The following is a 72,089-nucleotide window of genomic DNA, read 5'->3' as shown; positions in this document are numbered from 1 at the left end:
GATTTTTACACCATCTAAGTAGCTTTATGCCTTTGCAACCATTGCACCAACAATGAGGTTTATCTCACCAAGCTACCTGTGAATTGGTGCTAACCTGATGGTAACCTACAAATTAGGTAAGACTTTCAAATTTTGCTTCATGGACATACTGTGGCAATGTCTCGGTGGTGAGGAAGACTGTGGCAATAGTTGTCACCATCTACAAGCACAAAGGTGATACGTCTAACCGCGGAAACCATTGTAGAATCTGCTTGCTTACGCTCTACCGCAGGAATGATTCTTGCCAACAACCTTCTGAATCCACAAGCAGAAAAAGTCCTTCCTGAAACTAAGAGTGGCTTCACACCATCAAGTGGAACAACATACGTCATCTTCACTGTCCACAAATTGCAAGAAAAGTGTCGAGAGCAAGTCCAAACATTGTACCTTGTCTTTATTGATTTGAGCTGTCTTAGATTAAATAGAACTTTACTGATCCCTTGGGAAGACTCCCCTCAGGGAAACTGAGGTTATAGCAGCACACAGAGTATAAAAGTTTGCAAATATGAATGTAAATACACAATATAAGTACCAGACATACTGGTCCTATCCTTCCCGTCCCCTGTCTTCCTGTTACTCCTCCTCCCTCCGAGTGAGGAGTTGTACAGTCTGATGGCCTGAGGGACAAAGGAGCTTTTCAGTCTGTTGGTCCTGTACTTGGGAAGGAGCAGTTTGTAGCTGAAGAGGCTCCTCTGGTTGCTGATGATGGCATCCAGAGGGTGACTGGAAATACTAGAACAATGCCTTCACAGATGTTCTGTCAGTACAGTTTTCCACACAGCAAGCCATATTATATGATCTGTGTTAAAATACTCAGAAAGGACAAACACAGTCAAGTCCACACCAGCTAACAGCCACTGCCAGTGGGGCTCGGAATAGGGCAGTGCAGTCTCATTTGAATCCTGCGTGATATCGTGGGATTTGACCACTTATGGGGACAGACGAGTGCTATGACACGGGAGTCTGCAGGCTGTCGCCATACCCATCTCCAATATATACACAGCATAACTTCACACGAGAAAATGGTGTACTGTTTTGTTTTTGGCTGTAATCACCGAACCAGTCGCGAAAAGTGCAGTTTTTTTCAGTTAGCCTATACAGCTAACCAGAGTAGCTGTGTTCTCTTGCCTGCACAACCGCCTTGACATGTTTGAGCTCCGGGTCATAAACAACACGTCAACTTTCCCACTGTGTTGTCACTTTTTCTTTGTATTTTCACTTTGCATGTAATTTGCCCACAGTCTCAGAGAAAGTGCCATGTTTCTGTCCCCAAAAATAGAGAAATTACATCACACGCATCATATTTTACCCTTTTAGCACCCACCCTCTAAAGAGACTGTGCTGGCGCACACTATATGTCACTCACAGTTTCCACGCCCCTAATTAATGACTTAAAATAACTGAAACTGACGAGCTGTGTAAAAATTTGCCCCTGTAGCACTGAAATTAGTTATAGAGACCAAAACCACTGTGACATTTTAACATGGGCTTCTATGGGGGTTGAATCACTTCTAAAGGCAGCCTCGAGTGGCCATTCAAGGAAATGCAAGTTTTGACATGTTTGGCTTCACGTTTAAGTATCAGAGGTTGCTGCTTGATTTGCACATGCCTGTGTGCACTCACAATCCCATGTGAAAGTATTCATGTGCCTGCAGGTCCCACATTACCTGTTTTTGTTGTTTTGTTTTTTTTCCTGCAGTTGCAGATATTCTCATCATCATTCATGAGGCGATGTCATGAGCTGTTTGGAATCTGGTTCAGACTGCTGTGAACACATTCATTGTAACAGGATCATGGCGGTTGCGTGTGCCGATACGGCATTGGACGCGGAAGCAGGCGGTACTTGAGACTGGCAAAGACGGGATCGTGTGTGTGAGAGAGAGGGAGAGCTTGGGCGGTAACACCCGAGAGGCCGGGCACGCAGGTGCAGCAGCTGGTTGGCTTGTGATGAAGCAGCTACTCTCAGGCAGAAATAGGTCAGAGAGACTCGGGGCCCTTAGGAGCCATGATGGCCGGGGCCTCGCTCCACATCTTTCTCTATCAATATATATATATATATATATTTTTTTTTAAAAATCCCAATAAAAATTTTATAAGCACAAAACTGAGCAGTCCCACACCACAAATACTGCAGACTATTTATAGACTCAGCCATTCTTCACCTTAGACACATTATTATTACGCCTGAGGGAAATTTGTTTTGTAATGGTATGGATGTCACTCACAGGAGCTACAGTAACGGCGAACAAGAAGTGTACACATACGCAAAATTTAAATAGGCGAAATGTGCTTCGTTTCAGGAGGAGTGCTGAAGGGGCGCCTTGCTGGTTGATCTGCACTGGCTGCTTATTATTATAAATCATTAGTTTATTTGTGTTTTGGCTCCAAGGTCACCTGACTCATAACATCCAATCCAAATCTTCAGTGTGTCTTCAAAGTATTCTGTTTGACTTTTGAGGTGACTGTTAAAAAAAAAAAAAAATGCCCCATTGATTTTCACGAAACTTGTTGGACATTTTTTGGCCGATCCTGGAGCTATTTTTAATCTGGCTGAGAATGTTATGTCTGTGTGGCGTGTGTTTATCGGCAGGATATATCAAACTAATTGAATTGAAAGTAGGTGGAGGGGTAGATCTTGGTAAAGGAAGATTTGATCTAGTGTGCTTGTGCCAAGCATTGTCACATCCACCACACGGCGGACCCACGTTAGGTTCTGGGTCAACTACCCAGGCAAATAACTGATCCATTGCCACCTCTCAATAGTTGATCTGCCATAGTCAAATGAAACACGGGCATCAGCTCAGGCTTTTCCAGCCATTGAGGTCCTCAACTGGATCAAAAAAAAATTAGCGGAAGTTACAGCTAACCTCTAACTTTTAGTATTGACTCGACACACTGTCGGCGACTGATAAACCAGTTTCAACTTTTAGCGCAGCAGAGGCTTTTGGGTAAATTCAAAGCAAAGCAAACACAAACCCAAAACAACGAGTCAGCACTTTTGTGTTTAAACACCCTCTCAGCTGCTGCAAAGACGTCTTACTTACCTTTCACGATTGGGATTTCCACCTTTCACAAATGAAAATAAAGGATGCCCACCGCAGCTCCTCAGTGGTATATTTAATTTTGAAAAAACATTGTTATATTTAAAGCTTTAAGTGCTTTAATGATAAACTGTGCAGTCACTGAAGTGTGCAATAATAAACATAAATATTAAGGAAAACAGACCAGTAATTTTAATCTTTAAATTGAGGATATTTTTACTTCAAGAGGAAAAAAAAACCCAACAAAAACACATGTTTGCCTTGTACCCCTGTCAAGCCAGGTGTTTGACTCTTCCCGCTCATGTCTGTACATTTGCAAACTTTTTTGCTTCTTTGGATGTGGTGGAATTTCGGGCGTAGACATGCCAGGCAACCAGACAACCTGTGACAGGACCAGAAAAGTGGGCACACGTAGATGCAGACGTGAAAGATTTATCAGCTGTACCTCGAGTCGTATCTTCGCTAGAGCACCCGCCGCGAGGTACAGAGATGACATTGGCAGCCCTTAATATTTCCTGTGTTTTATTTTGTTCATTCAGTTTTGATAAGTGTGTGAGTGTGTGTGGGACATTTATGAAAATACAGAACAATTTACATCACGTATTGATTCAACACAGGATGCAACAATTAATTATCAAATAAAGGACAATTCTGTATTTTAAGGAACAGGTGGTAACCCTATTCACGGTGGTAGTGTAGATCAAACACACTCATGGTTTCACTTATGAACAGACCAATTCCGGACAGTTTGTCAACACAGCATGTTGGCCGATGATGCAACTTACCTCTTGTGCCACTGTCTGAGCTGCTGTATGATGAAAGTAAATGATGTTTTTTTTTTTGTTGTTTTTTTTTTTTTCCAGCGGCAGCCAGCCTGCCCACTTCTGTTGGGGGAGGGCTGAGTTCCTTACGGCAGCCTAGCGGTTGCAAAACACGTAACATATAGGAATTAATGTTTGGTTTTTGGGTTTACAAACTTTTTGACCTTTCGGGCTTACTCACTATGCCGGCGAAGAAATTTCAGCGGGCTGAAAGTTAGCGGAACTAAATTTAGCCTAAGTGAATGAATCCATTGATGGTTTTCAAAGTTATCTGAAAAGCTAAACTGCTCATGAAAAGTTAGCTTCGTTAAATAGCTGTTAATGGATTAGCGGAACTGTGCCCACCACTGGCGCACAGTACTTTGATCTGAATTCCTTTGTTCACACAGTAAGGATTATTGATCATTTTAGCAATCTGAATCACAGGTCCAGATCTAACAATTGATCTGGATTACATTGATCTCATAATGAAACTGAAAAATGTCAGTGAAAGCATCATCATCTTCAAATAATCTGGTCAAATGTCAGGATTGGAGATCAGCGAACATGATCAAAGCTCTCATAAGAATCCTGAGATGGTCCTTCCATATGTATTTTGCTCAAGATTTCTTATAATTTGTACTGTTACAAGGATTATTATTATTGCTTATCCTTGCACACGCTGTTTGATGAACATTTTCCTCTACTTGCACCCATCTTGTGTGTTTTTTAAGAGCTGACGTAACATGTGAATTTCTCCTCTATGAAATCAATAAAGTTTATCTTATCTTATCTTAAGATAAGGAAATGGAAAAACAGAAATGGAAAAAACAATATTTCCAGACAGTCACCACCCACTGGAGTAAATTAACAATTCAAGTTTGGTTTGGGGCTGAATTTACATTCAGCATGGCAGCAAGACCGTTTTGGAGACATCTGAGTGCCTTTCTTATTGTTTATTTATTGGCAGTATATCTTAAAATTACATCAATGAATTTCAAGTAAAATTTTGCAGATAAGTTTGACATAAGTCAAGGATATAAGACAAATTTTTTTCTGCCAGATCATTTATAATTAATATTTTTGTCTCCTGATGATTTTCATGTTATTTGTACTTTAGAGAAACTTCATCCCCGCCTTCACATAAACTTTAAGAACAGATAATGACTGTTGAGCCTTGATAGAGATATTTGCTCTCTGACTGTCTTTCCAATTTAATGTGTTTATCACCACTATTGGCATCAAGTGCTGCAGAGACAGCAATGAAAAATATCTTCTGATTTAAAGTGCAAGTGGGTTTTTTGGGTATAGAGATTTTTTTATTTATTTATTTACTGCATCATAGATCCTTTGAAAAGCAGAGCCTTATACCAAATCTAACAGCGTAGCTATTTCCTGTACAAATGTATTACGTCCACCAAAGATGTAATGAATTCATATGTGTATATTTATTTATTTGTCTGTCTTTTAGCAGGATTACATCAAAATTACTGCGCAAATTTTGACAAAATTTGTACCACAGATAGATATTGGGGCATGGAAGACTCCATTGAATTTTGGAGGTGATCTGGATTCTGGATCAAGATTTCACTTTATATAGGCTTTGAAGGATTACATCCAAACTACTTCATGGATTCTCACCACATTTGCACCACAGATAAATATTAGAGCATGGAAGACTCCACTGAATTTTGAAAGTGATCCAGATCATGATTGGCGGACATCAGAAATCTGATTGCTCTGGTTTACTTAATACTAACATGTGTCTGAGTTAGTCTGATATTTTGCGTAACCACAAATTTTAAATGCATTTGCAATGAAAGCACGTTTAAACCAGGCACTGCTGCAACATGCCAAGTAATTTGACATGCAAGTGCACGATTGGACACAAACTAATCACTTCCACTCTTGCAGTTAGGCAAGAACTGACAATCTGTGAACCCAGAGCCTATCAACAACTGAGTGACCTTAACAAAGTAGTATGGAAATGAGAAGAACAAGAAATCCAACTTGTTGTGTTCAGCAGTTCTTCTTCTGTAATGATCCCTGTTTTAGAGTGCAATAAATCCCTGCAAAAAATCTGCTGTCTTGAAAAATGGGTGAGACCTGTTATGTCAAAAGGTCCAAGCAAAACAGAACGGATAACAGGGAAGGTTGTGTTGTTTTTGTTGTGTCGTCTGCACATTTTACTTGTATATGTATAATAGGATTACACTCGTCACACAAACATACAGACTCGTAGTGAGGTCTAGTGTTTTTTTTTTTCACTTTGAGACCAACGAGGCTGCAGCCCATTGATTTGTTTGTATGTATGCCAAATCAGTGCGGGTGTCCATTCCTTTGTCTGTTTTGTGTTTTTAAATGGTGTAATTGCTCCGTTAATGCTTAATTTGTGCTGCTGTGTGGCATTTTGACTATGTATGACGATGTATGAGTTGGACATGTAGGTTTTTGGGAGCTGCAACCACTGCCTCCAACATCAAAGTCCTACTATCGCTGTCCAATATGGCATAAAAATTACATGAAAAACCAGAGTTTGACTTTCATTACATCACACAAGTTGACAACTCAACACCACTCCTGTTTTTTCTAACACCACTTTAAACATTCTGATGCCTGGTCTCAAAGTGTAGAAGTGACTCACTTTAGCAGTGATGTAGGAGACATCAAATGTAACGGCAGGTGTGACACAGACTCTTACAGAAACGAACAGTGATGGCTGATGCTGGTTTGATTGTGAGGTTGTGATTTGTTGGACCTGTGTGGCTCAATAGTTATTAAAGATTCCAGAAATACTTTACAGAGCTCATTGCTGACCTTTACTGTACATCAAATAGAACTAAAACATGGTTCACCCAGGTCCAGTGGCAGCTGGTGCAAAAACATTTCAAGTAAACCTATACAACATTTACCCATGTTGCAAAGTTTCAAGTCAAATTGAATGAATGAATTAATTTATTTATCCGGCACACAGATGAGCAATAATAAAGTCAATAACAAAACATAAAAGGAACAATGTACAGAAAACCCGTGTGGCCAAAAGGGTTAAGACAGAAGCAAGGCTTATAGGCACCCTCCCCTTATACCATTAAAAATAAAGAATATACAGGGTGGTCCAAAAAAAAAAAAAACCTATTTTCTTTTTGACCTCATTTTTTACTCAGATGAGATATTTTGAAAATTCTTTCACCAAAAATTAGCAGAATGATGGGAGATTATGTCCTTCAAATCTGATAGAAATTGAAACATTTTTGGTGGTCTGTCCTTAATAGTTGATAATATGTTCTATCCAGGCTCCTCTTTGATGAATAACTGCAGCAACACAAACACTGAAATTTTCAATGACTCGTCCAATCATGTCAGCTGGTATGTGCCTGATTTCCCTTCTTATGTTGACAGAAATGGGGCTTTTTTTTTTTTTTTGGACCACCCTGTATGTGTATGTGTATATATATATATATATATATATATATATATATATATATATATATATATATATATATATATATATATATATATAAACTCAACTATACAAAAAAAAAAGAAAAAGAAAGTGCATGAACAATTTAACTTAATCACTGAAATTTCAAATCACAACCAAACAAGTAATAGTGACCAATGACAAAAATGGTAAACATAATCATTCAACTTATAACGGGTAAATATGTTCTTTTTGTAAAGCCTTCTAAAACCAACCAATGTACCAAGTGGTTTAATATTATCAGGACAAGTATTCCAAATATTAACACCGCTGATGGAAACACAATGACTTTTAACAGCAGTACGGATCTTCAGTTTCTCAAATAATAACGTTCCTCTCAAACTTTAGATGGAATCCCTCATTTTAAACAGATCCTGGACAAGTAATTGCAAAAGCTTATTTCTGACATCATACATAATCTGTATTGTAATATAATCAACCAAGTCTCAGAATTTTAAAATTTGCAGACAAGCAAGTAACAGATTTGTTGGCTCTCGATATGGTTTATTACTGATAATTCTTATAGCTTTCTTTTGCAACAGAACAACTGGTTTAGTATTTGTTCTATATGTATTTCCCCAAACCTCGACACAATATGTCATATATGGAACAAGTAATGCATCATATAAAGTAGTTAGTGCATGTTGGGAGAGGAGGTCCTGGACTTTATGCAGAATTGCAATGGCTTTTGACATTTTAGATTTAACATAGTTAATATGTTTTTTCAGCTTAATCTATCGTCAATATAAACACCAAGAAATTTTGTATCTGCTACAATTTCAATATCATGTAATAAGAAATTTTTGCTTAAGTTCCTGGACTTATTCCCAAATATGATACACTTAGTTTTACCAAAATGGAAAGATAATTTGTTTAAATTGAACCATTGTTTAAATGTATGTAATTCCTTCTCCATCTTGTCTACGAGCTGTCCTAAATGATCCCCAAATGCAAAACACAGTCATATCATCTGCAAATAAAATACAAATTATGTACTTGAAAAGCATACAACTTACGTGTTTGGAAACCAGAAAAACTGTATAGTATACACGGGAAAATGTATACTATTTCTGACAAATGCGGCATATGTTAGAATAGAAGGCTTGTGGATTTGGTAGGTTAATGCATTTACAAGAGTAATTTCTATATATGTGCATTCTCCTTATTAAAAGGTAAATGGGGAACACTAAGTAAGATGTTACAATGCCTTTCCTACCATGCAGGTGGAAATTATGATGGCCCATGAAGGCATCAGTCCACCACAGACCCTATCTAGAAATCTCCATATGCCCAGGCATGCACATAACTGGTACTCATGGTGCTTCTGCGTGCTAAAAATAAATGATGCACAATAGAAAACACAAGGGAAGCGCTTCATAAGAGAAAAGCAATGACAGATTGTAAGAAGTGTTTCCCTGTGCTGTGCATCAATGATGTTTATCACACAAGAGCACCATGAGTACCAGTTATATGCACCCCTGGATATGCCAATCTACGGTTACGTGTGCTCTTTAAACACAAGTCTGAATATTGGCACTTGTTCTTTGCAGCCTGTGTTGGATTTTGCAAAGTGTTTAATGCTGTTGTCTGGAACATCTTGAGAATTTGTGAGATCCTCAGCAGGTTGTTGGACATCATAACTGGCCTATACACAGATACTATGAGTGCTGTGTGGAGTGGACACAGAGTCTCTGAATTCTTCTCAGTGAAGTCTGGTGTTGCATTGTTCAATAAAATCCTTGTCACACTGTTGTGGTTAGTTCTGTTCATGCAGCATGATGACACTTTGATTAGACAGGCTGGAGACAATCATGTGAGATGACTCTGTGCATCTGTGGCCACTGAAGATGATGGAAGTACGTTCTATGTAGGCCAGGAGGCCAATTGGAGCTGATGTTTATTCGAGCTTTCCATAGCATTTAGTGGATGGGAAGCTAACTCCCCCTGGATGGGACACTTCTGTGGATAATTTCACCAACAAAGGCCCAGTATCCATTTATAGGTGGGAGGACTGAGACAGTGCAGATCAAGTGTCTTGTGCAATAACACAGACTGGTAACATGACCAAAAACCAAACCCAGGCCTACATACCTGTATTGGAATCCCATCCCCTTGTACCACTGACCTGTACAGTAAATGGAAAAAAAATGGCAAATAGGATGAATGATCAGTATCACGTGACATACAAACCATCAATCAAATGACAAGGATCTAGACCTTATATAAACTGAGCTTGTCCCATTAGTCCATATGTAACCTGCATCACTCTGTCTCTCACTGGACTCAAACACTCATAGTCCCCTGGATGAGAGGCAGGAGCTCTAACCATAAGGATAACACCCAAGGTGTTGAATATTTATTGTCTTTTGACATTGGGGAGCAAGGATTACTCATAGAGATTATATATATTATATATATATTATATATGAGGAAGGCTAGAGGATATACTCACTATACTGCACACACAGCGTGGATGTGCCGCCCTGTAATCCCATGCACCACTTTGAAAGTGGTCAAAACACATAGTTACATTATACAGTGCATCCAGAAAGTATTCAGATCACTTCACTTTTTCCACATTTTATGTTTCAGCCTTATTCCAAAATGGAGTTAATTGACTCCCCCCCCCTCAAAATTCTACTCACAACACCCCATAATGACAACATGAAAAGTTGTTTTTTGCAGATTTATTAAAAATAAAGAATGAAGAAATCACATGTACATATGTATTCACAACCTTTGAGCAATACTTTGTTGATGTACCTTTTAGCAGCAATTACAGCCTCAAGTCTTTTTAAATATGATGCACCTATCTTTGGGCAGCTTTGCCCATTCCACTTTGCAGCACCTCTAAAGCTCCATCAGGTTGGATGGGGAGCGTCGGTACACAGCCATTTTCAGATCTCTCCAGAGATGTTCAATCTGATTTAGGTCTGGGCTCTGGTTGGGCCACTCAAGGACATTCAGAGTTTTCCTGAAGCCACTCCTTTGATATCTTGGCTGTGTGTTTAGGGTCATTGTCCTGCTGAAAGAGGAACCGTCACCTCAGTCTGAGGTCAAGAGCGCTCTGGAGCAGGTTTTCATCCAGGATGTCTCTGTACATTGCTGCATTCATCTTTCCCTCAATCCTGACTAGTCTCCCAGTTTCTGCCTCTGAAAAACATCCCCACAGTATGTTGCTGCCACCACCTTGCTTCACTGTATGAATGGCACTTGGTTTCCTCTAAACTTGGCGCCTGGCATTCATGCGAAAGAGTTAAATCTTTGTCTCATCAGACCAGAGAATTTTGTTTTTCATGGTCTGAGAGTCCTTCAACAACAGGTGGGCTGCCATGTGTGTTTTACTAAGGAGTGGCTTCCATCTGACCACTCTACCATACAGGCCTGATTGGTGGATTGCTGCAGAGATGGTTATCCTGTTGGAAGGTTCTCCTCTCTCCACAGTGGAATGCTGGTGCTCTGACAGAGTGACCATCAGGTTCTTGGTCACCTCCCTGACCAAGGCCCTTTTCCCCAGTCACTCAGTTTAGATGTGTGGCCAGCTCTAGGAAGAGTCCTAGTGGATCCAATCGATTTCCATTTATGGATGATGGAGGCCACTGTGCTCATTGAGACCTTCAAAGCAACAGAAATGTTTCTGTACCCTTCCCCAGAATTGTGCCTTGAGAGAATCCTGTCTCAGAGGTTAGTAGTTTGCTTAGTTTGTGCTCTGACATGCACTGTCAACTGTGACATCTGACATGTAGACAGGTGTGTCTTTCCAAATCATGTCCAATCAACTGAATTTACTCCAGAAACATCTCAAGGATGATCTGTAGAAACAGGATGCACCTGAGCTAAATGTGATTTCTTAGTTTATATATATATATATATATATATATATATATATATATAAATTTGCAAAAATCTTTAAGAAAAACTTTTTTCATGTTGTCATTATGGGGTATTGTGAGTACAATTTTGGAATAAGGATGTAAAATAACAAAATGTGGAAAAAGTGAAGCGTTGCAAATACTCTCCGGATGATCTGTAACTTTATGACAGAACATTAGTAAAATGTCTTGTTTTACAAAGGTAACATACACACTTAACCTAACATGGAAATCCTCTACATACTCAGACAATCCTCTACAACAGACTGACCCCAGGACATTTCATAAAATATGTGCACACAGCACACCTTGATTAAAGACTTGGAAGAAATGATTTATAATCGGGCCTATAAGTTTTTAAAAGACACCCTTGACTGGAGTGAGATATGAATTTTAATGATGCCCAAGAAAAATAATACAGACAAAACAAAAACAATGACACCATATCTCCATTAATTTGGAAATGATTAAACATTTCGGTCCCTCTGTAGCTCAAATAAGCTCTGCAGCACTGAAGCTGTGAAAGCTGCATTTACTTTCTGTTCTGAGCTCCACGTGAGTCAAAACGCCTTCTTTAATACAAATAACTGTTTATAAATTCCTTTTGGATACCTAACAGTCACTGAAATATGGTGACACTGTTGTGTGAGCGCACTGGAAAATTATTCAAAGGAGTCCAATGATTGATTCCACCATCAATTGATTGCTGGATTTCAATCCATTCACTGGCCCACAAACAAAATTGCTTTTGTCAGCTGGTGACATCTGGAGGCTTGATTTTTACTTTTTTTTAACATATCTATCTGTGTTGACTTGTCCATGGAGGTGCAGAATGGTTTCTATAAAAAGCGTTGAGATCATTTTGATGAGCTGGTTGCCATGATCACCTTCTTCCAACAAGTTCTGCTCTTTAAAATGATCTGCCAGGTCCAGGAACACCACAGGCTTTGTGGTCTGCAGCACCTGGAGCAGTACCTTCCTGAGGACATCATGGGACATGTCCATCCATCTGTTTTTCTGTGCCTGAGGAAAAAACAACACAAAGTAAATAAGACTAAGTATAGCTTTAAGCCTGTTTTCATGCCTTAACTCAGAATTCTATCTGCAGTTTTCACAACTGTGAAGACATCATCTGCTGGCCTGACAAGTCCTCCACGGTCTTTCCTAACTGAGTAATTTGGCATGTGAAATGAATGTGGCACATCATGCCATATTGTTTTGTTTTTTTTATTTCCGGTCCAATTCTGATTTTATTATCCTTCTTTGTTTGAATTGAAGCTACAGTTTAAAATGTAGTCTTTTCACTGAACTGTTAGAAGGGATTTATGTTTCATACAATTGCAAACTGCATATTACAAAGGAGACCATTTTTAGCTATTCAACAAAATCATATTTTTTTAGAAGAAATAAATTTGACCAAAAAGTGTGTGGGGCAAAAAGGACAACTTCTGTTTGACATGATAAATGTCCATGAATATACATACTGCTCATATTTACCTGGCACATAGTCCTCACGGCACACACTGTGATTCTAAGTGGGTTGGACATTTGATGAAGTTGAACTGTTCTCGTTGCTCTCACCCATGGTCTCTGTTTTTGTAAGTATGCCCTGTTTGATTATTCCTAAACTTTGTTTTCGGCCATCTGTAGTTTTGTCTGTTCCTCCACAGCGGCCATCTGTAGTTTTGTCTGTTCCTCCACAGCTCCTGTTTAGTCTCTGCTCTGAGTTGAATGTTGTACACTTTTTGTATTCATGTTCCTGCACCTGGTTTGTTTGGATTCGTATGTTCACCTGACTAATTAAAGCATGCTGGGTACACATTCATCTGTGTCCTGGTTGCCTGCATCCTGGGGTTCTTTTGACTTTGTCTCGGCTACAAACCGCAAAAAAACCTCAGGGATATGTGTGTTGGGGAAAGTGTAGTGACACGGACCCACAACAGGGGGCGCAAATGAACGGTCAATAGATGAGCCAAAAGGTAACAATTTAATGTTGTGAATGTGCACAACGATTATACAGACAATCACAGAATCTGATAGCAGTCAATACACAAAGGTGACGTGTGGGCAGGCTCGAGGATAGAAGACGTCTGTCCTGAGAAGAGCCGGAACCACACGATTTCCACCGCCACCGAACCTGGTGAATACTGGAGCCGCCAAGTCCCGAATTCCCAGGTGATCACCGTCCCCGACTGTCGGATCTGGTACTGCTGGTGAGGAGCACAAACAGTGAGATGTGGGTGTGTGCACACCCAGTAACAAAAACAGTCAGAAGGTGGAAAGTCACCTCCACCTCTAATCACACACTCGTGCAGCTCCTGTTAAATCACTTATCTGGCTGGAGTGTGAAGCGAAGCCATCGCTGATCACACTTTACGCCAATCCCACAGATAAGGAAACGCCACAGGAATACGGCTGCAAAGAAGTTCAGATTATTACTCAATGTTTAAGTCAGCAGAGACAATTACCTTAACAGGTAGATGGTATCTCGGCAGCGAGGTGGAGATGACATCCGGCTTTTATGGAGTGGATTGATGAAGTGGAGATGGGTGACAGCTGTCATGAGTTGATGAGTGACAGCTGTCAACCCCGGCTGTGTCCGTGGCGGCAGCGCCCTCTCATGCCTGAAGCCCGCACTTCAGGCAGGGCGCCCTCTGGTGGTGGGCCAGCAGTACCTCCTCTTCTGGCGGCCCACACAACAGGATTCCCCCATCAACGGGCGCCTCCTGGCGCCCGACCAGGCTTGTTCGGGTGACGGTGGTAGAAGTCGGCCAGGAGGGCCGGGTCCAGGATGAAGCTCCTCTTCACCCAGGAGCATTCCTCTGGTCCATACCCCTCCCAGTCCACCAAATACTGAAACCCCCGGCCCTTACGACGGACGTCCAGGAGCCTGCTCACTGTCCATGCAGGCTCCCCGTCGATGATCCGGGAGGAGGAGGCGCCGGTCCAGGAGTGCAGAGGGTGGAGGTGTGGTATGTCTTGACACGTGAGACATGAAAGACCGGGTGGATCCGCAGTGAAGCTGGTAGCTTCAGCTTCACTGCGGCCGGACTGAGGACTTTGAGGATCTGGAATGGTCCAATGTAACGTTCCTTCAGCTTAGGGGAGTCAACTTGTAAGGGGATGTCCTTCGTTGATAGCCATACCTCCTGCCCGGGCTGGTAAGCAGGGGCCGGGGAACGCCGGCAGTCTGCATGGGCCTTAGCCCTCGTCCGGGCCTTCAACAAGGCAGAGCAGGCGGTGCGCCACACCCGTCGGCATCTTCGCAGGTGGGCCTGGACCGAGGGCACACCAACCTCTCCCTCCACCACGGGGAACAGTGGGGGCTGATACCCCAGACACACCTCAAACGGGGAGAGGCCGGTGGCAGAGGACACCTGGCTGTTGTGGGCGTACTCGATCCAGGCCAGATGGTCACTCCAGGCCGACGGGTGCGCGGACGTGACACAGCGGAGAGCCTGTTCAAGTTCTTGGTTGGCCCGCTCTGCCTGTCCGTTCGTCTGAGGATGATACCCGGACGAGAGGCTCATGCTGGCCCCCAGTTCCCTGCAGAAACTCCTCCACACCTGGGAGGAGAACTGAGGACCACGGTCCGAGACGATGTCCGCTGGTATCCCATGCAGACGCACGACGTGGCGGACCAGGAGGTCTGCTGTGTCCTGGGCCGTTGGGAGCTTCGGGAGGGCCACGAAGTGGGCCACCTTGGAGAATCGGTCCACTATCATGAAGATGGTCGTCATGCCCTGGGACGGTGGGAGACCCCTGACAAAGTCCAGGCCAATGTGGGACCAGGGGCGACGAGGCACCGGTAGAGGCTGCGGAAGTCCTTGTGTCTTCGTGTGGTCCGCCTTGCCCCTGGCACAGGCGGTACAGGCCTGGACATACTCCCGGACGTCGGCCTCCATAGACGCCCACCAGAAGCGCTGCCGGACAACTGCCACCGTCCTTCGCAGCCCCGGATGACAGGAGAGCTTGGAACCGTGACAGAAGTCCAAGACTGCAGCTCTGGCCTCTGGTGGGACGTATAAACGGTTCTTCGGACTGGTTCCTGGGTCCGGGCTCTGTGCCAGGGCCTCCCGGATGGTCTTCTCCATGTCCCAGGTGAGGATGGCCACGATAGTGGACTCAGGAATGATGGACTCCGGTGGATCCGACAGCTCCGTCTTGACTTCATCTTCGTGTACCCGGGACAAGGCATCCGATCTCTGGTTCTTGGTCCCGGGGCGATAGGTGATCCGGAAGTCAAAACGCCTGAAGAACAGTGACCAGCGGGCTTGCCTGGGGTTCAGCCACTTGGCAGTCCTGATATACTCCACGTTCCGGTGGTCAGTGAAAACCGTGAATGGCACAGACGCTCCCTCCAACAGGTGTCTCCACTCCTCAAGAGCCTCTTTCACCGCAAGGAGTTCTCGATTGCCGACGTCATAGTTCCGTTCAGCTGGGGTCAACCTGCGAGAAAAGTAGGCACACGGGTGAAGAACCTTATCGGTCTCTCCGCTCTGGGATAGCACGGCTCCTATCCCTGAGTCAGAGGCGTCCACTTCAACCACAAACTGGCGGCTAGGGTCGGGCTGCACCAGAACTGGTGCAGACGAGAACCGGCGTTTCAACTCCTTGAACGCGGCTTCGCACCGATCCGACCAGGTGAAGGGGACTTTTGGAGAGGTCAGGGCTGTCAGGGGGCTAACTACCTGACTGTAGCCCTTAATGAACCTCCTGTAGAAATTTGCAAAGCCGAGAAACTGTTGCCGCTTCCTACGGCTTGTTGGTTGGGGCCAATCTCTCACCGCCGCAACCTTGGCCGGATCAGGGGCAACGGAGTTGGAGGAGATGATGAACCCCATGAAGGACAAAGAGGTGCGGTGAAACTCACACTTCTCGCCCTTCACAAACAGCCGGTTCTCCAACAACCACTGCAGGACCTGACATACATGCTGGACATGAGTCTCAGGGTCCGGGGAAAAGATGAGTACGTCATCCAGATATACGAAGACGAATAGGTGCAGGAAGTCCCACAAGATGTCGTTTACCAATGCTTGGAACATCGCGGGGGCGTTAGTGAGGCCGAACGGCATGACCAGGTACTCAAAATGACCTAATGGGGTGTTAAATGCCGTCTTCCATTCGTCTCCCTTCCGGATCCGAACCAGGTGATACGCATTCCTAAGGTCCAGCTTGGTGAAAATTTTGGCTCCATGCAGGGGCGTGAACACTGAATCCAACAGGGGTAAAGGGTATCGATTACGAACCGTTATGTCGTTCAGCCCCCTGTACTCAATGCATGGACGGAGTCCGCCATCTTTCTTGCCCACAAAAAAGAAACCTGCACCCATCGGGGAGGTGGAATTCCAGATCAGCCCGGCAGCTAATGAGTCCCGGATGTAGGTCTCCATTGATTTGCGCTCAGGACGTGAGAGATTGTACAGCCTGCTGGACGGGAACTCAACACCCAGGACCAAATCATTGGCACAATCGTACGGACGGTGCGGGGGAAGGGTGAGCACCAGATCCTTGCTGAAGATGTCAGCAAGATCGTGGTACTCAACCGGCACCGCCGTCAGATTGGGAGGGACTTTAACCTCCTCATTAGCATTTACACCGGGAAGAACCGATCCTAAACAATTCCGGTGGCAGGTTTCGCTCCACTGAGCCACAACCCCAGATGGCCAATCAATCCGGGGATTGTGTTTAATCATCCATGGGAAGCCCAAAATCACGCGGGAGGTAGAAGGAGTTGCAAAAAACTCAATCTCCTCCCGGTGATTCTCAGACACTACCAGGGTTACAGGTAGTGTCTTGTGTGTGATAAAAGGGAGAAGAGTGCCATCTATTGCTCGCACCTTCACTGGCGAAGAAAGCGCCACCAGAGGGAGCCCTACCTCCCTTGCCCATCTGCTATCCAGCAGATTCCCTTCTGACCCCGTGTCCGCCAGTGCTGGGGCTTGAAGAGATCCTCGAGCCTGCCCACACGTCACCTTTGTGTATTGACTGCTATCAGATTCTGTGATTGTCTATATAATCGTTGTGCACATTCACAACATTAAATTGTTACCTTTTGGCTCATCTATTGACCGTTCATTTGCGCCCCCTGTTGTGGGTCCGTGTCACTACACTTTCCCCAACAGGATATCTCGGCCTATGTCATGGATCCCGAGGGGCGTCAACCATCTGTTGGACAGCCAATGGAAGAGCACGGTGCACAGGCATCGGCTGGGGGCGTGATTGGTGAGTTGCAGCACATCCTCACCGCCTTTACCGCTCGGATGGACCTGATGACCGAGCAAAACATCATCCTTAATCGCAGGATGGAGGCTCTCACCATGCAGGTGGAAGCGCACGCTCAGGGCGCTGCTGCAGCTCCTCCTCCTGCCGACCCGGTGCAGAATACAGACATTCCACTGGTCATTCAACAACCCCCCCCACCATCCCCTGAAGCATACATAAGCCCCCCAGAGCCGTACGGAGGTTGTGTGGAGACGTGCGCGGATTTTCTTATGCAGTGTTCGCTCGTCTTTGCACAGCGTCCCGTGATGTACGCATCTGACGCCAGCAAGGTGGCTTACGTGATTAATTTGCTTCGGGGTGAGGCACATGCTTGGGCTACAGCGCTTTGGGAGCAAAGTTCATGGCTCCTTGCCTCTTATACTGGGTTTGTGAGGGAGCTCAGAACTGCTTTTGATCACCCCAACAGAGGCGAAACCACGTCTACCGTGCTGCTGTCAATGAGACAGGGGCACCGGAGCGCAGCCGAATATGCAGTCGACTTCCGCATCACGGCTGCGAGATCCGGCTGGAATATGACTGCGCTCCGCGCCGCCTTCATAAACGGACTGTCGTCGGTCCTGAAGGAACACCTGGTGGCTAAGGAGGAACCGCGGGATTTGGCTGAGCTTATCGATTTGGTTATACGATTGGACAATCGGTTAGAAGAACGCCGACGGGAACGAGGCGAAGGGCGTGGTCAGGCACAAGCCGTCCCTCTTCCTCCCGGGTCCAAAAGGGAGCCGTCTTCCCCACGCTCCACTGCCACAGCGCTCCGTGTGGCTACAGCTCCCCCTGCTGACGATGCTAGGGACACGAGCAGGGCCACATTCAGACATAGGAGGCTGGTCCGCGGGGAGTGCTTTGTCTGCGGCTCGAGTGAGCATCAGCAGAGAGACTGCCTCAAACGGTCAAAACACAAATGCCCGCCCTTAGAGACTGGGCTGATCCAGATCGTGTTCCGGATCATTACCATAATTTAATGACTTCTAAGTTAGGCCAAGATGCACCCCTGGTAAAAATTTAATTGAAATCCGTTGAGGATTTTTTTTTTTTTTTTTGAGTAATCCTGCTAACAAACCAACCAACAAACAAAAGGACGCGACCGAAAACATAACCTCCTTGGTGGAGGTAATGATTTCCAAATACTTTTCAACCTATATCAACTGAATACACCACAAAGACAAGATATTACATGTTCAAACTGATAAACTTTATTGTTTTTGTGCAAATATTTGCTCATTTTGAAATGGATGCCTGCAACATGTTTCAAAAAAGTTGGGACAGTGGTATGTTTACCACTGTGTTATATCACCTTTCCTTCTAACAACACTCAATAAGCATTTGGAAACTGAGAACACTAATTGTGAGTGTCATGATTGGGTATAAAAGGAGCATCCCCAAAAGTCTCAGCCATTCACATGCAAAGATGGGGTGAGGATCACCACTTTGTGAACAACTGCGTGAAAAAAATAGTCCAACAGTTTAAGAACAATGTTTCACAATATTCAATTGCAAGGAATTTCTGGATTCCATCATCTACAGTCCATAATATAATCAGACGATTCAGAGAATCTGGAGAATTTTCTGCACGTAAGCGGCAAGGCCGAAAACCAACATAGAATGATGAAACACACCACTGATGAATGATAAACGTACCACTGTCCCAGCTTTTTTGAAACATGTTACAGGCATCCATTTCAAAATGAGCAAATATTTGCACAAAAGCAATAAAGTTTCTCAGTTTGAACATTAAATATCTTGTCTTTGTGGTGTATTGAATTGAATATAGGTTGAAGAGGATTTGCAAATGATTGTATTCTGTTTGTATTTGCATTTTACAAAATGTCCCAACTTCATTGGAATTGGGGTTGTATTTGCTTCCTTTCTACTGGATACTTTAGTGCATGTAGCTCAGTGGGATAAGGAGTTGGGCTACCAATACATATCTAAACATGGGTGCGATTATTGGTCTTGATTTGGCTCTGTCCTTTAACAAGATGCATCATCCTAGTCCACCCACCGTACTTTTGAAAGGGTACCTTTGCTGGGAAAGTAACCTGCATTGGACTGTCTCATCCATAAACACCGTTCTAATGTAGGAACTTTTGATCACGCTATGGATAAGCAACAGTACCAACAGACCTTAGGATGAAACATCCTTAAATCTTGACGTGTATCTGCAATTAACTGCTACAGCCAACCCACAGGAAGAAGCCTCACCTGAAAATGAAAGCTTCATCCCTTTATCTTAGCAGAGGGAGATCAGGCCATACTGGAATTACTCACCACTTGAATTCAAGCTGAAATGACAATCTTTCAGAATGTCTATTTATGCAGAGTGTGTGTACCTTGAAATTACATGCAGGGACACCAAGAGAAACCAACAAAGATTTCCTGAGCGAAAAGGCGGGGCTTATTGAGCCTGTATCAAGAGATTATTTTGCATATCAAAATCAATACACAAATTAAAGATCAGCTTCCCTCCATTTCAAATTTAAATGTTTTTGTTTACTAGTTGTCTGTCAGTCAGATTGTGGCTCGAACTGTGTGTGATTATCAGTGTGTGTTTTAAACAATTCTGTTTACTAGCAGTTGCTGCCCAGTCGGGATGTCTGCGGCTATTTGTTCATCCAGAATCGATATTTTTGTTACATCCTCACCTACCAAGAAAAGCAGCTGCTATCACAAAAAAAAACATCTTATATAACTCAGCATCCAGGCCACCAAATCAAACACAGCTACACTACACAAAGGATACTTCCTTGTTTTTTTGTTTGTTTGTTTTTGTGTTTGATTGCTTTCATTGTGAAAAAGATAAATCGGTTAAAGTCAGTGATCGATCGGGCCTCATCTAAAATCAGCTCGAAATTGTAACTGTTCTCTGCACATGCACATGCACATACAAAAGTGTACAGAATAATAGTAGTGCTATGTGACTAAAAAGATTAATCCAGGTTTTGAGTATATTTCTTATTGTTACATAGGAAACTAGGTACCAGTAGATTCAGTAGATTCTCACAAATCCAACAAGACCAAGCATTCATGATATGCACACTCTTAAGGCTATGAAATTGGACTATTAGTAAAAAAAAAAGTAGAAAAGGGGGTGTTCACAATAATAGTAGCATGTGCTGTTGACGCTACAAACTCAAAACTATTATGTTCAAACTGCTTTTTTAGCAATCCTGTGAATCACTAAACTAGTATTTAGTTGTATAACCGCAGTTTTTCATGATTTCTTCCCATCTGCGAGGCATTCATTTTGTTGGTTTGGAACCATGATTTTGCTTGTTTAGTAGTGTGCTTGGGGTCATTGTCTTGTTGAAACACCCATTTCAAGGGCATGTCCTCTTCAGCATAAGGCAACATGACCTCTTCAAGTATTTTGACATATCCAAACTGATCCATGATACCTGGTATGCGATATATAGGCCCAACACCATAATAGGAGAAACATGCCCATATCATGATACTTGTACCACCATGCTTCACTGTCTTCACTGTGAACTGTGGCTTAAATTCAGAGTTTGGGGGTTGTCTCACAAACTGTCTGCGGCCCTTGGACCCAAAAAGAACAATTTTACTCTCATCATTCCACAAAATTATCCTCCATTTCTCTTTAGGCCAGTTGATTTGTTCTTTGGCAAATTGTAACCACTTCTGCACATGTCTTTTATTTAACAGAGGGACTTTGCGGGGGATTCTCGCAAATAAATTAGTTTCACACAGGTGTCTTCTAATTGTCACAGCACTTACAGGTAACTCCAGATTGTCTTTGATCATCCTGGAGCTGATCAATGGGTGAGCCTTTGCCATTCTGATTATTCTTCTATCCATTTTGATGGTTGTTTTCCATTTTCTTCCACGTGTCTCTGTTTTTTGTTTTTTTTTTGTCCATTTTAAAGCCTTGGAGATCATTGCAGATGAACAGCCTATACTTTTTTGCACCTGCGTATACGTTTTCCCCTCTCCAATCAACTTTTTAATCAAACTATGCTGTTCTTCTGAACAATGTCTTGAACGTCCCATTTTCCTCAGACTTTCAAAGAGAAAAGCATGTTCAACAGGTGCTGGCTTCATCCTTAAATAGGGGACACCTGATTCACACCTGTTTGTTCCACAAAATTGACAAACTCACTGACTGAATGCCACACTACTATTATTGTGAACACCCCCTTTTCTACTTTTTTTTTCTAATAGCCCAATTTCATAGCCTTAAGAGTGTGTATATCATGAATACTTGGTCTTGTTGGATTTGTGAGAATCTACTGAATCTACTGGTACCTTGTTTCACATGTAACAATAAGAAATATACTCAAAACCTGGATTAATCTTTTTAGTCACATAGCACTACTATTATTCTGAACACTACTGTACATGCACACACGCGTTTTTGTGTTTTCCATATCTGTGAACCCGTCAGAACGCATTATCCCGAGAACAAAGAGCGATGATTGAGCAGTCAATTAAGGAGAGAGTGAGTACGATCACAAAAACTCCAGTGCGGCTCACGAGTCAAATTTCTAATACTTGTCATTCAGCCGCCCATGAGAACGTGAAATTTTACGTTGCGGCTTTGATCTGCTCTGTCATGTATGACATTAATATTCAAACATAACAGGCACTGATGAACGTCTCTCTCTCATGGTATTTTTATTGTCAGTTTGCAGGATTTTTTTTTCCTTTTTCCAAAAGGTTTTCCAGTATTCTCAGTGACACTCAGAGGGGTTTGATTGTGTTTATCAAGAGCAGATTAGTTTGGATCAGGATTCAGACCACCTCCATGAAACTGTGTTGGTGTTGATCATCATCTAGATGTGGATTTTTTGAGATGAGGTGTTTCTCAACACTCTCAGCATGTTCAGGTGTTAACCAACACGAAGCTCTGATTAACTGTTAGTGTTGATTGGGGTGTGAATGTTTTTGCAGAACAGGTTATTTAATTATCAATCTGTCGTTAATGCATCTCTGTTTTGTGGAACTGGCTTGGATCCTAGATCGCAACCACTCAGGCAGACAACCGAGCCATCCCCAGCTCTTGAAATTAACCATCTATCAGTCACAGCCAGGTGAAATGTGAGCGTCTACTTGGCCTCTTCCTACTGCTAGGGTCTTCAACACTGAGGAACCTCTATGCTTGATTATGCGCAGAGGTGATCAAAATGCTGTATGCAACATTCCATGACATTACCCAAGGATCCTTTGAAGAGAACTAGTACTAAATATATCTATTTGTCGCCTTAAGTCACTGGTTAGTGTCCAAGTCTTGCAGTTATACAGTAAGACAGGAAGAACCTAAAGACTTGGACTTTCATTAGTAAGACGCTTTGGCTGCTCCCTTGTTTGCACTCGGGGTCGTCACAGCAAATCCAAGGTGGATCTGCATGTTGAATTGGCACAAGTTTTACACCGGATGCCCTTTCTGACACAACTCCACATTACATGGAGAAATGTGGCAGGGGTGGGATTTGAACCGGGAACCTTCTGCACTGAACCCAAGTGCATTAACCACTTGGCCACCACCCCTGCAAAGACTTGGACTTTCATTATGCTTCAGAAAATATCAGCATCAGCAAGCATTTCTGATCTTCATACTAATGGACACAACTATCAGTTTGATCAAATGTCAAGGTTGTACATAACCATATACAGTATGATGGCATTAATGCATTCCAAAGATAATTTGGACAACTTGTCAGATGTTAAGGCACAGGTGTTGGTCTCTAAATGCCCCATCTTTCTGTTACGTTTCCATTCCATCAGTACCTCAAAACTAACACTGTGATCCTGAGAAAACCCTTCAGCTACGTAAATCCAAATATTCTTTCTAATCCCAATGGGAGACTTGAGAATTGCTGGCAGAGGTGTGGGCTGTGTGGTGGAATTTCCAGTTGTAGTAGTAGTAGTAGTAGTAGTAGCAGAACAAACACAACAACTTCTGTTTTTGGACTGACAGTCAGCACAATCTGAACTTTTATTTCTCTGTATTTTGTCCCTGGATACAAATGTCTTGGATATGTTTCAAATATTGGGTCAGATGTTTCAGAGGAGGCCTCCGGTTTTGGTTATTCTCTTATGGATGAAGATATGGATCTTCTTTTGCTTGTTTGAGCTTTCAAAGTTGTGTTGCAGCTACACACTGGAAACAAAGCGAATGTTTTCATCTCGACTTTTTTTTTTTTTTAAGAGAACCTACTTGCTATTTATATCTCATCACCAGCAGAACAGAGATGACAGCTTTTTCTTCTTTCGCGTTCTCTCTCTAAACTTCCTGTGATTAAAAAAAACAACCTCGCCTCCCTACAGCATTCAGTTTTGAGCAACATAACCACCAGTGTGTGTGTGTGTGTGCTTGGCCTTCATCCTAATCACAAACAATTGTAATAAAGCACGCAAATGCATAGATAAGATTTTAAATAAAAATTGCTTTTTTGAACAAAATGAAGGCTCTCTGAGGTGTTTGCTGTGAAGATGAAAGCGAGGATTCGGTTGATGTGATGGGAGGCCGTAACGAACACAAAGGCACAAAGTAGTGAGCAGAGAAGTGAACAAAAAAGCAGAGGAATATATCGTCTGACAGGTGGCATACTTTCTTTGTGCTTGCGTTTCTCCCCGAAACCGATAATAAGACTTCTTACAAATGATGTAAGATAGCAGAAAGCAATTTAACATTGTTCATGCCTTGTGTTTGTTCTCCACTGATCAGTTTCCTGCACTGTAGCATGTAGGACAGAGTGAAGACAACTGAAGAAATCTTCTGCAGGTGAAAAGTTTCATCACAGGAATAGTTTGATTGTTTTGTTTTTTTTTGTTTTTTTTTATTAATTTTAAAAATTATTCCATAAAGTGAATAGAATATCAGTATTATGCCATTTTGTGGGTGTGCGCACTGAGAGAAGCTTGCAGTTTTTATCCTATCTACAACAAATTTGGTAAGCGCAGGTGTTTGACTTGGTACCTATCCTTGGTCCTGGAATGATTGAAGTAGAGATCATAGAGAACGGTGTCTGCTTCCACCCCCCTATGGATATGAGTAGAGTCACTAGTGAAATGGGGGGGTAATTTGCGGCGCCAGGGCACATGACGTGAGGATGAGCTGGCGGGTTTATATCTCCTGGAAGATGGGAGACGGGCGAATTGATGGCTGTCAATCATCCTACAGGCTCCTCCCGAACTATGTTTCAGAAAACAACATTGATGAAACATGTTGTGGACACACCAAGTTGTAAACCCTTCTTATGAGTTCAAGTCTGTTTCTGACGTGTTGAGGTTAGGCCTATATTTTTGTACATTTTTGTTGTATCCATGTTCATGGGTCTGTTCTTTTGCCTGGTTCATATTTACATGTAATTGTTTGATAAAACACAAAGGAGCTGTACATTTTACATTTAGATAGACCAAAATGTGAGATCTTTTCAAGCGACCTTGACCCTTGACCCCTGAGAGTGACTGTTATTGACTTCTGGGCGTATTGGACATATCAGAAATGAGTTTTTCATGCTCAGAAACATGGAAATATACATTTAATTTACATTTCCATCATATTTAGATCCTAAGACACATCAATTTCTAATTTAATACATAGAAATTTCATATCCTACAGGTCAATGACCTCTAGCTGACCCCAGGGGTCAAACTGCAAATGCCTCCACATCTTAAATCACAGCTTATGTTATCAAGAGCAAACCCTGAAAGTTTAATGCTTCTTTCATTTTGTGCACAATTCTTATGATAATCAGAGTTTAACAGCCCCATTATCGGGGTCACTGGGTTGTTTGTGTATTCAACAGAATATTCACAGTTTACATTTTTGATGGGTTTGGTGTATATCACAAATTTCTACATAATCTCACACCACGTTCCTGGAGGGATAATCCCACCACCAGTGGTGGGCACAGTTCCGCTAACCGCTAATTGGTGAAGCTAACATTTTCTTTGTGGATTAGCTTTTCAGCTAACTTTGAAAACCATCAGTGGACCAGTTAGCTTCCGCTAACTTACAGTCCACTAACATTTTTTTGCTGGTAAAGTGAGTAAATTAAAAGGTCGAAAATGTTTGTAAATCCTAAAATCATACATGAAGGTTCCCTTTTATGAACACAGAGAGCTAGCTAACACTTCTGGCTAGCTAGCACTGCTGTTGTTGCAACATAGAGCCAAAGAAGTGACACTGTAGACAAAAATGGTATGTAAGCAGCTCAAAAGTCCTATTTTTTTTCATGCATTTGTTTTGTGTTTGTGAACGCAATACGGGTGAGCCGTAGCTCCATTAATGGTTTAATATGTATAAGTCGTGGACATGACAAAGCAAAGCTCTTCAGCATCTCACCATGTCATTTAGGTACTTTGTCTACCATTATGACAATATTGTCCAGTTTGTGGTTTCGTTTTTTACGATAGTGTTGTCCGGTGTGTGGCTTCGTCTCCCATAGGCAGATTTTTTTGTGCCATTTCCATTTTGTGGCTTTTTCCCCACTGGGCAGATTTTTTTTGTGTGTGTGTGTCATTTCCGGTTTTTGCCTTCGTCTACCATAGACTACTACTACTGCTTTTGATAAAGATGACAGTGTTTGGAGTTTTATTTGTTATTTATTTATTTTTTTCCGTGCATTCGCTTTGTGTTTGTGATTCTGGGAATGTCCAGCAGCCCCTGCTGCGCTTAAACTCCAAACTGGCTAATCAGTAGCCGACAGTAATCTGATGTGGCCGTGACTAAGTCAATACTAAAAGTTAGAGGTTGGCGGTAACTTCCACTACATTTTTAGCCGTTTATCAGTTTAGTGTTATAAAAGTTAACTTTTCAGTTAGCGGTTTAATGGTTGTCAAAGCTAACATTTCGGTTAGCTGTGCCCACCACTGCCCATAAACACTATATGTAGTCCCGGATGCACAGAGTGGTCATAATTATAAATTAACTTTTAATTTATTTGTAAGCTTTCCCTAAATTTGGAAACTTGAAAGAAAATCCAGGTTACAATCAAACAGGAAATCAAATGGTGAAACCAGAAAAATGTACCTTTGGTTGTTTGGCACAAGGCATTTTACTTGTCTGATGATTGGCTTCCGATATAATTAGTCTTAAGAGCTGGTAATGATCAGCTTGAATTAAAGTTGGTCTTGTCAGTAGCTGGTAATGAAAGATGACACCATAAAGAAATGAAAGTACAATCAACAACCTTTCATCTCTTTAAGCTCTGCTCATTGTCATGGCATTGCCACTTGCCATTACATTAACCAGGTAAAAAACAAATCTCTTTAAGAGTCTAAATGGATTATGAGTCCTTCTCTCCAGCATAATCTTACAAATATGTTTATGTAGGTTCACTGTGACAGTTACTTTTTTCCGACACTTTTATATATATTACTTGATTTTATTTTCTACAGTCTTGACCTTTCCTTGCCCATTTGTCCACTTTTCTCACAGATCTTTATTTTGTCAAAATCTTTTCTGACAAGAAACCAATGAGAGCACCACCAACAAAATAAACCCAAGGATGGTTCATTTTGGATTCCATCTTCTTTCCAATGTTGGCTTCCTGGGCCTCCAGTTTTTGTCTGAATTGGAGATGTTGTTCTTTCAATTCATTTCCGGCTTTGGTCTTATGAGCCCCGAGCTCCTTTTGGAAGTTTGCTTCATTTGCTGAGCTCTTTGTTGTGGTCTTCCCTCAACATTTTCAGCTCTTTCTTGTCATTAGTGCTCTGAGCTTCCAGCTTTCATTAGAATTAAGCATCTCGTTCCTTCAGCTCTTTTCTGGTGTTGGTCTTCTGAGCTTTGAGCACCTTTTGGAAGTTTGCCTCCTTTGCTCTGAGCTCTTTTTTGTGCTTGTCCCTCACTGATTCCAACTGTTTCTTGGCATTAATGCTGTGACCTTCCAGCTTTCATAGGATGAACATCTTGTTCCTCTAGCTCTTTTCTGGTGATGGTCTTCTGAGATCCTTTTGAAAGTTTGCCCTTTTGGTCTAAGCTCTTTGTTGTGCTCTTTTCTCATTGATTCCAGGTCTTACTTGGCATAACTGGTCTGAGCTTCCAGCTTTTGTTGAAATTGCACTTCTTGGTTTTTTGTTTGTTTTGTTTTTGTTTGTTTGTTTGTTTGTTTGTTTGTTTGTTTTAGCTCTTTTCCGGTGTTGGTCTTCTGGCCTTCCAGTTTTGTTAAATAGGTTGCCTCCTTGGCTTGCAGCTCTTTGCCATGTTCTTCCATTATAGCTGTCAGCTCGTTCTTGAAATCTGATTTCAGCGCTTCCAGCTCCTCCATCAAGGGGCCTGTACTATAAAGTGGGGTTAACTTACTCAGATGTAACCCAGGGTTAACTTCTTAAACCGGGGTTGACAAAACCTGGTGTTCTCAAGTGATGTTAATCGGTACTACGACGCTGATTAAGATGTTGATTTGCTGAACCTGTGTTAACGTAATTGGAGTTTGTGCACGTTCACATAAAAGGGGCAGGTTGCAGTGCACGTCACCATTTTTCAATGATGGCGCGGTCACCTTACTTTACTGAAGAAGAATGCACGATTATGCGGAGCTACGAGGAATTTAAATTAACGTTAAGGGGGAAAGTGAACACATCGTCTGCCAATAAAGCAAGACAGGCTTGTTGGCAACGTATTGCTGATCGGGTAAATGCGTAATTACAATTCAATTGTTCTCCAAATCTGTTACACATGATTAACCTGTGGAATGTCTGATATGTGTAAAATAAATGACCTTTCATTAATTACGCCCAGATGCAACATGATTCAGAAGTGGGCATAGGCCTACTAATAGATGTTAGGTTAATTTAATGTTTCCTAAATAGGCTACCTATCTAAGGATTTAAAGCCATTAATGGTCATTCTGTTAACATAGTTACATATATATCACTTTGGCATGAAGGTTATCCAACAGGACAGCCCCATGTGGGGAGAAAAAGAATGTGAAATATGTAATTATAGTAATCGTATATTAGAATATTTAGAAAAATCACCCAAACCAAAGCAACCCTTATGTGGCTGAAATAAGTGAAAAGACGGTGAGCTTAGAGTGGACTACACGATAATGGGTATATGAAATAGGCCGAATAGAATGGCTATACCTGCACATTGATACTGTGAAAAGATTTGCGATTGACATAATCGCCCTCGTGCTCTCCCAGGGGTGCACTGTTTGGGATTTGCGTGCAATCAATGGCTCCTATTACTCTTGGTAAACCTAGGAGAAATTGTTATTGATAAGCCCCACTTCGCCTAATTAATGGACATACATTAGACCTATTTTGATATTAGTAATTACCCGCGATTGCATAAAACCCTTCTTTGATTTGCATTGCAGATAAATGGCCAGGGAAAACGACAAATGCATCCAACAGTTTAGATAGAGCAAGTACTACCTTGCGAATCATATGACATACAGTATTCTTGCTCAGATGTTCAGCATCACCGATGGAATACATAAATTGTCCACTGGCAAAATATCTAAGCGCAAGGCACATTATCTGCTCGATCGTTGGGGCATTGCTACGATGGGTGATGTTACAGACGTCTGGCCCGATCAGCTGACAAAGATAACGAATTCCCTCGGCTGAAAATCTATATCTTTCATGGAGAATATCGTCCGGGTATGTCAGCAGATTCTGGTGGTCTTTAAAAGCCCTCACCCTGCGAAGAGAGCCCCTCACAATTTGTGCCCCAATATCAAACGGATCATCCAGGTAGGCCGGCATTGTCTTCGGAGTGATTGAAGGTGGATGGGCGGTACTTATAAAGGGAGTGATTAAGCGAAAACCTCAAGCTAACCTAGAACATAACCTGCTCGGAGCAGGTTTGGCATGCAACGTAAATTGCCATGGCAGCATACCTCGATCAAAACCTATCCACCTTTCGTAGTACGGGTTAACCGGGAAGTTACTCCACACGTCATCAACTTACTCCTGAAGTTACCCTGATAAGTCAGTAACCCCGCTTCGTAGTACAGGCCCCAGATGTGCTCGCTCTTTTTATTTTCATCAACTCCTGATGAGCATCAGGCAATCAGGCAGGTCTACTGTGCTGTTCAGCATATGTCTTTGCTGTGATGACCTCGACTTTAGCTGGTTTCACGGGCTGTTCAGTATCTGTTGTTGCTGTGCTGACCTCAATTGAGTTCAATGATGATGGTGTCGTCCGCAAACCTCAGGAGTTTAACAGAGTTTACCTGAGGTGCAGTCGTTTGTATAGAGGAAGAAGAGCATTGGGGAGAGAACACAGCCCTGAGGTGCACCAGTGCTGATTGTCCGTGTGCTGGATGTGATGCTCCCCAGCCTCACCTGATGTGTCTTGTCCATCAGGAAGATGGAGATCCACTGACAGGTGGGAGCTGGCACAGAAACGTTGGAGAGTTTTTTGTGGAGAATGTCGGGGATGATGGTGTTGAATGCTGAGCTGACATCCACAAACAGGATCCTCACATATGTCTCTGCAGAGTCCAGGTGCTGCAGGATGAAATGCAGAGCCATGTTGACTGCAACGTCATCTGACCTGTTTGCCCAGTACTGCAGGGGTCCAGCAGGTGTCCTGTGATGTATTTCAGGTGGCTCAACACCAGCTGTTCAAAAGACTCCATGACTACAGATGTTAAGGAAACAGGTCTGTAGTCATTTAGTCCTGTTATGGAAGGTTTCTTTGGGACTGGGATAATAATGGAGCATTTGAAGCAGGAAGATACTTTGCACATCTCCAGAGATCTGTCGAAGATCTGGGTGAAGATGGACGTCAGCTGGTCACCACATGCTCACAGACATGAGGTGCAGACACCATCAGGTCCTGGAGCCTTTTTGATCTTTTGTTTGAGAAAGTGCTGGCATACAGTAGTGTTCAGAATAATAGTAGTGCAATGTGACTAAAAAGATTAATCCAAGTTTTGAGTATATTTCTTATTGTTACATGGGAAACAAGGTACCAGTAGATTCAGTAGATTCTCACAAATCCAACAAGACCAAACATTCATGATATGCACACTCTTAAGGCTATGAAATTGGGCTATAAGTAAAAAAAAAAGTAGAAAAGGGGGTGTTCACAATAATAATAGTGTGGCATTCAGTCAGTGAGTTCATCAATTTTGTGGAATAAACAGGTGTGAATCAGGTGTCCCCTATTTAAGGATGAAGCCAGCACCTGTTGAACATGCTTTTCTCTTTGAAAGCCTGAGGAAAATGGGACGTTCAAGACATTGTTCAGAAGAACAGCACAGTTTGATTAAAAAGTTAATTGAAGAGGGGAAAACATACGCAGGTGCAAAAAATTATAGGCTGTTCATCTACAATGATCTCCAATGCTTTAAAATGGACAAAAAACCAGAGACGCATGGAAGAAAATGGAAAACAACCATCAAAATGGATAGAAGAATAACCAGAATGGCAAAGGCTCACCCATTGATCAGCTCCAGGATGATCAAAGACAGTCTGGAGTTACCTGTAAGTGCTGTGACAGTTAGAAGACACCTGTGTGAAGCTAATTTATTTGCAAGAATCCCCCGCAAAGTCCCTCTGTTAAATAAAAGACATGTGCAGAAGAGGTTTCTCCTACTATGGTGTTGGGCCTATATATCGCATACCAGGTATCATGGATCATTTTGTATATGTCAAAATACTTGAAGAGGTCATGTTGCCTTATGCTGAAGAGGACATGCCCTTGAAATGGGTGTTTCAACAAGACAATGACCCCAAGCACACTAGTAAATGAGCAAAATCTTGGTTCCAAACCAACAAAATTAATGCCTAGCAGATGTGAAGAAATCATGAAAAACTGTGGTTATACAACTAAATACCAGTTTAGTGATTCACAGGATTGCTAAAAAAAGCAGTTTGAAAATAGTTTTGAGTTTGTAGTGTCAACAGCAGATGCTACTATTATTGTGAACACCCCTTTTTCTACTTTTTTTTTACTAATAGCCCAATTTCATAGCCTTAAGAGTGTACATATCATGAAAGCTTGGTCTTGTTGGATTTTTTGAGAATCTACTGAATCTACTGGTACCTTGTTTCCCATGTAACAATAAGAAATATACTCAAAACCTGGATTAATCTTTTTAGTCACATAGCACTACTATTATTCTGAACACTACTGTACCTCCTCCTAAAGTGCGTACAATGAGTGTAAATTTGTCACAGAGCATATGACCAAAAAACTGACATAATTCTGTCTCTTTGATGCATCAGTTCCAACATTCAGTTTATGTTCCGGTTTTCACCACCAGGTGGACACAAGCAACTCACATTTTGAAAAACATCAACTAACATATATAGGGGTTGAATCCAAAATTAAGCTCTGTTTGGCTCAACGATGAATGATTTCCAAGATACTTGATATGACGTGCAATATTTTTTGACACACGATTAATCAATGTCATTTTCATCCAGTCATTTCCAGAAGGTAATGAGGTGAGGACAAGGACACAAATTTGTAATCTAAGTATCACCAAAGTGTTTTTACAACATTTATTCAAAATGTAAGTTTTTTTGTGAAAATTTGAAGTTTGGTGACCTTGACCTTTGACCACAAACCATTTTTTTTGTTTTGGTCTAATCACATATAAGAATAAAATATGTAACTATATTTCTTAGTAGCACATAAATGGTGTGTTGGTGTCAAAACCCATTTGCAATTTGGCCACCATCGAGTTCCAGGGCTCGGGGTCATTTTCTGCGCTTTACAAGGTATCTTATAAAACTAACCGGCAGTTTTATAAAAAAAAAACTATATGGATTTGATTGACATGCGATTACACCAATCATGCTTGAACCCTCGTGCGCATGCGTGAGTTTTTTCATGCGTGTCGGTGACGTCATTTCCCTGTGGGCAGGCCTCGAGTGAGATGTGGTCCCGCCCTCTCGGCTGAATTCCTTTGTTTCACACGCTGCTCGAGACGGTGCGCGTTGCTTTATCAAACTTTTTTCTGGACCTGTGAGGAATATCCGAGTGGACACTATTCGAGAAATTCAGCTGGTTTTCGGTGAAAAGTTTAACGGCTGATGAGAGATTATGGGGTGTTTCTGTCGCTGTAAGGACTTCCCACGGAGCGGGACGTCCTGCAGCGCTTCCAGGCGCTGTCGTCGGCCTGTTTCGACCTGAAAACATCCTAATTTAAGGCTCTGTTGACCCAGGACATCGTGAGAGAACAGAGAAGATTCAGAAGAGGCCGGCATGAGGAGTTTATGCGGACATTCCACTGTTTAAGGACATTTTGTAATGAAAGACGTGCGCGCAAATTCGCCGAGTCGTTTCTGTGACGACTCGGCAAATCTGTGTGCGCCGCAACAGAAAAAACACCTCTGTGTTGAAAACCATTTGTAAAATTTAGGCGGCTTTTGATGGCTTTCAACAAGTGAGTAACTGAGAAATTCTTTAACAGCTTGGGCATGTTCCAACTTGCCCGTTAAGGTTTCCAACGGAGGTGTTTTTCCTGTCGCGACCCCCCGCGGTCGGGTCCGGCCCGACATGCGACTCTGCCCGCACGTTCTTTCATTACAAAATGTCCGTTAACAATGGAATGTCCAAATAAACTCCTCATGCCGACTTCTTCTGAAAGTTCTCTGTTCTCTGATGACTTACTGGGTCAACAGAGCCTGAAATGTGGAAGTTTTCAACTTGAAACGGCGAGACGCTGCCGCCTCGAAGCGCAGATCGCCGTCAGGCACCATGGGCCGTCCTTACGGCGACACTACCAGACCAAACAGACACCAGACCAGACAGTTTTGAAAAAATTTTGATCAAACAAAGCAGCAGTCTCTGAGCCATTCCTAAACAATGAAAAAAATCGACGAGAGGATGGGCAACTCCTCACTCAAAGACTGCCCACAGGCGAATGATGTAACCGACAGGCGTGAAAAAACTCTTGCATGCCCACGAGGGTTCAAGCATGTCTGATGTAATCACACGTGATTCAAATCCATATGGTTTTTGAAAAAAATAATAAGGTCGGATACTTTTCTAATAGACCTCGTACCTCTATAGTCAGATAAATTTGGGGTTGGTCTGAAATTGAGGCCCTTTTTGCTCTACGACAAACTCTTACTGAGAATTTATTTTTCCAAAATTAGTGAAATTTGACCCAAGCATATAATGGTAAATATCATTGGAACCACTCCAAAAATCATGGACTTATACGCCCCACCATTCTGCATGGTTTCACCAAATTTCAAGTCAATCAGATGAAATATACTCTAAATGTAAGGTTTTTCATGATTTGGTATTTTTGCCTGCTGTCACGTGACCTTGATGATACCATGATGCGCTTTGACACAAAACATCAGCGAATAAAGTGTGATAGAAACAATTATTGCAACTATTCCCAGTTTTACTGAAATGGGCGAGCAAACTAACAACAGACACACCAACAGAGTCTTGCTGAATGACTTCGACAAGACTAATTGTGTGTGTGTGTGTGTGTGTCTGTTACATTCTTGTGACCCAAATAATACAAGATTTTCCCTTGATACTTATACCATAGTTACCTCCTGTGGAGTAGACAACCTAACTTTACGGTTGTTTGGTGTTTAAATTTAGACGAGCAGTGTACCCAGGTGATGCCTGGGTGTGCGATTTCAGAAACATTTGTGATTCACAGTCCAGATTTCTAGGTGATAGGCTTCTCAATTTTTTGCTTTAGCATACCAACTTTTTTTGGAATATGATTTTGGCTTTAAATGCAGGAATGGAATATATAAAGAAATGAAATGAATTTGAATGGAAAAACATGAAATATCTTGGGTTCATGGTGTCTGCACTGAAACAGGTCAAATTCAGCAGGAGAATGATTGTGTCATGTTTGAATTTTTTTTTTTCTTCTTCTTCTTCATTTTCCATATCATCCCAACATCTTCTGATTTGGAGTTGTACATCAAACTGTTGCACAATTTCTAAATTGATACAAAATGTTTGAAGAACAAACAGGCATAGAAGGATGCAACAAAAGCAAAAAAAAAAAAAAAAAGATTGCAAGCTAGCATCTGTGAGCTACTGTGTTTCTAAATTATGGCAACAGTTACAATGAATAATTATGATTTTTCATCTACTGAGTGTTACACATCCTCATCTAATGGGATTCATCTAATTACACTGTTTTGTGCTTGTTGTGTCGCCTCTGGGATCCCTGACTGTTGAGCTCTCTTGTTCTATGTTGCCTCCAGGAGCCCTGTAAATCTGAAGATCACAGAACTCAAGGATGATTTTAATGGCTGCTGAAAATGAGCATCTCTTTGGGCAATAGCTCAACTTTCTCCGTGCTGAGAAACTTTCCTGAAGCGGTGCGTGTGACCTACCAAGTACTTCATCACTGCTGCCGCAGCTCATTGCTTCATTTGGGGTTGTACCACCACTACAAGCGGAGCAGAGAGGGGATTTCTTCATTTTTATGAGCATGCATCAGAGATAGTTCACAGCTTAATTGCCTTCAGGGTTTTCTATCATGCACAGAGTCTTCATTGTACTGTAGGACATCCTCAACGATACTCACTTGCATCAGCAGTACCAGATCCTTTGTGTCTGTCTGCAATTACAGTTTTGTTTGTGGGGTGAGATTTCACTGCTCTTCTGACCGGGAACGCTTGTAGTATTTGTATTGTGTTCATCCCAGCTTCTGCATAGAAGAGTGCACGAATAACAAGAGTACCCATCCCTTCCATGTCTGACACAGATTCCTTCAAATGATTTCTTTGTGATTCAGTGATGATTCTGACAATTGAACCTTCTGTCCAAAACTGAACCACTTGGTTAAGAAACCCCTCATTCATCATGTTGAATCCATACTTGCTCCAAAGTCTTTAAGTGAAAAAGTTCAGTTTGACCATTCAAGTTCACCAAAGCTCAAAGGTCATGTGACCAATGTTTACTATTTGACTGCATATATGTTTCATAGTAGGCAATTTTGTTACTTTGACTTTGTTACTTCAAAGGTCTTGTGATTAATAGAAAGGTGATATATGACTTCATTCTACCGTTCAATAGTAACAATGGATGTACTTTTGATGAGCACCTCTACTACCTGCTACTATGCGTTTCCTGTCTGACCTCTTTTTGGATGGACTGATTCCTCCTCAGTGGCCAGACTGAACAGAACTCTTCTATTAAACACAAGGTAGCAATCATCTATTTTACAAAAGCCAAGTGGCCTATGTGTGTGTTTGTATGGCTTTGATCACGAAGAAACTGGGGAGAGCTGACATTTGCCATTTGGTATGCTGATGTATTTTGGGTCAAGGATGAACTCTGCGCAAAAAAAAAAGTTGATAGGGCTAATATTTTGAGAGAAAAAATGTGATATTACCTAACAACAGTGAACAGTGGATGTTGTGCTGCAATGCACCATGGGAGCTCAGGGTTTGAGGTTTTAAAGATTTAACAGTGTTGTCATTGTTACTGATTTATTGTGTTTTTGTAGTTCAATTGGTTGAGTCAGTTTAGTTATGTGTCAATTTGCCGTTACCATCAGTGAGAAGTGTAGTGTGTTTAATGTCTTCCGCCACCATCTCTTTTTGTAGAAGTATAAAAATAAAACCAATTTCTTGCAGTAGAATGCACACAAGACAAAAAGCTCTGCACTTACGCAACTTCAATTACAGACAAACTGGGGAGAGCTAACTGTTGCCGTGTGGTATGCTTATGTATTTTGGGTCAAGGATGAACGGCACCAAAACAGATTTTTGGAGAAAATATGGATAGCTAACAACACTGAACAATGGATGTTGATAATTACATTCTGGACTCAAACACCATTCCAGCAGGGGCAGTGGTAAATCACCTATATATTAAAAGCGTGTGTGCATGATTTTATTTAGTAAGTTCAATTTAAGTGCATAATATAATTGTAAGTATGTTAAAATATATGGATGACACAAGAAAGTGAAAACACATTTCCATTGACAAGAAGCAAAATATTTGCCCATATTACACCTATTTTGGCATTCCTTCATTGGCTTCCTGTCTCTGAGGTTTGATTTTAACGTTCTGTTACAAACTCATAAAATAATTCCTGGACTAGCACCTCCCTACCTAACTGATCAAATTACACCCTACAAATCGGCCCATGCTCTGCATTCTCAGGACATGAGTCTACTTTAAGGTTAAAAAAGTCAGCAGGCCTTTCTCTAATTGTGCACCTGTCTTGTGAAATGATCTTCTTGCAGAGTTAAAGTAGTCAGATTCTGTAGAGACATTCAAATTTAGACTAAAGACTTACCTGTTCTTGCTCTCATAGCATAGTGTAGTATGGAATTATGTTTCCTCTTCTTTTTATTCATATTATTAGCAACAAAACAGGTCTCAGCTTCACTACATCTAAATTCTGGGTCTGTTAGAGAAGCACAGGGCTAGCTGCCGATGACCACTTTAACCCCCAGTCACATGGCACTAACAAAGGACACCAAACCCATCCATTCATCCATCCATTTTCTTCCGCTTCATCCGAGGTCAGGTCGCGGGGGCAGCAGCTCAAGCAAAGCCACCCAGACCTACCGATCCACACACCCCTCCCCCAGCTCCTCCGGGGGGAACCCCGAGGCGTTCCAAAGCCAGCTGCAAGACGTCGTCCCTCCAGCGTGTCCTGGGTCTTCCACTGGGTCTTCTCCTGATGGGACGTGCTCGGAACACCTCTCCAGCGAGTCATCCAGGGGGCATCCAAAAAAAATGCCCAAGCCACCTCAGCTGGCTCCTTTTGACATGGAGGAGCAGCGGCTCAACTCCGAGCTCCTCCCAAGTGACCAAGCTCCTCACCCTATCTCTAAGGGAGTGCCCAGCCACCCTGCAAGGAAACTCATCTCAGCCGCTTGTACCCACAATCTTGTTCTTTCGGTCATGAGCCAAATCTCATGACTATAGGTGAGGGTTAGAACATAGATCGATCGGTAAATCGAGAGTTTTGCCCCCCTGCTCAGCTCTCTCTTCACCACGATGGTCCGATACAGTGACCACATCACTGCAGACGCTGCACCGATCCGTCTGTCGATCTCACGCTCCATCCATCCATCCCTCTCTCGTGAACAAGACCCCGAGATACTTAAACTCTTCCACTTGAGGCAAGGACACTCCACTGACCTGAAGAGGGCAATGCACCTTTTTCCGGTTGAGAACCATGGCCTCGGATTTGGAGGTGCTGATTTTCATCTCAGACGCTTCACACTCGGCTGCAAAAGGCTCCAGTGCACGCTGAAGGTCCTGATTTGACGAAGCCAACAGAAGTACATCGTCCGCAAACAGCAGAGACAAGATTCTGTGATTCCCAAACCGGTTTCCCTCTACACCCTGACTGCGCCTAGAAATTCTGTCCATAAAGGTAATGAACAGAACTGGTGACAAAGGGCAGCCCTGGCGTAGGCCATTGGTGCCCCCCCCATCCGCCAGGGACACCAAACCAAAACGAAAAAAGAAATCTGGACTTACATTGACTTTTGGAGACATCGTTTAACTGTCGTCCAGCTTCATTTCTGTAGCTGGCACTATGTCAGAATTTTCAAACTGTTGAAAAATGTGAATGAAACCTGATGACAACCTCAGTTTGTCCGTGTTCTATTTTGCTTTTTGTCTTCGTAGTTCCCGTACTGTCAGCATTCCGTTTGATTGTCGTCCAACTTTGTCAAACCTCCCAAGTCTGATGTCTTGCACAATATTGACGATATCTGAATGGCTCAATAACTAAAGATCCGACAAGTTGAACGTGACTCGTCCATGTGTGGGATGAAAAGCAGTGTTTTCATACAGACACAGTAGCAGCAAGAATGTTTGATTAACTACTTTAACTATTTACGCACATTGCAGCCATCTCTGGTTGCAACATGCATGTGTGTGCACATGTTGTTGTAGTGAAGATAAACGGTTGTCAAGACAACACAGCTGCAGGTGGCTGTGGAGACTACAGACATGCTGCAGAAATGATCACAGCATCAAGGTCGCTGTTCGCTCTGCACTCAAAGGCTTTTCAGTGATGGGAGACATGCCAGCTCATCCGTCCACTTTTTCTTGATGATTTATGGCTATGTGACTTTTTTCCTTTGTTCAGCTAATGCTGTGTGCCCTGTGACCTGGCCATAAGTAATCTCTTTGCGTTCCTGTTGATTTACTGCAGGGCCTGGTTTCATAAAACAATCTAATCTTTCAGTCTACTAAACTTACTTTGTCGACTACAGTTAGTCATCCAACATTATCCGTCTATTCACCGTTTAACATCAATGGCTAAACTTGTAGATTAGCCGTCTTACGTTAGTCCACAGTTTTCATGGGCATAACAGCCTCACGCGTGCCGTTGCCAAGAGACTACTCAAATGCACGACAGCTTTGTTTGCTTGTTGGTCTTTGTCATGGACTATCCAGCCTTTGTTTCATTAACTGGCTTTATCAACATTTAGGGACACATACGAACTGCACAATGACATGCTTAGTACTTAGCCTAGAAGTTTCTTTTTCTACACTTCTGTCAAGCCTTTTTGTGCACACAAAACTGCTCAGAGTAACAGCGATGCCTGCTGGCTAATGTGATAACTGTCACAAACACATCATGACCGTTGTCTGCTACAACCAAGGCCAAAAGCAGAAGAAGCTCTCCTTTTGGAGGAATACGAGCAATGTAGCGGTGCTCTTGAATGTTCCATCAAATGTTGGTACCTGATAGCTGCCATTTTTGGAGGCAAGACACTGAAGTTTTGTCAACTAAAATAAGATTAGCTTCCTCTGTACCAGGTGTAGCAGTATGGATGAGCTTAATGATCTTCAGCTGGTGGTTGGCTTTCAGCCAATCAGTGTAGGAGAGTGTTCTCATAAAAGAGGGCAGGGAGCGCTCTTCTCTCTCTGACTTGTTGAGGTTTGCTGCAGGTTTTTGTCTGGCGTTTCCACTTCTGTGTTCCTGTGAAGGGAGGTAGGTGCCGACCACGGCTGTGTGTATTGAAGTGTTTGCACTGTTAAAGTGCTTATGTGAATGGCTTCGTTAAGAGACTTTGTGGGAGCTGTCGCTCTTTGTGCGCTGCTCGGCATGGTTGCTGGCTGTTGGACGCCCTGGCAGTATCGATTCCTTGGCTTGTGCTGTATTGGCTGGGGCCAATGGAGTGGTATGTAGTGATGGCTTAGATTCCTCCTCCAGAAACTTGTGTGTCACTTATGTTTATGCTGTTAAAGGTATAGGTTCATGATGGAAAGGAGTGAGCTCTGCAGATGTCACTGCTGCTTTGCCTGGAGTTGAGTTCATTGCTCCGCCCTGATGTCTGCTGCTACCTGCCTGGATATATTGTCAGCCTGGAGATTTAGGCTGACCCCTGCTTGCAGAGTTGATGGTGTGATGGTGCCCTCTGGTGTTCAGAGTGGACACCTGCAGATGGGAATGATGATTTATGCTGAATACATTGGGCACATGTAGTTTTATAATTTTTGGTTTTGTCTTTTATAATAAACCAGTTTCAATAAGTTGTTTTGTAAGTGAACCCCCTACTCTACCTCATTTGCAACAAACTTGCATTGGAGTTAATCAAAATGGAAAATTCCCTGGATGAAATTCCCATGGTAGTGTCAGAAGTCTGACCTATCATGTTTAGTCATGATTTCCAGTTGCCTCACAATTAAAAGATAACCCGCCTGCTTTGCCACATTTTGGTGTCAGAAGTGGGATGCAAATTGAGAGCAAAGAGGTGTGTTCTGTTTGTTTGTTTTGTTTTTGTTTGTTTTTTTGTTGGGTTTTTTTTTTGGTTAAAAGCAATATTTTTGTCAGTTGTGTTTAATTTCTGTTTTTCTTTTTTCCAGGGCAAAGCAGCAGCTGGCTTCTGCAGGAAGTGATGGTGATGATGGAGGAATGCAAGAGCTGAGAGTGTTAGGTAAGGTGAGACCTTACCTGTGCCCTGGGGCAGTATTGTTGTAATTTTTGCTATTTAAAAAAAAAAAATAATAATTCAATTGATTAAAACTAACTTGCTGCCTAATATATCCCACTCACTTACATGTGCCTTTGTAATGAAATAATGTTTTACACTTCACCTGTCAGTGGTCATAATCAGCGTGTGGGTGTATGCGCATTGTGTACTGTATTTTCCAAAGATTAAATGGCATCTGCCAAAGAAATGCATTGTGAAGAGGAGAAACGTAAGCCATACCAGAGCACAAGATGCACCTTTTTCTGGATGTGGAACTCACTTTTTAACACAGGATTTCCCTGGGGATGAGCATAACAGTCATGGATGCAAGCGGCAGAAATGAGATACTTACTTACATCAGGTATCTGGGCTTACAATCTGGGTCAGGGTGAGAAGCATGACTATCTGGGAGGGACTTGGAGACAAGCGGCTGCTTCTTTACATCAAAAAGTCCCGGCTGAGGTGGTTTTGGCATCTGGTGAGGATGCTGCCTGGTTGTTTCCCAAGGAAGATCTTCCAGGCATGTCCAACTAAGAGTAAGCCCCAGGGAAGTTTCAGGACACACTGATGGAATTGTATTTACCAGCTGTCCTGGGAACACTTAGTTATCCCCCAGGAAGTGTTCGAGGAGTTGGCTAAGGATAGGGAAATGTGGAATGAGCTGTTTTGTCTACTGCCACCACAACCCAGACCCAGATGAGCGTCAGAAAATGAATGAATGAATGAATGATGAATGAGTAACTACGGACAGGAACGCAGTGCAGCATAGGTACACACAACAGCCTGTGCTGTTACTTAACATAAGACTTTTAAACTCTAAAAATCAAAAAAGATGAACAAATAAATGTGAGTTGGATGTTATCTGACCTGTTTTGGACAAAAGCAATCATCAGATGGGAGCTGTTTTCTGGTGCACAGCAATATGCAGCAGTGAAAAGTGGACTTATGCAGGAAGCCCTGGGAACAGCACAGTCTGTACCGTTTCTCAACAAGAGGACCTTTAAAATTCCAAAACCTACTTTGTTTATTGCTTTAGTGTACTTTTATTATTGCAGTTTATTCTTAGTGCTTGTCATGATCTGGACTTTTTGTGTCATGCTTGCTGTTTTATTCTGCCTAGTTTGGATTTAGTTTGTTTTGCCTGTGTTGTGTGGGCCGCCAGAAGAGGAGGTACTGCTGGCCCACCACCAGAGGGCGCCCTGCCTGAAGTGCGGGCTTCAGGCACGAGAGGGCGCTGCCGCCACGGACACAGCCGGGGGTGACAGCTGTCACTCATTATCTCCTGACAGCTGTCGCTCATTCATGCTTCATCACCTCACTCCATAAAACCCGGACATCATCTCCAACTCATTGCCGAGATATCGTCGAACCGTTCAGGTAGTATTCTCAGCCTTAAAAGTAAACTGTGTGTCAGTCTGAACTCTTTTTTGCAGCCGTTTTCCTGTGGTGTTCCTTGTCTGTGAGACCGGCGTTTGGTGAGACTGGCGTTCGGTGTGACCAGCGACGGAGTCGCTTCACACCTCTACCAGATAAGTGGGTAGACAGGAGCTGCACGAGTGTGTGTTAGAGGTGGAGGTGGAATTCCCACCGTTGTTGCTACTGGGTGTGCACACACCCATATCTTATTGTCTCTACTCCCTGCCAGCAGTACCAGATCCGACCGTCGAAGACGGTGGCCACCTGGGGACTCGGGACTTGGCGGCTCCAGTATTCTCCGGGTTCGGTGGCGGAGGAAATTCGTGTGGTTCCGGCTCATCTCAGGACAGACGTCTTCTATCCTCGAGCCTTCCCACACGTCACCCTTGTGATTGACTGTCTGTAAATTTCACATTCCTCTGTGTTGTGCTCATTCACAACAGTAAAGTGTTCATATTTGACTCTTTCATTGTCCGTTCATTTACGCCCCCTGTTGTGGGTCCGTGTCACTACACTTTCACAACAGCCTGTGTGTGATTTCTCTTGTTGGGTTTTTCCTGCTTGGGCTTTGTCTTTCCCTATCTCTCTTGTCTGTCTCCCTTGGTGCTTGGTGGTGGGTGGTGCACACTGTCTGGGCCACACCCTGTTCTGGAGTTTTCCACACACCTATTTCTAATCTGTAGCTCATCACCAGGGTGTATATAAGCTTCACTGGTTGCACTAGTTCTCCACCAGATTGTTGTGCTCTATGCCTTTCCTTCTAGCTCTGTACTTGTTTGTTTCAAGTCCTGCTAGCCACGTTGTTTTTTTGTTTTTTTTGACGACCTTCCGGTTTTTTCGACCATGCCTTATTACCTGATGTTTCTGATTTGTTTGCTGTTATTGGACTGCCTTTTTGTGTACCAGACTCTGCATTACCAACCAGTAAACAATCTTAAAATTCAGAGGTGTGAGTTTGAGTCCTACATATGTGTCCAGACATCTCTGTCCATGCAAACCTGATAGTGCGTTCATATCTGGGAAAAACCCTATGTAAATAGACATAGTTAGTGTTATTAATCACAGCTATTATTAATAGTAATAATAAAATACATGTGACTTATTTGATATATAAGTAGCACCATATGTTGCAGAGCCTCACAAAGTCATAATGATAAGAAAAAAAGCCCACAACTGATATTGCAGGAAATACGGTGTGTGTGTGTGTTAGCTCAGGCAGTGAGAAGAGATGAATGATTCTCTGTAATTGCAGTGATTAATTTTATTCTTTAATCTGTAATCACTCATCCCCACACTTATGACAGCATTAATCTGAAGAGACGTCGTCCCTCTATTTGTTACAGCGATCTGTGTTTTTCCACTTTATTGTCTCCGCTCAAAAAGCCTGGAAAGCGACTCTCCATCACTGTGATCACTGAGGCCTGAACAGGCGAAGTTATCTTGTTCAATATCCAAAAGGTTTTGTTCATCTATTAAAGTTAAACAAATGTTTTCTTAAGTAAATGTTCCGCTCAGTTTATTCCTCCCCTCGTACGCGTATCAGCATGCGTGCAAATATGACACTATTTTATTGAACATTGTTTATTTTGTCTTTTATAAACCATGTGTACTCACACAAGTTTCAGTTCACTTTCTTAACAAATACTTTTTGGATAATTTGCAGATTTTCATGGAGGTTGACTTGTTTTGTTCGGACTACAAATATTATGGTTGAACCCAAACGTAATGGAAATGGACCCAAAATGCGGGAAGCTGAGGTAAACAGCAAAACCACAATTTATTGTTAAAAGTTGTAAAAATGAACTACAGCTTGAATTAGGAATGTAATGGAGGCCTGGAACTTGGACACAGAGACTGGACCAATGTTGAAACAAGGAGCCCCAGCCCAGTGGAGCCAGAGATGTTGAACCATAGGAGACCAGGATGGATGAGGTGATGAGGAAGGTGGTGATACTGGAGACCGGAGCCAGGTGGCCGCCCACGGAGCTGACGGAGGGCAAGGTCACTGTGGAGAGACAGAGGCACAGGTGAGTTGCATAGGAAAGCACTCAAGCACGAAGTGCAAAAAGGCTGCATAGGATAGCACAAAAACACAAAGCTCAAAAAGTTTGCATAGGAATGTACAAAACACTCTGTTATCAGAAATAGAGGAACCAGATATCATGTAGTGAAAACTGTTACTGGTGAAGGTGGAAGTGTTGAACCAGGGTTTAAATATAAATGGAAACACACAGAGAGGAAGAAGGCAAGACCAAGTAGGAACCAAGGTAGCACACAACAGTATCCCCCCAACGGGAGCCCCCAGGTGACCTATCAGGACAATCAGAATGAGTTCACTAAAAGTCCTGCAAGAGTGAAGGGTCCAAGATGAGGCCCTGTGACACCCAGAAGCACTCTTCAGGCCCATAGCCCTCCCAGTCCACCAAATACTGGATCCCCTGGGCCAGACGATGAATGTCCATGATCCGCCGTATAGTCCGGGTGGGATGACCATCCACAATCCAGGCAGGAGGAGGAGCACGAGGGCACAGAGGACAGAGGACTGGTGTGAACTGGTTTGATGTTGGATGCATGAAAAACTGGGTGGATCTGGAGGGACCGGGGCAGATGCACCGCAGTTGGACTGAGGACCCAGTCCACCACTCAATTTCAATTTATTTTCATTTATATAGCACCAAATCACAACAGATTTGCCTCAAGGTGCTTCACACAAGTAAGGTCTAACCTTACTAACCCCCAGAGCAACAGTGGTAAGGAAAAACTCCCTCTGAGGAAGAAACCTCAAGCAGACCAGACTCAAAGGGCTGACCCTCTGCTTGGGCCATGCTACAGACATAAATTACAGAACAATTCACAAAATGAATTACAAGAAAAGCTGTTGGTGCATAGGACAGGAGGGTCTCCAGCACAATTACCACACCTATCTCTGGATGGAGCTACACCTTACACAGACAGAAAAAACAGAATCAAGCATCAGAAAGATAAGAAATACAGTATAATTTGTCAGCATTAAACAACAAGAAAAACAGGAAATACTAAGGTGATCGCCGGCCACTAGCCCTAAGCTTCACTAAAAGAACCAGAATTTAGGTAAAGTTGAGGCCGCGGCACACTTCATTTCCTAATAAAATGAATTAAAAGAGTGAAAAGCGTAGAACTATACTATGCCAGTATGCTAGCCTTATGAAAGGGAAAATAAATGCGGTCCAATGAATCTGGGAGCCAGCTTGCATGATTTCATGTGGAGAAGAGTGTCCTTTGAAGACATTCACACCTCCTGGCTGGGCTGGGAGTTGGGGTCAGGGTTCAGTGCTGGTCTGCATGGCGTCAGGTCCTGTCTCTCGTCCAGATCAGGGCAGAATGGCCCACCAGCAACATCTGATTTGGGCATCAACTGAAGGGACTGACAGTTCTTCCTCTTGACCAGGGAAGAGAAGAGATTGGTAACCGAGGGAGACTTCAAACGGGGAGAGTCCGGTGGCTGAGCAGGTCTGAATGTTGCGGGCATATTCAACCCAAGGCAGGTGGGTACTCCAAGTGGTCGGGTGGGAAGATGTCACACACCGTAAGATGGACTCCAGGTCCTGGTTTGTCTAGTTTGGGGATGGACCCCAGAGGAAAGGCTGACCAAGGTGCCCAGGGCTGAACAGAAGGAATGCCAGACATGCGTGGTGAACTGGGGGCCTCCATCAAACACGATGTTTCAGCAGGGCCACAAAGTTTGCTGCCTTGGAGAAGCAGTCCACAGCCATGAGGAACACAGTGTTACCCTGGGATGGAGGCAATCCAGTAGCAAAATCCAGGCAGACATGTGACCAGGTGTTGACAGTGGCTGGAGAAGTCCAGCTGGTGGTTGGTGAGGGGTCTTGCCGCTGGTGCAGATGGGCAGATGGTGCATGCTTGGATGAACTCCCACATGTCTGCTTGAACCATGGGCCACCAGAAGCAGCATCAGACTAGGTCCAAGGTTCTGTGGATTCCTGATTGGCAGGGGTGCTTTGAACTGTGACAAAACTGCAGGATCTCAGACATGGTTTCTGGTGGAACATAAAGCTGTCCAAGAGTTCCTCTGCCAGGATCGAGATGTTGTTCCAGAGGCTCCCAAATGACTCTTTCAGCATTCCAGGTGAGTGCCCCCACAATCATGGATGAGAAAGGATCTGATCAGGAGGGGTTGGCTGATCCGGAGAGGCGAATTGGCAAGATAAGGCTTGGGGTTTTCCATTCTTAGATCCAGGACGATACGTTATTGTAAAGTTGACGCATCCAACAAAGAGCGACCACCTGGCTACCGGGAGTTGAGCCACTTGGCTGACTGTATGTATTCCATGTTTTTATGGTCAGTCCAGATGATGAATGGGACTGCGGACCCTTCTAGCCAGTGCCTCCACTCTTTCAGAGCCTCCTTAACCACCAGGAGTTTCCGGATCCCAACGTCATAATTTTGTTCTGCAGGAGACCACCGCTGGGAGTAGAAAGCACTGGGATGTCGTCGGCTGTTGCCCTCAGCTCGCTGGGAAAGGATAGCTCCTATCCCAATGTCAGATACATCAGCCTCCACCATAAACTGACGGCCCAGGTCTGGCTGAGTGAGGATGGGGGCTGTGGGAAAACAGTGTTTTAACATAGAGATGGCTTTGTCAGCCTCTGATGACCAATGGAAGGGGACCTTGGGGGAGATGAGTGCTGTGAGAGGGGCGGCAACCTGCCTCTAATTACAGATAAAACAGTGGTGGAAAGCGGCAAAACCAAGGAACTGTTGTAACTGCTGAACTGAAGAGGGGACCAGCCAATCAGTGATGGCCTTGAACTTGGTGGGATCAGGTTGGATGCGGTTGTGGGAGATGATATAGCAGAGGAAAGAAACATTTTTTTGTGGAACTCACATTTTTCAGCTTTCACAAAAAGCTGGTTCTCCAGCAGCCACCAGAGAACAAAACTGACATGGGTGGTGTGATCTGTGGGATATAGGGAGAAAATAAGGATGTCATCTAAATAAAAACAAACCGTTTGAGAAAATCACTTAACACATCATTAACCAAAGCCTGGAATGTGGTGGGAGCATTCGTAAAGCTGAAAGGCATGACCAGGTATTCAAAGTGGCAGGGGAGGGGGGGGGGGGGAGGGGAGGTGGTTTTCCATTTGTCACACTCCTTGACACGTACCAGATGGTAGGCATTATGGAGGTCCAGCTTAGAAAATACATTTGCCACGTGCAGGGAACTGAATGCTGAATTGCAGAGGGGAAGAGGGTACTGGTTGCAGACTGTGATGGCATTCAGTCCGCAGAAGTCGATGCACGGATGCTGCGCACCGTTCTTCTTCCAGACAAAAAAAAGCCAGCTCCCAGTGGTGATGATGAGGGTTGTATCAACCCAGGGGCCAGGGAGTCCCGGATATAGAGCTCCACTGATTCCCTCTCCAGGCGTAAGAGACTGTAGAGGCGACCAGATGGGAGGTCGCACCCGGGAGCAAATCACTGGCGCAGTCATAAGGTCTGTGAGGGAAGTGACAGAGCCTGATCCTTACTGTGAATACCTCAGTAAGGTTATGATAAATTTTGGGAACTAATAAAAGGTTGTGGGTGTGCTCCTTAACTCCGTGGTGCTGACGCTGGGCGGTACAGAGGATCGATGACATGGGATGTAGCAGGCTTCGCTCCACTGAGTGACTGCCCCAGTCAGCCAATTTATCCAGGGGTTGTACAGGATGACCCAGGGATGCCCAGAGACCAGCAGGGACGTGGATGAAAACACAAAAAAACTGAATAGTCTCCTGGTGATTACCTGACACCACTAACGTGACCGGCTCAGTTTGGTGAGTGATGGCAAGCAGGGGAGTGCCGTCTAAAGTATGCACAGAAAGGAGTGACGGAAGTGCCTTAATCGGAAATGCATGCATTAGTGATGATGTGATGAAAGTTACCTTGAGCCCCTGTGTCTACAAGTGCGGGAACCAACAGTGACTGATGGTGAAACAAAACTGTGCCGGGATTTGGGTGCAACCTGGATGTTCACTCGTGAAATTTATGTAGCTCACCCATAGCCCGGAACCTACGGGCGAGCATTGGCTTTTGGCCGCACAGAGCAGTTGCTAAGAATATGTCCCTTAGCACTGCAATAAATACACTCCCCATTTTTCAGTCTCATCTGTCTCTCCTGGGGGGTCAACTTGGCCCTGCAGAGTTGCATAGACTCATCAGCAAAGGGAGCTGGAGAACCAGGGAGTATGTTCCCATTTGAGCTCGGTGAAGAAAGACCTGGTGAGAGTCGTGATCAAACTACCATCACTCAACAAACTCACTCACACTTACGGTCAATTTACACTCCACAATCCACCTAACTCGTATGTCTTTGGAAGTGGAAGAAGCCGGAGCACCCGCTGAGAAGACATGCAAACATGGGGAGAACATCTCCACCCATAACGGACCCGTCGGAAAGCAAACCTGAGACCTGCTCACAACTGAAATGTTTTGTGATTACTTATAGTAACTCTACTAAATGATTAAATACTTACAATATTTATATCTCATGCTAAATTCTTTTAACTTAAATATTAATATGAACAACATTTTTGTTATGTGAGTAAAACTTTCTCAGCCAGATATTGCATCAATCTCCAAAATATCTGAAATGGCAAAAAAAAAAAAAAAACCTCAGATTTTGTCGAACATGAAGTGACCTGAGCATCACTGTCAGGCAACCAGTGATTCAGAAAATTGTTGGCTTCTACTTAACATCAAAACGAGCAGTGTGGTGCTTTAACATGGAGTCCTGTCATTTTTTTAAAAACAAATCTCAGTGCACTTTGTGTGATTAAGACTGAGGGACACTGTTTGCCGGAGCACCACCACATAATCCACCACCACCTGCTGCCATGAATGAAGCCTTTGTGATCGACACAGAAATCTCATTGGCCTTCTGCTCACGCCCAGAAAACACTACGGTCTAGAAAGCAGTGAGTTACTCTGTCTTATACCAAATCTTTAACTTTTAACTCTGTAGGATGTTTGTGCCATCGTTCAGTTATCTCTGCACAGTAACAACGGTGATCAGATGTCAGTGTTGCTGAGCTAACTGCAACAGAAAGTACTGAAAAACCACAGGCTAAGAATTTAGAAAGTCAATTCTTCTGGTGTGTGTGTGTGTGTGTGTGTGTGTTTCCTTTTAGTTAACCAAGTCTTGTGAAATCTGAATTAATTAGCGATTACATTGTACAAAAACAGATGGGTAAAAAGGTGAACAGTGTAGGCAGGACCAGCATGACCTGGACAGGACAAATGAAGCACAAACATGTTCTCCGTCTCATTGTTACAAAAAATGTAACGCTAACAGCCTAACTTTGGTTTGGGTATTTTACTAACATGTATTTTTTTGTGGATGTTGGTTTTCCTAATGAGTGGTTTAGGTGCAGATATTAAAAATTGTGACCAGAATATTACCTCAGTGACGTCACAGTAGCAGGGAGAAATACCCACCAAGCTGTTTATGCCAGCTGATTATTGCTAATGGTGCTAATACTAACATCTCACTCAACAGAAATACTGTAGCACATACATCTTAGATGGTGTGTTCATACAATTAATCACATAGCAAGCCTGTTATCTCGGATATTTGTTATAGAATGTTCAGAAAGAATAAACAGAACCAAATCTATGACAATGTGACAGAGGCCAGCAGGAGTCGCTGTGCAATAGTAGTCGGTAAAACTCATTCCCTAACAGCTAATAGGACTTTCTGTCTACAGGGCCAGAACCCGGGTTTTGGCCTTCTGGTTAGAGCGTCCGCAGATCATGAGATCTCATCCCAAGGGGAGCAAGTGGAAGGAGTCGCCAACAACAACAACGCAGAAGAAAGAGCGTGCACCCTCTACAACAGCAAGTTTAACTCGGCTCACAGCCGCTAACTAGCTGTCACTTACAGGTACCGTGCCCCAAATTATTCATAGGTCTATAGCTTGAACTGATGAGATATTAAAAAACATTTTGCTCCATACAATTATTATGAATGGGGAAACTACCTAAAGACAACAAAATTGACAACCGTGTTAGTGACTGGCTAAGGAAGAATAAAATTTCATGGCAAGCCAACCAGAGGCAGAGGTGGGTGGGAGTTCATGCACAAATACAAACACACACTCGCTCATACACAAATGACAGACACATGTAGCATTAGCAATTTAAACTGGAACTGCAGACATTACTTTGCTGTCACTGAGACAAAAGGCAAGAATGTGCATGTGAATAATTAAATTTTAGATTTTATTTGATGCAGAGTTGCAGTAATTACAGAGGCATAAAGTTGATCAACCACAGCATGAAGTTATGGGAAACAGTAGTAGAAGTTAGGCTTAGAAAACAGGTGAAGATCTGTGAGCAGAAATATGGTTTCATGCTGAGAAAGCACACTACAGATGCAATGTTTGCTCTGAGAATAGTGATGGAGAAGTATAGAGGACAGAAGGAGTTACATTTATTCAAAATACACAGCAAACTACAATAAACAACTGTTTTGAAGCTTTATAAAGGTAATTTGGGCTCTTGTGTAAAAGACAACAACAAAAAGGTTCAAACAATAAACACAAATGCACATTTTAAACAATATATACAAAATGGTCTATGCATTTTGGTTGTCTTCATCTCAAAACAATTTCTGTCTGCTATTACACAAAGGTCACATCACAAACTTCTACTATGTAGTTGACTGTGTGTTTGTTCTCTCCTGCTCTGAAAGCAACATTCAGACTTCGAGGCTCATTCAATTTGAGGAGCGGCCCCTCCCTCTTCGCTCCATTGATATGGTAAACAGTGCTTTACGCTGGAGCGAGGGAACTTGACACAGGCTTATCCAGTAACATTCACAGGTAAACTAGTGGAGCAATCCTGATACTCACACACTCTTTGTTTGAGCACGTGAGATTGTCATCAGAGGCCCATCGTCTGCTCACTTTCACTGATCTGTGTGTAATGGCGCAGGGTGCATTGGAGCCAGCAGCCAGGGGGCTATTCAAACGGGCCAACTGGTAATACATCACTCCTAAAAACAATCTTTGGTTTATCACGTGAGGTAAATCTGCCCTACGATTGGATTTTGGAACACCATGTGACAGTGAACCAATTCCGATTGTACGCTCACACTTCGCCCGTCATCAACAGCTTCTATGAGAAGTACAAAGATGGTGGACGGCTAGCTTGAATGTCCACGGAGTTAACTTTTCAGCAAAAAAAAAAGTAAGTTTCTATCTCATATCATTAAAAAGTTATTCATAATTTAGTAAAACTTGGTCTCAGCCGTCATATATGACGGCGTCGGTCCCAGAGGGTTAAAGTAGTTTATCTGCTTCATTAGCTCACTGGCAAGAAGGTATGTCTGGTGGAAAACCTTTAGATATGTTTTTTAAGATATTTTCAGTTGAAAAGCTGCATAGTGACCCATTTACTCAAAAAAAAAAAAAAAGTTATTTGGCGTTAAGCCTTTAAACAAAGGCAGAATCTGATGGAATGATGGAAGTTAGTCATTACATTTTTCTTCACATTCATTAGTTTTGTCACCGCGTGTTCTCGAGATGGCACTGCCTCCTTCCCCAACTCTTCACCGTTTCCGGTTTTGTCTTGTAGTAGCTCCTCACCTTTTCTTTTTCAACTCTCTTTCTTCTGCTGTCTTTCCGCCTGTCATCTGCGCCTCCCTTCTTCCTCCTCCGTGTAGGCTGTGTGGTATGTAAATGTGCAGACAGCTGCTCTCATTCTCCGCGTTTTGATTCAGCCATCGGCGTAATTAACAGCTCTGTGCACTGTGACTCATCCCAAACTAGGTGAGAGGAGCCAGTGCACTCTCTGTGGGTCGCCTCGTCTTCCTCACACAGACACTGCAGGTCATTTATTCAGACGTTAACTAAGTGCCTGACACGAAACATGCACTAAAACATACGCATGCGGTCATTTTCCACTGAATGCTGCAATGCTTCCTCTCATGTCTCGTTTCGGCGACACCCTGTAGTAACTTCTTTGCTCTCCGGCCCTCTCGCCCTCCCTGAGCCTACTTATCTCTTTAATGGGGATATCAATTAACACGGGAAACGGCATCCTGGGGCCCTCTGAGAATTGATGCATAATATCTTAAGGCACCGAGACAGAGTGGAATGTTCTCAGCTCACTTCTCTGCGCTTTCTTATTTCACTTCAATTTTTTTTCTTTGAGTTTTCTCTGAAACTGGTCCACAGGTTTCAGCCACATGCTGTGTTTTTATTAACTGACACATTAAAAGAAGCACATTTATTTAAAATAAAAAAACTTACAAATCACATGTACATATATATTCACACCCTTTGCTCAGTACTTTGTTGATGCACATTTGGCAGCAATTACAGCCTTAAGTCTTCTTGAATATGATGCCACAAGCTTGGGCCTTTGGGCAGGTTTGTCCATTCCTCTTTGTAGCACCTCTCAAGCTCCATCAGGTTGGATGGGGAGCGTCGGTGCACAGCCATTTTCAGATCTCTCCAGAAATGTTCGATCGGATTCAGTTCTGGACTGTGGTTGGGCCACTCAAGGACATTCACAGAGTTGTCCTGAAGCCACTCCTTTGATATCTTGGCTGTGTGCTTAGGGTCATTGTTCTGCTGAAAGATGAACCGTCACCCCAGTCTGAGGTCAAGAGCACTCTGGAGCAGGTTTTCATCCAGGATGTCTCTGTACATTTTTGCATTCATCTGTCCTTCATTCCTGACTAGTCTCCCAGAACCTGCTGCTGAAAAACATCCCCACAGCATGACGCTGCCACCACCATGCTTCACTGTAGGGATAGCGCCTGGTTTCCTCCAAACATTGCACCTGGCATGCCAAAGAGTTCAATCTTTGTCACATCAAACAAGATCATTTTCCTTCTCATGGTCTGACAGTCTTTCAGGTGCCTATTGCAAATTCTAGGTGGGCTGCCATGTGCCTTTTACTAAGGAGTGGCTTCCATCTGGCCACTCTACCATACAGGCCTGATTGGTGGATTGCTGGAGAGATGATTGTCTTTCTGGAAGGTTCTCCTCTCTCCACAGAGGAATGCTGGAGCACTGACAGAGTGACCATTGGGTTCTTGGTCAACTAAGGCCCTTTTCCCATGATTACTCAGTTTAGGTGGGCGGCCAGCTCGAGGAAGAGTCCTGGTGGATCCCAACTTCTTTCATTTATGGATGATAGAAGAAAAAAATGATTTTATCCATTTGCCATAGATTTTTTTGCACAAAACCGCCCCCCCCCCAAGGGACAAGACGTATTCCCTATCAGCACCAGAGCACCAAGCCATGGAGAACTACATATAAGAATCACTTGTGGCCAGTTTAATCCGACCATCCTCGTCCCATGCGGGGGCAGGGTTTTTCTTTCTAGAGAAGAAGGATAAGACCCTGCAACCATGCATTGACTACAGAGGTATAAATGACATAACCGTGAAGAATAGATATCCCCTTCTGTTAATTACATTGGCATTTAAGCCACTGGAAGAGGCTAAGGTGTTCAATACATTAGCTCCACGTAACGCTTACCATTTGGTCAGGATACAGGAGGGTGACGAATGAAAACAGTGTTTAACCCTTTAATGCTCAGCTCAACGGTTTGGTAGAAAACAGAGGTGGGAGTAAGTCATCATCAAGTCACTCTCAAGTCTTGAATCAGCAAGTACCAAGTCATGTCTCAAGTCATAATGACCACCAAGTGTTTGACAGCTGACTTGAGACTTGACTTGGGAGTTGCTGATTCAAGACTTGAGAGTGACTTGATGGTGACTTACTCCCACTGCTGGTAGAAAATACTAATATCTACTACATTCTATTGAAAAATTGTGCTCGTTAAAGGGTTAATACACCCACAGGTCATTATGAATATCGAGTCATGCCATTTGGTCTAACCAATGCGCTGGCCACCTTTCAGAATTTGGTGAATGATGCGCTTCGGGACATGCTTGGCAAGTATGTATTGTAGTGTTTTTGGATGACATCCTGATTTTCTCCCCAATGAGGAAATCCATGCTCAGCATGTCCGTTCCATAGTGCAGCGGTTACTCCAAAGCCAGCTGTATGTTAAAGCGGAAAAATGCAAATTCCACAAACCCTCTATCTTTCCTGGGGTTTGTGCCAGCGGAGGGGGAGGTCAGGATGGACCCAGCTAAAGTAGCAGCTGTAGCTGAATAGACCATGCTACTCACCCATAAGGAGGTACAGAGATTCCTTGGGTTTGTGGACTTTTATCAGAAGTTCATTAGAAATTTTAGTACCATTGCTTTGCCTTTGCATGATCTTACCTCTCCCCACAGATCTTTTGTTTGATCCCCCAAGTGTGATGCAGTGTTAAGTGAACTCTAGTAGCATTTCACTTCTGCCCCTGTGCTATTCCTTCTGGACCCCAGTCAGCGTTTTGTGGTCGAGGTGGACACCTCAGACATTGGGGTAGAGGAAGTCCTATTGCAAATTATCACCACTGATGGCAAGCTCCATCCTTGTGCCGTTTTGTCCAGGAAAGCAACCATGGACTCACGTAGCTGTAGATTTTGTCACTGGACTTCCTAAGTCATATGGTAACATGGTCATCCAGTCTGTTGTGGACAGATTCTCCAAGATGGCACATTTCATTCCATTGCCTAAACTTCCCTTGGCCAAGGGAAGTTTAGGCCTGGGACACAGTTTGTGTCCCAGGTCTGGTTGAAATATTGTAGACTCCTGAGAGCAACTGTCAGCCTGTCCTCCAGCCATCATCCCCAATCATAATGGTCAGACGGCATGCAGCAAACAGGAGTTGGAGAAGGGACTCCGCATCACGTCCTCCCCACATCCTGGTTGGAACATCTGATTTGGGTGGAATTGGCACAGAATAGCTTACCATCTTCATCTTTTGGCTTCTCACCGTTTCATATAGTCCATGAATAGCAACCGTTTATGTTTCCTTGCACAGACTCAGATTCCCCAGTCCCGTCCACACTGGCCCTGGTGAGGAGGTGCAGGAAAACCTGGGAGCGGGCCTGGCAAGCCCTAAAGTCATCGGCAGCTTACAAGTCAGCTGTGGATTGCAGAAGGACCCCCGCTCCATCCTACATTCTCTCGACCAAGCACCTGCTGCTGAGAGTGGACTCAACAAAGCTCTCTCTCCCAGGTTCATCAGACCCTTTCCTATTGCCAAGGTGGTCCACCCAGTTGCAGTCAGGCTGAAACTCCCCAGGGCCATGCGCATCCACCCTACGTTCCAGGCCGGCCATGTCAAGCCTGTGACATCCAGTTCTGCCCTCTGGCTGCCTGGCAGCTAAAAATTGAGCCAATGCCTGCACAGGATGAGCAAGGCACCTAATGCCAACTAACCAACGAAGGCATGAGTTCACAACTGCTCGACTGAAAGCAAAGGCTCAATTTGCTAACAATTTTGTGGGCATTTGATCATAACTTACCTTTGACGTGTTTGAGCTTCAGTGCTGTAGCACTATATCCAAATCTATCTGTACAGATATAAATGTTTACAACTATCTCCAAAGTGCCGGGGGCATCCACACAGAGTAATATCAGAACCATCCAGAAGTCTTACTTTTTAATGGACCAAATTAATTAATGTTTCTGTGCCTGCACATTGCTGTCAACACCCTGGTCTGAGATTTGGAAATATTTAAGTACGAAGCAATTTGCCAACAAAGAATGCATTTATCTTCAAAGTGATTTCATCATAAAAACAGTAAGAGTGTACAAAAAGAATGCAGTTTCTGTGCGTGAGTGTTTGCACAGCCTGTTCATTTACTCTCAGAGGCTTCAGCTCCCATGTTGTGCTGTAACCACAAACAGAGTAGTCCTGATATAAACTTAATTATGCCTTGGAAACAGTCTCATAGTGTTTCACTACCTCTCAAATTCATTATAGTAGAAAACAGTGGCAACGACTTCTCTCATGATGAAAGACCATCCCTATCTGTCCATTCCATGGCTAAAAGACACTTTCATGATCCAATAGATGGCATGACCTGAGGTTTCTTCCTCAGAGTGAGTTTTTCCTTACCACTGTCGCCTGTGTGCTTGTTCTGTGGGTTGGTAAGGTTAGACCTTCCTTGTGTGAAGCACCTTGACGGAACTTTGTTGTGATATGGTGCTATATAAACGAAATAAATTGAAAATTTTAATTGTTACATTAAGGTCTTAACTTCATGTTGTGCCCATGCCTGGGGACTTAAGGTCAACACCAAAGTGGCATAACCAATGGCGAAATGGAGATGTAGTTGGTTGGTGATGACAAAGCAAAAGATACACCACCACAATCCATGGACGTAGTAGCCATAAAGAAAAATGCTTCATGAATTTGCAACAAGTCAGGGGCTATGAGTTGCTGGATACTGGTTTCAGGGTCTAGAGCAGGGGTATTGAACTCATTCCAGAAAGTGCTGAGAGGGTGCAAGTGTTCTTTGCATCCACCCACTTTCACCAGGTGATTTCACTGATTAACGGATTCCATCTGCTTAAAGTGATGTTAATCAGTGAAATCACCTGGTGGAGTGGGTGGTTGCAAAGAAAAGCTGCACTATTTTGGGTCTGAGACAGTTGAATATCCCTGGTCTAGAGCTACACCATTGTATATTACAAGCCAATACCAGTTGTCTATCTAAGGAGATCAATCATGTTCTGGTGGGAAGACGATAGAGAGTCCTACAGAACTGCAGTCTATAGAAGTGCCCAGATTGTAAACTCTGCTAACAGGCTGGTTGTAGCACTTGTACAGATTACCCTCTGCTCTGCATGCCAGAGTTAATATGGCTACACTTCAAGATGCAACTGTTTTGAAGGAATGTGCAAAACAAATCTAGGAGGAGGACTTTCAAACAAGGACACAACAAATGATCTGAATGGAGTGGGCGAGTTCTTTCATAACAACAACAACCTGAAATTTGCCAGGTATTACATTTGCGTCATCCAGAGGAGTTATGGTGCAGTTCCAAGCTGTGTATGGAGCAGAGAAAGCAGGATGTAATGGCACTGAAAGTAGACAAGGAAGTATCTGTTTGCAGAATCTGTAAGTAATACCCCATCTGGACCTTGGAAACAAAACTTTGCATTCCTCTAATCCTCCACCTCATCTCATCAGAGTAATGGCAAGTGACAGAACAATCCCAAAGGATCAATCTGCTGTGCTGTCCTATTGAGTCAGTGACTTGGAGCATTTTGCAGATCCTTCTGGAATGATGTTGGACATCTCAAGTGCAGGGATCTGGGAGCTGATCCATTAGACACCTGCAATAGGGCTGTTCATGTTATATAGTGAAAAAATAAAAGTTGTGAGAGACTTCGGGCCACATGTTGTTTTTGTTCCACTTGGGGTTTTATAGGTGCAGACCAAATTTGAACTCAATCAGATAAGATTTTGAGGTCCCCCACAGCGACACATTTTCCTCTCCCTCCGCTGGCAAGCCAACGTCAGCCTAACGGGAGAAGACTCTGATGCCATTATTTTTCTTTTACAGGCACATATGATGGCTTCTAATCGCAAAAAGTGGTGCTTGATTGGTCACCCAGAGGAGAACATTACTGGAATTACTGGATTACTACATTACTTGTTTGGAGAAAACAAGTAATGTTTGTTTGTTTGTTGCTTTGTGAGGGAGCCCTAAACAATGTCCGATTACAATAATTGGCACAGGCCTTTTATTTTATTATTGGAACAAGAACAACTTCTTCTTTGTCTTTCGGCTGTTCCCGTTAGGGGTCGCCACAGCAGATCAATCGTTTCCATCTCACCCTGTCCTCTGTATCTTCCTCTGTCACACCAACCACCTGCATGTCCTCTCTCATGGCCCAAAAGATTTTGTAACATTTGACATTTTGAACAGGTCTAACCTGCAAACCACTGAAAATCAGTGATAATGGGACCAAAATTCTTCAGACAGGTGGAGATGCTGTAATCCTGGTTTTGCAATCAATCTTTGATGCCATTTGAGAGAAGGGTATCATCCCATCAGACTAGAAGAAAGGAGCTATCCTTTCTCTTTGGAAAGGAAAGGGTGATTGTCTGGATTGCAACATCTACAGGATACGACACTGTTTTCCATTCCCAGTAAGGTACTGCCAGGGGTCATTGTAAGTAGGATTCAGGGCAGTAGTGGGACTCATTTTCAGCGCTGGAGTTTCATGCCTCAGACCTGTCAGAGCTGTCTGGCTTAACATACAAGAAGTAAACCACTGAATGCATCTGAATGCAAACTATCAGTACTCACTTAGCAGGTAAAAGTAAATCCTTCAGCTTCTCCCTTGGTTTCACTTGGGGTCACCAGAGCAGTTAATTCTGGCACGTTTTTACACTGATGCCCTTCCTGATGCAAATCTACATTACATGGCAAATGGGCAGGTGTGGACTTGAACTTTACCCTCTGGAAGCAAGTGCACTTAACTGCTTGGCTGCCACCTCTGATTAAATACTTTGTCAGCACATCTCTTAATTTTTATGGCGCATTTGATTTGGTTGATTGAGCTGCAGTCCCCGATACGTTTCTGGACGTTGCAGCTGGCTGATGCACAGGTACTGCGATTACTGTGAAGAGTGAGCTTCTGATTTCTTGTCAAGGTAATGTATGTGGAACTATAGCAAGTGCCTCATGAGACCAAATTGGTATTTTTGTTATTTTGATGAGAAAATGTTCATCAGTAGTAAATGGAATCCCGTGAGTAATTGAAGCCTACATTCTACTCTATTTCCTCAGTGGTTATACAGAGGTGGGTAACCCTGGCTTCAGTAAGTAAAACTTCTACCATGTATTGTTTCTACCTTTGTACCTACCACTGATTTAGCTCACCAGCCTTGTTGAATAGTTGAACTAAGTAGAATCTGCTGCTTTAGTGGGAGGACGGAATAAATATGTAGTCAGTCTTTTACTCACTAAAGCCGGGGTTACCTACAGTGATGACCCATTATATTTGCCTCAAAATGCAAAATAAGAATTTTAGTTGGTTTCAGAGGAAAAACTTGAATTCGAGTAAATTTAAAAAAGTTGTATATAAATAACTGAAGTAGAGAATCAGATTTCCGTAGCCTCAGTGGTTACTGAGATCTAAGAAATGGTTGAATATTGTAGGTTTTGTCAATTTATGCCTGGTAAGAGCTTATGGAGTCATGAGGTCACCATGACATACAGTGGTGTGTGGTGATGCTGATATCTTTATATGAGAACAAAGGTCCATGTTTTTAGCGTCCCGGTGCTTCCTGTCTTGCCATATGGTTGTAAGAATTGGATGCTGAGCAGTGACCTAAAGCAATGACTAGAAGTCTTTGGTACTTGTTTTTTTGGGGTTTTTTTTTTTGGAGGATCCTTGGGTACAACTGGAATAACTTTGTGTCAAACTAATGGTTACAGTGCATCTGGAAAAGTATTCACAGCACTTCACTTTTTCCACATTGTTATGTTATAGCCTTATGGAGTAAATTCTATTTTTTTCCTCAAAATTCTACTCAACACCCATAATGACAACATGAAAGAAGTCTTTTTGAAATTTTTGCAAATTTATTAAAATTAAAAGTATAGAAATCACGTTGATGCACCTTTGGCAGCAATTACAGCCTCAAGTCTTCTTGAATATGATGCCACAAGCTTGGAGCGTCGATCTTTGGGCAGTTTTGCCCATTCTGCTTTCCAGCACATCTTAAGCTCCATCAGGTTAGATGGGGAGCGTCAGGGCACAGCCACTTTCTGGATTGCTGCAGAGATGGTTGTCCTTCTGGAAGGTTCTCCTCTCTCCACAAAGGAATGCTGGAGTTCTGACAATATGACCATCAGGTTCTTCTTCACCTTCCTAACTACAAGAAGAAGCTTTATTGTCTTTGTACAAGAAATACAACAAAATTCCATTTGGCAGCATCTTTTTTTAACAGCTACAATGTCATAGGCATAGAGAAGAAAAAGGAAAAAAGTTTAAAAGGTAACATAAGTAATCTACATTGTAGTAACAAAGTGGCCTGTGTATGTGTGTGACATTTGTTATAATTGTAGACTAAGTGTGAATTTTTGGTCAGCGACAAATGCTGCAACAGCAGAAAGTTGATAGAACAAATATTTTTGGAGAAATTAGCAATTTTAGCTAACCAGTAAACAATGGATGTTGTGCTGCAGTGCACTATGGGAGTTTGGAGGTTTTAATTATGGTTCATGTCAATTTAGCACTGTTGTTGGTATTAGTGAGTAAAAATGAGGTGGGCTTCATAGATAATTGGCAAAGCTTCTGGGGAAAACCTGGTCTTGTTAGGAGAGACGGCATCCATCCCACTTTGGATGGAGCAGCTCTCATTTCTGTTGTGAAAGTGACGTGACACGGACCCACAACAGGAGGCGTTAATGAACGGACAATGGATAAGCCACAAGTAACAATTTAATGTTGTGAATCGCACAACGATGTACAGACAATAACAATATAGTGACTGTCAATCATACAACAGGTGACGTGTGGGCAGGCTCGACGATAGAAGACGCCTGGCGAGAGAGAAGCCGGATCCACACAGCTTCCACCACCAACGGAGCTGAAGAACACCGGAGCCGCCAAGCCCTGCGCCCCAGGTGGCCGCTGTCTTCAGCTGTCAGACCCGGTACTGCTGGCAGAGAACAAAGACAGTCCAGATGAGTGTGAGGACGCACACTCAGTAATCCCACAGTCTGTATGCAGTAAGGAGGGAGCACCTCCACCTCCAATCACACACTCGTGCAGCTCCTGATTAACCACTTATCTGGTTTGGGGTGTGAGGCGAAGCCGTCGCTGTCACACCAAACGCCAATCCCACAGATAAGGTAAACACCAGGAAAACGGCTGCAAAAGAAGTTCAGATTATTATTCGACGTTCGAGTCAGCAGAGAAAATTACCTGATTGGTAGTTGATTTCTCGGCGGGGAGGTGGAGTTGCAATCCGGTCTTTATGGTGGTGGTGATGAGTAGTGGATGAGTGACAGCTGGTACGGATGACGAGTGACAGCTGTCACTCCTGGTCACTCCGACGCCCTCTCGTGCTTGAAGCCCGCACTTCAAGCAGGGCGCCATCTTGTGGTGGTGGGCCAGCACTACCTCCTCTTCAGCGGCCCACACAACAGGACCCCCCCCCTCAACGGGCGCCTCCTGGCGCCCGACCAGGCTTGTCCGGGTGACGGGTGTAGAAGTCGGCCAGGAGGGCCGGGTCCAGGATGAAGCTCCTCTTCACCCAGCAGCGCTCTTCGGGGCCATAACCCTCCCAGTCCACCAGATACTGGAACCCCCGGCCCTTTCGACGGACGTCCAGGAGCCGGCGTACCGTCCACGCGGGCTCCCCGTCAATGATCCGGGCAGGAGGTGGCGCCGGTCCCGGGGCACACAGTGGGGAGGTATGGCAGGGCTTGAGTCTTGACACATGAAACACGGGGTGTATCCTCAGTGAAGCTGGCAACTTCAGCTTCACTGCGGCCGGACTGAGGACTTTGAGTATTGGAAATGGTCCGATGTACCTGTCCTTAAGTTTCTGGGATTCCACCTGCAGGGGGATGTCCTTAGTGGATAGCCAAACCTCCTGCCCGGGCTGGTATGCAGGGGCCGGGGAACGCCGGCGGTCTGCATGGGCCTTAGCCCTCGTCCGGGCTCTGAGCAGGGCAGAGCGGGCGGTACACCACATCCGATGGCACTTCCTCAGATGGGCCTGGACCGAGGGCACCCTGACCTCTCCCTCCACCAGTGGAAACAATGGGGGCTGGTACCCCAAACACACCTCAAACGGGGAGAGGCTGGTGGCAGATGAGACTTGGCTATTATGAGCGTACTCGATCCAGGCCAGATGGTCACTCCAGGCCGTCGGGTGCGTGGAGGTCACACAGCGGAGGGCCTGCTCCAGTTCCTGGTTAGTCCGCTCTGCCTGCCCGTTCGTCTGGGGGTGGTACCCAGACGACAGACTGACGGTGGCCCCCAGTTCCCTGCAGAAACTCCTCCAGACCTGGGAGGAGAACTGAGGACCACGATCCGAGACAATGTCTGATGGAATCCCATGCAGACGCACGACGTGGTGGACCAGGAGGTCTGCAGTCTCCTAGCGCCGTCGGGAGCTTCGGGAGGGCCACGAAGTGGGCCGCCTTGGAGAACCGGTCCACTATCATTAAGATGGTGGTGTTGCCCTGGGACGGTGGGAGGCCCATGACAAAGTCCAGGCCGATATGAGACCAGGGGCGACGAGGCACAGGCAGAGGCTGGAGGAGGCCTTGGGCCTTGTGATGGTCAGCTTTGCCCCTGGCACAGGTGGTGCAGGCCTGGACATACTCCCGGACGTCGGCTTCCATAGACGCCCACCAGAAGCGCTGCCGGACCACTGCCACGGTCCTTCGCACCCCTGGGTGACAGGAGAGCTTGGAACCGTGACAGAAGTCAAGGACCGCAGCCCTGTCCTCTGGTGGGACGTACAGTTTGTTCTTCGGACCTGTCCCCGGGTCCGGGCTCCGTGTCAGGGCCTCCCGGACGGTCTTCTCCACGTCCCAGGTAAGGGCGGCCACGACAGTGGACTCGGGGATGATGGTTTCAGGGGGGTCTGACAGCTCGGTCTTGACCTCCTCTTCGTGCACCCGGGACAGGGCGTCAGATCGTTGTTTTTTTTGTTCCGGGGCGGTAGGTGATCCGGAAGTCAAAACGCCCGAAGAACAGCGACCAGCGGGCTTGCCTGGGGTTCAGACGCTTCGCGGTCTGGATGTACTCCAGGTTCCGATGGTCCGTGAAAACCGTAAATGGCACCGATGCTCCCTCCAACAGGTGTCTCCACTCCTCAAGAGCCTCCTTCACCGCAAGAAGTTCCCGATTGCCGACGTCATAGTTCCATTCAGCTGGGGTCAACCTGCGGGAAAAGTAGGCACATGGATGGAGAACCTTGTCGGACTCCCCGCTCTGGGACAGCACGGCTCCTATCCCTGAGTCAGAGGCATCCAATTCAACAACAAACTGGCGCTTGGGATCGGGCTGCACCAGAACCGGTGCAGTCGAGAACCGGCGTTTCAACTCCCTGAACGCGGCTTCGCACCGATCCGAGCAGGTGAAGGGGACTTTTGTGGAGGTCAGGGCTGTCAGGGGGCTAACTACCTGACTGTAGCCCTTGATGAACCTTCGGTAGAAATTTGCAAAAATGAGGAACTGTTGTAGTTTCCTACGGTTCGTTGGTTGGGGCCAATCTCTCACCGCCGCAACCTTGGCCGGATCAGGGGCGACGGAGTTGGAGGAGATGATGAACCCCAAGAAGGACAAAGAAGTGCGGTGGAACTCACACTTCTCGCCCTTCACAAACAGCCGGTTCTCCAACAACCGCTGTAGGACCTGACGTACATGCTTGCCATGGGTCTCAGGATCCGGAGAAAAGATGAGTATATCGTCTAGATATACGAAGACAAACCGATGCAGGAAGTCCCGCAAGACGTCATTAACCAATGCTTGGAACGTCGCGGGCGCATTAGTGAGGCCGAACGGCATGACCAGGTACTCAAAGTGACCTAACAGGGTGTTAAATGCCGTCTTCCACTCGTCTCCCTCCCGGATCTGAACCAGGTGATAAGCATTCCTAAGATCCAATTTCGTGAAAATTTGGGCTCCATGCAGGGGCGTGAACACTGAATCCAACAGAGGTAACGGGTATCGGTTGCGAACCGTGATCTCGTTCAGCCCTCTGTAATCAATGCATGGACGGAGTCCGCCGTCCTTCTTGCCCACAAAAAAGAAACCAGCACCCATCGGGGAGGTGGAGTTCCGGATCAATCCGGCAGCTAACGAGTCCCGGATGTAGGTCTCCATTGATTCGCGTTCCGGATGTGAGAAGTTGTACAGCCTGCTGGACGGGTACTCAGCGCCCGGTATCAAATCAATGGCACAATCGTACGGACGGTGCGGGGGCAGCGTGAGTGCCAAATCCTTGCTGAAGACGTCAGCAAGGTCGTGGTACTCGGCTGGCACTGCCGCCAGATTGGGGGGGACAAAAACCTCCTCCTTAGCTGTCACACCGGGTGGAACCGAGGATCCTAAACACTCCCGGTGGCAGGTTTCGCTCCACTGAACCACAACCCCAGACGGCCAATCAATCCGGGGATTGTGTTTTAACACCCATGGAAAACCCAAAATCACTCGGGAGGTAGAAGGTGTTACATAAAACACAATCTCCTCCCTGTGATTCCCAGACACCACCAATGTCACTGGCTGTGTCTGGTGTGTGATTAGTGGAAGAAGGGTGCCATCTAGCACCCACACCGACAATGGTAACGGTAAGGCCACTAGAGGGAGCCCAACCTCCTTTGCCCATCTGCTATCCAGCAGATTCCCCTCCGACCCCGTGTCCACCAGTGCTGGGGCGTGAAGGGTTAGATCCCCACTCAGGATCGTGACTGGGATTCGTGCAGATCGTCTGGGTTTCCCCACGTGGGTGTTGTGACCCACCCTTAGCCCAGTCTCTAAGGACGAGTGTTGTTGTTGTGACCGTTTGGCGCATTCTCTCTGTATGTGCTCGGGAGAGCTGCAGAGAAAACACTCTCCACGGATCAGCCTCCTTTGTCTCTGATCTGATCGTTTTTTGGCCCTGCTCGTTTCCATAGCAACGTCAGCAGGGGGAGCTGTTGTCACGTGGAGAGCCCTGGCAGTGGAGCATGGGGAAGTCGGCTTCCTTTCGGACCCGGGAGGAAGAGGGACAGCTTGAGCCGGGCCACGCCCCTCGTCTCGTTCCCGTCGGTGTTCCGTTAATCGGTTGTCTAACCGTATAACCAGGTCGATAAGCCCATCTAAATCCCGCGGCTCGTCCTTCGCCACCAGGTGCTCCTTAAGGACCAGAGACAGTCCGTTTACAAAGGCGGCGCGGAGCGCAACAGCATTCCAGCCGGCTCGCGCTGCCGCGATGCGGAAGTCGACTGCATACTTCGCTGCGCTCCGACGCCCCTGCCGTATCGACAGCAGCACACTTGAAGCGGTCTCGCCTCTATGAGGGTGGTCGAACACCTGTCGGAACTCCCTCACAAACTCAGTATAAACCGTTAGGAGCCGTGAATTCTGCTCCCAAAGCGCCGTAGCCCAGGCGCGTGCCTCTCCTCGAAGCAAATTGATCACATAAGCCACTCGGCTGGCGTCTGCTGCGTACATGACGGGACGCTGTGAAAAGACGAGCGAGCACTGCATCAAGAAGTCCGCGCACGTCTCCACACAGCCTCCGTACGGCTCCGGAGGGCTTATGTATGCTTCAGGGGAAGGTGGGGGGGTTCGTTGAACGACCAGCGGAATGTCTGTTTCTGGCACACGGTCAGCAGGAGGAGGTGCTGCAGCAGCGCCCTGAGAATGCGCTTCCACCTGGGCGGTGACAGCCTCCATCCTATGATTGAGAACACTGCTCTGCTCGGTAATTAAGTCCAACCGAGCGGTAAAGGCGGTTAAGATGTGCTGCAGCTCACCCAACACGCCTCCTGCCTGTGCACCTCGCTCTCCCATTGGCTGTTCAAGCGATGGTTGACGCCCCACGGGATCCATGACGCTGGCCGAGAAATCCTGTTGTGAAAGTGACGTGACACGGACCCACAACAGGGGGCGTTAATGAACGGACAATGGATAAGCCACAAGTAACAATTTAATGTTGTGAATCGCACAACAGACAATAACAATATAGTGACTGTCAATCATACACCAGGTGACGTGTGGGCAGGCTCGACGATAGAAGACGCCTGGCGAGAGAGAAGCCGGATCCACACAGCTTCCACCACCAACGGAGCTGAAGAACACCGGAGCCGCCAAGCCCTGCGCCCCAGGTGGCCGCTGTCTTCAGCAGTCAGACCCGGTACTGCTGGCAGAGAACAAAGACAAAGACAGATGAGTGTGAGGACGCACACTCAGTAATCCCACAGTCTGTATGCAGTAAGGAGGGAGCACCTCCACCTCCAATCACACACTCGTGCAGCTCCTGATTAACCACTTATCTGGTTTGGGGTGTGAGGCGAAGCCGTCGCTGTCACACCAAACGCCAATCCCACAGATAAGGTAAACACCAGGAAAACGGCTGCAAAAGAAGTTCAGATTATTATTCGACGTTCGAGTCAGCAGAGAAAATTACCTGATTGGTAGTTGATTTCTCGGCGGGGAGGTGGAGTTGCAGTCCGATCTTTATGGTGGTGGTGATGAGTAGTGGATGAGTGACAGCTGGTACGGATGATGAGTGACAGCTGTCACTCCTGGTCGCTCCGACGCCCTCTCGTGCTTGAAGCCCGCATTTCAAGCAGGGCGCCATCTTGTGGTGGTGGGTCAGCAGTACCTCCTCTTCAGCGGCCCACACAACAATTTCTAGAAATCTGGCCAATTTTCTTAAATCCTCCAAACCGTGACTATCCAGGGTTGGGACCAGGAAGCAGAGTTGTAGTCTTACACACCTCTCTGCAGCTTCTCTCCCCCTGCCATCCCCTCATTACCCCATCCCCGTAGAGACAGTGCCTGCTCCCAGACCACCAATAACCAGCAAAAATCTATTTAAGCATAAAAATTCAAAAAGAAAAAAATAATATAGCACCTTCAACTGCACCACAGACTAAAACAGTTAAATGTGGTCTATTAAACATTAGGTCTCTCTCTTCTAAGTCCCTGTTAGTAAATGATATAATAATTGATCAACATATTGATTTATTCTGCCTTACAGAAACCTGGTTACAGCAGGATGAATATATTAGTTTAAATGAGTCAACACCCCCGAGTCACACTAACTGCCAGAACGCTCGTAGCACGGGCCGAGGCGGAGGATTAGCAGCAATCTTCCATTCCAGCTTATTAATTAATCAAAAACCCAGACAGAGCTTTAATTAATTTGAAAGCTTGGCTCTTAGTCTTGTCCATCCAAATTGGAAGTCCCAAAAACCAGTTTTATTTGTTGTTATCTATCGTCCTCCTGGTCGTTACTGTGAGTTTCTCTGTGAATTTTCAGAACTTTTGTCTGACTTAGTGCTTAGCTCAGATAAGATAATTATAGTGGGCAATTTTAACATCCACACAGATGCTGAGAATGACAGCCTCAACACTGCATTTAATCTATTATTAGACTCAATTGGCTTTGCTCAAAATGTAAATGAGTCCACCCACCACTTTAATCATATCTTAGATCTTGTTCTGACTTATGGTATGGAAATTGAAGACTTAACAGTATTCCCTGAAAACTCCCTTCTGTCTGATCATTTCTTAATAACATTTACATTTACTCTGATGGACTACCCAGCAGTGGGGAATAAGTTTCATTACTCTAGAAGTCTTTCAGAAAGCGCTGTAACTAGGTTTAAGGATATGATTCCTTCTTTATGTTCTCTAATGCCATATACCAACACAGTGCAGAGTAGCTACCTAAACTCTGTAAGTGAGATAGAGTATCTCGTCAATAGTTTTACATCCTCATTGAAGACAACTTTGGATGCTGTAGCTCCTCTGAAAAGGAGAGCTTTAAATCAGAAGTGCCTGACTCCGTGGTATAACTCACAAACTCGCAGCTTAAAGCAGATAACCCGTAAGTTGGAGAGGAAATGGCATCTCACTAATTTAGACGATCTTCACTTAGCCTGGAAAAAGAGTCTGTTGCTCTATAAAAAAGCCCTCCGTAAAGCTAGGACATCTTACTACTCATCACTAATTGAAGAAAATAAGAACAACCCCAGGTTTCTTTTCAGCACTGTAGCCAGGCTGACAAAGAGTCAGAGCTCTATTGAGCCAAGTATTCCTTTAACTTTAACTAGTAATGACTTCATGACTTTCTTTGCTAATAAAATTTTAACTATTAGAGAAAAAATTACTCATAACCATCCCAAAGATGTATCGTTATCTTTGGCTGCTTTCAGTGATGCCCGTATTTGGTTAGACTCTTTCTCTCAGATTGTTCTGTCTGAGTTATTTTCATTAGTTACTTCATCCAAACCATCAACATGTCTATTAGACCCCATTCCGACCAGGCTGCTCAAGGAAGCCCTACCATTATTTAATGCTTCGATCTTAAATATGATCAATCTATCTTTATTAGTTGGCTATGTACCACAGGCTTTTAAGGTGGCAGTAATTAAACCATTACTTAAAAAGCCATCACTTGACCCAGCTATCTTAGCTAATTATAGGCCAATCTCCAACCTTCCTTTTCTCTCATAAATTCTTGAAAGGGTAGTTGTAAAACAGCTAACTGATCATCTGCAGAGGAATGGTCTATTTGAAGAGTTTCAGTCAGGTTTTAGAATTCATCATAGTACAGAAACAACATTAGTGAAGGTTACAAATGATCATCTTATGGCCTCAGACAGTGGACTCATCTCTGTGCTTGTTCTGTTAGACCTCAGTGCTGCTTTTGATACTGTTGACCATAAAATTTTATTACAGAGATTAGAGCATGCCATAGGTATTAAAGGCACTGCGCTGCGGTGGTTTGAATCATATTTATCTAATAGATTACAATTTGTTCATGTAAATGGGGAATCTTCTTCACAGACTAAGGTTAATTATGGAGTTCCACAAGGTTCTGTACTAGGACCAATTTTATTCACTTTATACATGCCTCCCTTAGGCAGTATTATTAGACGGCATTGCTTAAATTTTCATTGTTACGCAGATGATACCCAGCTTTATCTATCCATGAAGCCAGAGGACACGCACCAATTAGCTAAACTGCAGGATTGTCTTACAGACATAAAGACATGGATGACCTCTAATTTCCTGCTTTTAAACTCAGATAAAACTGAAGTTATTGTACTCGGCCCCACAAATCTTAGAAACATGGTGTCTAACCAGATCCTTACTCTGGATGGCATTACCCTGACCTCTAGTAATACTGTGAGAAATCTTGGAGTCATTTTTGATCAGGATATGTCATTCAAAGCGCATATTAAACAAATATGTAGGACTGCTTTTTTGCATTTACTCAATATCTCTAAAATTAGAAAGGTCTTGTCTCAGAGTGATGCTGAAAAACTAATTCATGCATTTATTTCCTCTAGGCTGGACTATTGTAATTCATTATTATCAGGTTGTCCTAAAAGTTCCCTGAAAAGCCTTCAGTTAATTCAAAATGCTGCAGCTAGAGTACTAACGGGGACTAGAAGGAGAGAGCATATCTCACCCATATTGGCCTCCTGTTAATTCTAGAATAGAATTTAAAATTCTTCTTCTTACTTATAAGGTTTTGAATAATCAGGTCCCATCTTATCTTAGGGACCTCATAGTACCATATCACCCCAATAGAGCACTTCGCTCTCAGACTGCAGGCTTACTTATAGTTCCTAGGGTTTGTAAGAGTAGAATGGGAGGCAGAGCCTTTAGTTTTCAGGCTCCTCTCCTGTGGAACCAGCTCCCAATTCGGATCAGGGAGACAGACACCCTCTCTACTTTTAAGATTAGGCTTAAAACTTTCCTCTTTGCTAAAGCTTATAGTTAGGGCTGGATCAGGTGACCCTGAACCATCCCTTAGTTATGCTGCTATAGACTTAGACTGCTGGGGGGTTCCCATGATGCACTGAGTGTTTATTTCTCTTTTTGCTCTGTATGCACCACTCTGCATTTAATCATTAGTGATTGATCTCTGCTTCCCTCCACAGCATGTCTTTTTCCTGGTTCTCTCCCTCAGCCCCAACCAGTCCCAGCAGAAGACTGCCCCTCCCTAAGCCTGGTTCTGCTGGAGGTTTCTTCCTGTTAAAAGGGAGTTTTTCCTTCCCACTGTCGCCAAGTGCTTGCTCACAGAGGGTCGTTTTGACCGTTGGGGTTTTTACGTAATTATTGTATGGCCTTGCCTTACAGTATAAAGCGCCTTGGGGCAACTGTTTGTTGTGATTTGGCGCTATATAAATAAAATTGATTGATTGATTGATTGATAGTGATTTATTGTGTTTTTGTAGTTCAGTTGCTTGTCAATTTAATTAAGTCTCATGTTGCCGGTTCCATGACTGAAAAGTGTGTTGCGTTTGATGTCTTCTGCCTGAATACAGAAAAGACAAAATGCTCTCTGTACATGCTTGTGTGTGTGTGTGTGTGTGTGTGTGTGTGTGTGTGTGTGTGTGTGTGTGTGTGTGTGTGTGTGTGTGTGTGTGTGTGTGTGTGTGTGTGTGTGTGTGTGTGTGTGACTTCAACCACAGAGAAACTGTAGAGAGCTGACATGCCAAGGATAAATGCCACCAAAACGGAACATTGATAGTCACACGCTAATCCAGCAGGGAGCAGTAAACCATCTTTATATTAAAAGCGTGCATGCATGCTTTTATTTAATAAATTCAATGTAAGTACACAATATAATTGTAAATATGTTATAAATACATGGATGACACAAGTCAAAACATTTACTTCCACTGCGGTCCTTTTTAAAAATCAAATGACAAAATTAACAAGAAAATAAAATAATACTAATAATAATAGTGTGTAGATGATAAGAACCTAAACAATTTATAAATACATTAACACAGTAAATTAACATTAAAAATTACATAATTAACAGGAAATAAAAGGGATGAGCTCCTCTTGTAAAAACTGTTGAGGTCAAACATTCTAAAAACATTCTGGACTCACACACCATTCACACTCATTATACAAGATTTTCTTAATTTATTACCACCCTTGAAAAATGTCAGCTACCTACTGTATAAACACTACCCAATCTAGAGCCCATGGATCCCCACAGGCAACATGCTAGTAAATATTAAGTGTACTATATATATATATATATATACATATATATATATATATATATATATATATATATATATATATATGTATATATATATATGACGGAGGCCACTGTGCTCATTGGGATCTTCAAAGCAGCAATGTTTCTGTACCTTTTTCCAGATTTGTGCCTCCAGATAATCCTGTCTCGTAGGTCTACAGACAATTCCTTTGACTTCATGCTTGGTTTGTGGTCTGACGTGCACTGTCAACTGTGAGACCATATATGTAGACAGGTGTATGCCTTTTCAGCTCTTGTTAAATTAGCAGATCTTACCCCAGATGGACTCCAATTAAGCTCCAGTAACATCTCAAGAATGATCAGTGGAAACAGGATGCACTTGAGTACAATTTTGAGTTTCATGGCAAAGGCTGTGAATCCTTATATACCAGTGATTTGTTTTTATTATTGTTAGTATTAATAATAATACATTTGCAAATATCTAAAAAAAAGCATTTTTCACGTTGTCATTATGGGGTCTTGTGTGTAGAATTTTCAGGAATAAGGCATTTTGGAATAAGGCTGTAACATAACCAATTGTGGCAAAAGTGAGGTGCTGTGAATACTTTCTGGATGCACTGTACTTAAGGACACTAAGATGAGGGGTATCACATTGTGAGGAAATAGCTATGTCATTTTGTCCATGTGGGGTGTTTTCTCAGTGCATGATCCAGCACACATAATTCCTCAGTGTCGAGAACCCCAGTGACTGGAGAAGGCCATGGGGATTCCCATGTTTCATCTGGCTGCAGCATATAGATGGTTGTTTTAGGGAGATGGGATTTAACCAGTTGTCTGCCTGGGTTGTAGTGTAGCGGGCTTGAGTGCATGCTGCCAGACCTGACCCTGACCTATCCATTACCACGGGGATACTTTAGTGTTCTTCTTCCATTAAGGCATATTAAAAGTTGTATCTTGCAAATAATGTGAAATCCAAATTAATATTGTATAACCTTTGCTTTGTGAGCTATGGCCTAACATCCAGGGACTTGCACGCAGAGATGGCCAGGATGATTGTAATACACCCACAAAGTGTTATTTTTATTCCAGTTGTTCCACAGGTCATGCAACATATAAACCACACCGAATCCAACAGCTGAAACTTATTTTAAAGTCATTATCTGGAATTGTCAAAGGGTGAGTTAAGCTGTCACCTCTGATTTAAAAGTCCAAACCAATCAGGTTTGATCTCATTCATATCCGTAACATTCAGAAACGGATCAATAAGGACAAGGTCTGCAGCTCATTGCTCTCCGGCTGTCAGCAGGCGAAGCCCTAATCTATCGGGAAAGAGTCTGCCACAAGATCAAGCTGGAAAAGGAGCATATAAATAAAATATGGATGTTTTCCAACTGTGTGAGATTTATTTATGTGTGTGTGTGTGTGTGAGAGAGAGAGAGAGATTAATTGCTGAATGTTTGTACACAATATGAGCGAGGACTTTATCACATAGGAGGGTAACGTGTGTGTGTGTGTGTGTGTGTGTGTGTGTGTGTGTGTGTGTGTGTGTGTGTGTGTGTGTGTGTGTGTGTGTGTGTGTGTGTGTGTGTGTGTGTGTGTGCGCGCACACAGGCATGCATGCTTGAGAATGTACATTTTCCTTTTTTTCTCTCTTTATGGTGTTTGAAATGCTGCTCTCCCCCCCCTTTACTTAAACCATGTTGCCTCGGT

General features: G+C 43.9%; 1 long non-coding RNA gene across 1 annotated transcript; it reads right to left on the bottom strand.

Annotated features, from left to right (window-relative positions):
- Positions 1–29,507: 29,507 nt before the first annotated feature.
- LOC117526823 lies at positions 29,508–49,915 on the bottom strand. The gene is made up of 3 exons (XR_004565361.1): positions 49,792–49,915; positions 41,110–41,119; positions 29,508–29,517 (listed from the first exon to the last, which is right to left on the bottom strand). It is a non-coding gene; the product is annotated as an uncharacterized LOC117526823 (long non-coding RNA).
- Between the last annotated feature and the right edge of the window lie 22,174 nt (positions 49,916–72,089).

The sequence above is a fragment of the Thalassophryne amazonica genome, chromosome 15 (genome assembly GCF_902500255.1).
Source record: "Thalassophryne amazonica chromosome 15, fThaAma1.1, whole genome shotgun sequence".
NCBI lineage: Eukaryota > Metazoa > Chordata > Actinopteri > Batrachoidiformes > Batrachoididae > Thalassophryne > Thalassophryne amazonica.
Note: the sequence above shows the minus strand (reverse complement) of the source record. Positions and strands in the feature narration are given on the sequence as shown.